This window comes from Bombus bifarius, unplaced genomic scaffold, assembly GCF_011952205.1.
Source record: "Bombus bifarius isolate JDL3187 unplaced genomic scaffold, Bbif_JDL3187 scf7180000008197, whole genome shotgun sequence".
Taxonomy (NCBI): domain Eukaryota; kingdom Metazoa; phylum Arthropoda; class Insecta; order Hymenoptera; family Apidae; genus Bombus; species Bombus bifarius.
In genome coordinates this window covers 579,108-651,196 of record NW_022884504.1, presented here as the reverse complement: position 1 = coordinate 651,196, position 72,089 = coordinate 579,108, and the positions used below count along the sequence as shown (strand labels likewise).

Sequence of the window (72,089 nt, the reverse complement as noted above, 5' to 3'; positions counted from 1 at the left end):
CGAACACGCCGTGTTCCGTGAGCACCTGGGTCATCCTGTAGGTCAGCGGGAGACCGCGGAGAATCCTCCATGCCTTCCAACTTGGGAGGACCACTCCACGCCTGGATGTTCGCCTCCCTCATTGATCAGCTGAGACCGCCACTTCCCGCAGGGAGGACTTACTTATGTAAGTCTATGGGGGCTGGCAAACAAACTTTCCCGCAGCCAGGGAGGACCGTCGGAACAAGCGTCCCGCTTACGTGAGTCCTCTATGTACACCGCAGGGAAGGTCGCCGGGAGTGTAAGGCGTTTAAGTACGGTTACACACTCTCTAAGTGGCCTTGGGTAGTAGCGTACCCACGATCCTGATGCCAAGGATGGACCGTAGGGATAAGTTCCCAGGTACTTTGTACCTTGAGGTCCCCGCTTACGTGAGTCCCATCTGGAACTGCCGAGCACGGTTAGCAGGTCGCCGGCCAGCAGTGATGTGGCCGTATATCCACACGATAGTCCCACCAATAACTTAGGATGGTACCACGGGGGTCGAGTGTAAGGAGAAGAGACCCCGCTGCTCGACCAATTATGGGTTTGGACTCGTGATTGCAGTGGTTGATGGCCAAGATGCTGGTAAGAGGGCCGATTTAAGGGATATTGGCTCGCCCCGAATGGCCTTCGGCGGGTGAGCAGCGTCCCACCTGCTCCAGAACCGTCCTGGAGAGACAGAAGGGCTTAGAAAGCGCCCCGTTCGACCTGAGACGAGCGACAGCCCCTGCAGGCTTAGTTAATCGAGGTAGCAAGGCACTGGATGCTTTGTGCGCTGGTGGGGTGTAACCCGAACCCCTATGGCCCTATGGGGTGCCCAGGTACTGTAGAGCGCTAAATATACGCTCAGGAAAGAACCCGAAACCAAAGATGAGAATACTTGATACCGCCACTGGTCCCACGTATCCTCCTCGGCGGTTCCCAGGTCATCTGGGACGGCCTGTTCGGGAATATCTCCGCTTGAGTATCAACGCCCGGAGCTCCCGCAGAGGAGACGCGGCCAGAATCGTCGACGCGCGGGACACCGTTCGGTATCCCCTGACGATTCTGATGGCGGTCACCCTGTGCAGCGTCTTTAGGAGCAGGACGCTACGGCGACTCGCCATCAGATCGTCCACTCATACCGGGGCCCTGTACATCACTCGAGACCGAACGACGCCCTCGTATAGTTGGCGCACCGCGACTCCCGCCCCGCTGATGTTCGGCAGCAGGCCGTACAAGGCGTTGGCCGCCGCCAACACCCTCGGGACCAGGGAGTCGAAGTGCGGCCCGAGCTTCCACTGGCTGTCGATGATGAGATCCAGATACTTCATCCGAGATCCCACTTCGACAGCTTTCGCTCCTCTAGCTGTACGAGCACCAACCCCGGAACCGCTTTACGGCATTACTTCAGGGTTGGGCTTTACATTCGTACCGCTCCTTCTTCTTGCTCTCCTCCTCTCTTCGCACTTCTCTGGAGTCATTCTTGATAAAATTATTTTCCTGCTCCAAGCCTGTAACTTTGTTCAATTGTCTTCTTTTTTCACTATACACAAAATTAAGTTGTCTGTCGTCAGTGGTGTGCCGACGTAGTTCTCCATTTCAGCCCTCTCTTGTATCCATCTAGGGCAGTGGAACAGCGCATGCTCGGTGACGTCACCTTCACTATCGTAGTCCCAACATCTAGTGTGGTCCTCCTTATTAATCGTGTTACGGTGCTCCACTTTTTACCTGATGGAGTAATAACCATAAGGAACGTCTTGAATTGAATATATTTCATAACGATTAAGGGCCCTAACAGTAAAATACAAATGCTTAGTTTTATTACAGTTTCTTAGGATTATTGCGGCCTGATTAATTATATTTGCGCAGCTAGTGGCCTCATCGATCGAGGGATGGGTTCCGGGTTACGCAAAGAATCGCCGAACGTAACAATGGGTATTGATACAAATATTTTCGTGAGCCATGGTACCTACTGAGCTCGATAGCGAATTCGTGGCCGTCTAATTCTTTTTCTCACATCGATGTTTCGAGCTAAGTAACGCAATTAAAATTTTCATCCAACGTTTCGTTCTTTTCGTTGCGCGTGGAGTTCTGCACGCGTGTTGGGGGAAGACTTAGAAATTTGCATTGGAGAACTCCGGGCATCGAATTTTCATGAAATTTTCAGACGAAAATTTCCTATCGGCGCTCTCGCGCAACATCTCACAATTCGGAAGATCTGAATTTCAACATAAAAATTCCTGAAATACTTGGAACGAAGGCACACAGCGATAATTCACGCCGCGTCTCGCGCTTTTGCCACTTTAATTAAACAAAGTCCTCGTTGGCAACAGCAATTATTCAAATAACTTGTTCATCGCGCAAGGCGAACAAATTCCTAGCTGCTAAACAAGTCTTTATCAATTTGATCGTTCACCGTTGCTTTGTTTGATTTCCATTGCATGCGGACATTCGTGGAAATTTCAAATTGAATTCCATAAAAATTTCTCGCTGTGTTGGAAATCTTTTCCAGTTTGAAATTTCAACAATTTTTATGAATTTCTGACTGAATTTTTCGGATAAATTTTTCGCTAGTTTATCGATTTCAAGCTTGTTTCGGGTGATTTTTAATTCTCAGTTGTGGCTGCGAGCTTCTAAAACTTGCATAACCAAATATTTCCGACGTTGATTTTAATACAAGAAACTTTCACGGAAAAATTTTCTATCTGTCACTTTGCAAGCATTCGTCGGTTCACTGCCTTTATTTGTTGCATTTTCTTAGAAATTCTTAGAAATTAAATATTATCGAAATTAATATTTCCAAAATTTACAGCGATTCTATCTGCAAGTTTCTAATTTGCGAAACCCAGTACCCAAGTACAGATGCGAAGTTTCGCTAATTTCGACTGTCTTCTCGGCAGAGTATCTTTGTTCTTGCAATCCCCGAAGCTTTCGTCGTTAAAATCTATTCGACATCTTAAATTCCGACGTACTTAATCGCATAAACTAACAGATAATCTGTTACTTTTCGAGGAAGCGCATTATGCGCGAAATAATGAAGTGCGATTATAGTTTGAGACGAATAAAAAATTACAACAGACGATGGGGCAAATGAAATTGCATAATACCAGAGAGAAACTAATAATAAATCTAATTGAAAAATGGCATAAAGTAGCAATTTCGTTACGATGCAGGTGATTGGATAATTCGCGGTATTCGTTGTATAAGATTAAAAAACTAGTAGATAAAATTATTTTCTCGTACGATTTAATCAGGCAGAAAAAATCGCAGCATACGAACAATCATCCTAAATATCGATTCTGTGTCTTAAAATCAATTTTCAGTAGACACGACAGTCGTAATCAATACATTCACAACGTATTCACATTTCACACACGAAACATGCCGCGTCTGCTCTTTTCTTCTTTTATCTTCGCTGTAATCGGCATCGCAGAAAAGGCAGGCACCATCCTTTTCGGCAGGTTTTCCCCCGATATTCGGAGTTAGCAACAAGCCATTAAAACCTAAAATTCCAAGTCGCATTTTCTATTTGCCGAACGTTTGCATAATCGACACGAAACGATACCATTAATATACGAACGCATAGCTGAAGAGATTTGCTCTAAAGTTTCGATAAACTTTGTCCATTTTATCGAGCGCCTAAAATGCCAATTAAGTTATCCACGTGGTTTTCGTTGCAAACTTTATAACGTGCAACGTGGGAAAACTTTAACTTCTGAAAAATAACTGATGCGTCGTTCGTATCGTAAACTTGGCATAATCTCATATGCCAAACAATTATTATTACACGCAAAATGAACAATCTAACGGTTCTTTCCCAGGAAGCTCTTTTTCATCTTGTCAAATGAGCTTCAAACGGACACGTATAATACATTACCAAAAATAGCTTGCTTCTCGAAAAGCTGAGAGTTCTCGTTGCGCATTCTCGTCACGTACAGACGAATATCCACGTGACTCTGCGTATTCCTCCTCCTTGCTGGCTGTGTCTATACTTTGCCATAAAACATTCGCTGAATCCTGCGTCGCTCGTCAACCGCGCCTGTACTTGGAACATGATTCGGCCAGCCTCTTGTGTCTCTGCGTAGGCAAAATTAGAAAGGCAGGGTCGCCACGGATCGGTAAATTATTTATTTTGCCAAGTAATTTAACTTTTTTAATTGATCGTCGCTGCTTTGTCTCGCCGACACAGTTTCGACATCTGATTTGCCAAAGACAGAGTGGCGGAGTGGGGGATGAAGGATCGGTTGACTAGAAAGTCGGAGGGCAAAGGGTGGAAGATCGAGTCGATTTCGGCATGAAATATTCTGCTTCCCGAGCCACGACGAAACGCCACTTTGCGGTTCTAACTTTCCAGACGAGTTTCTAAGGGTCGAGGGTAAAAGAAGTACGCAAGCACAGGGTTGGCGTTCGCTACTGGAGTAGATGCGCGAGCGGACAAAAAGATGAGGCAGAGAATGGTCACCCGATCTAGACGAGATTCCTCATTTTCAATGCTTCCGAAGGATATGAAACGAAGCATTAAGTACTAACGTGTATCTTACACGAAACATAATTTCGACATCGGTCGATAATTTTGTTCAAACATTTAAGAAATAGGACACATTTTTTTGAAGGAAGAATTTATTTTAAGACTAATGGAAATATCCGCTGATGAATTATTTAATGTCGTTCAATGTTGCGCCTGTAAAACTCGATCGGAATTTAATTTCTTCCACGTTTCCGTGTACTTATATCACATATGAATATCTAGCCTGCGAATTATATTATAAAATGTCCGTGTGTCACGCGCGATGAGATCATCCCTGAGAGATCGTTCATTTTAACCATCAAAAAATACTGTTTCTTTGATAGAATCCTGCGTTGTAAATGTTGAAGTGGTCACTTCTATGAAAACTCTACATCTGATCTTTGTAGTTTCCTCAAACAGTGAAATCATCGACAGCGTATAGACAAAAGATTGGGACAAAGGCAAACCATAGACAGTTCACAGGCGACGATGGCTTTGGGGTTTTGCGTTATAGGGTAACACTGCTAGTGTAACGCCAATCCACATCAGAGACCAAGCCACACACCGCGGGCAAAATGGCAGCCAGATGTCTGCACATCCTTGGCGTGTATCCTCAATAGTCTTAAGGACCCACGATGGAGTTTGGCATTTTCATAATTAAAGTCCTTCAGACCAAACAAGTATCTTTTGTTTCAGGCTTCCTTTTACATTTATTGTTTCCTACGGGTTAACACGGGAAAGTTGGTTCTCCTCATGTTCGGTACCTTCCGTTAGCAACTTTCTCTCGAGAGCGGCTAAAACCCTTCCTGGTCTACCAACCTTCTTATTATCCAATCGGAAGCAGTGTCCACTGCCCTCACTTTCCTAACCAAAATTGTCATCAACAAATCCGATGGTTCCGTGTCCTTAGACAGACCCACCCCTAGCTTTCCTCAGACGTGATATTGCCACGTGCGCCGAAAGCGCGCCGCGCGGGCCATTCGAAAGTGGCAGTGACTGGTGGAGTGACAAGTGCGGAACAAGTGGCCATTTTTGTGTCCAATGGGGAAAAAGGATGCAACCGCCGGGAAAGATAAGGAGGTAGAGGAAACCGTGAGAGGAGGGAGTGAAGCGGAGTTGGCTGCTGAGCCGACACACGTCAGCCCCAGAAGCATGAAGAAAGCGAGCCCGCCTAAAGAGGGGTTCTCCTACTCCACACTGAACGCGGAGAACCTACGGACAGAAGAAACGACGGAGGAAGAGGAAACCCCGCCAACGAAGTGCCCCGCGCGAAGAAAAGGAAGGCCGGCGGATCCCCCGAGCTCCCCACGGACCTAGCCGAAGAGATGCCAATATCTACTACGGCAGACATAGGAGCGCAACTGATCCGTCGAGGCTCCGAGGTGACCAAGGTTGCCGAGACATCTCGCAACCTCAAGGGCACACAGGGGAAAACGCTGAAAGAAGCGGCAAGGACCATTGCTGCTGGCATAACAGAGATGGTGAGAAGAATAGACTCCGCCTCTGGCGCCCTCGCTATAATGCAAGGACGCATAGCGGCACTAGAGGCGGAGAACGAGGCGCTCCAAAAATAGCTGGCCTTGGGTCCCACCGCAGAGAAGAGCAGTGAGACAGCGCGTCTCGCCATAGTGCAAGATGGAGGAGATAGGACCCTCGTTGCGCCGGTTGGAAGAACACCTTCAAGACATAGAAAGAAGGATAGATAGAGCCTGGAGTTTCAAACGCTCCAGCGACCAAAGGAGGTCAAGCGGCTGCCACGGAATGGAAGACCGTTGAAAGGAAAAATAGAAAGAAGAAGGAGGCAGAGAAGAAACAACCGGCGAAGCTAACTCCCGGGATAGGGGCGAAGAGCCTAAGGAGAAAGCCCCAGAGGGACGATCGGAGAACGCGCGAAAAGGGGGAGGCAAGCTGCCTCCCCCCCACATACATCACGAACATCGGTGGTAACGATCACGCTGAGGAACAAATCGGGCCAATCCTACGCAAAGATGTTGGCCGCGGCCAGGGATAGCGTCTCCCTGGACAGAGTCGGCATCAACGAAGTGAGGATGCGAAAGACCATTACCGGAGGCGTCATTCTGGAGGTCCCGGAGGACCAGGAGAGGGAGAAGGCCGCTGATTTCGCAGCACGGCTGACCCGGGCCTTGGATTCGAACAAGGACTGCGTGGTGACACCCTTCCGAGCCGCGGAAGCAAGGGTGACTAAGATAGACATGTCGGCCACTAAGGAGAAAATCAAGAACAGCCTGGCGAAGGAGAGCGGTTGCAAGCCGGAGGACGTCCGGTTGGGAGAAATCCGCCCCGCCCGAAACGGCCTTGGATCTGTGTGGATACGAGGCCCGGCCGGTGCAGTGAGGATACTGGCCCAGGCTAGCAAAGTCGCCATAGGTTGGTCGACAGCGAAGGTCGATTTGACCATTGTCTGATCCGAGCCTACCTCGACAACAGGTGGATATGCTACGCCAGCAAGAAAGGGGAGGAAAGGTGACCCGTCGAGCGCGGCGTCCCGCAGAGCTCGGTGTTGGGTCCGATCCTGTGGAACGTTGCGTACGACGAGGTACTGCGATGCTCGCTGCCCCCAGGCGCGACCATGGTGTGCTATGCGGACGACACTCTGATCCTGGTCGGGGTCGTGGTTGGCATGAGACGCTGTGCATCGGCGAAATCGCAACGGCCTGCGCGACCCCTGCTGTGCTCGGAGGGGGCTCCTGCGAAGTCGGAAGCCATCTGGTTTTACGACAAGAAGAGGCGAGGAACTCCACCACCCGGCCTATGCATAAACATGGCAGGCGAAACCGTTGGGTGGAATCGCAGATGAAATATCTGGGTCTCGTCATTGACAACCAGTGGACGTTCGAGCCGCACTTGGACTCCCTGATCCCGAAGGTGTCGGTGGCTGCCAATGTCTTGTGCGGCCTGGTACCGAACATCGGCGCTCAAAAGGAGATACGCCCACTGGAGAGTATGGGATCCGAGAGAAGATCTGACCGAGCCGGCGGCCCCAAACGACCTAGGAACCGCCGAGGAGGACGCGTGGGTCCAGTGGCGATCCCAGCTGATCAACGAGGGAAGCGAACATCGAGGCGCGGAGGCGGTCCTCCCAAACTGGGAGACATAGAGAAGCCGCCGCGACCTCCCGCTCACATTCAGGATGACCCACGTGCTTACTGGGCACGGCGTGTTAGGCGAGTTCCTGAGGAAAATCGGACGGGAGACGTAGACATTTGTCACCACTGCGGAGAGGGCAGGGACATTGCGCAGCACACGCTTGAGCTCCGGCGTGGGAGCTGCCCCGCTACAATCTGCGGCACGCCATAGGAGAAAGATTGACCTCCTCAGCGATTGTAGAAGCGATGTTGAGAGGGTCACAGGAATACGAGGCCGTCCGCCTCTTCTGCGAGCGAGTTATGCTCGCGAAGGAGCGAACAGAAAGGGAGAGAAAGAAAAACCTTCACACTTGTAGGATAAGACGATGGAGAAGGATGGCATAAGAGGTTCCTGGAGCACTCCTGTCATACGCGTAGGATGGTCATCGTGGAGTTTTAGTCGGTAGGAGTCCGATACTATTCTGCTGTTACTGCTGCTGTAAAAAAAGAAAGCTTTCCTCAAACACAGTATCGACAGTAAAACTTCACTTATTCTGTATCCTTAGAATAGTCAACATATCCTTACCGATTTCTACCCTTAGACCAGTCGCGTACTTAACGTATCAGTGTAACTAGGTTTTACATAAAGTTGTTGAAGTGAATTGTGATTTATGTGTGTTAATTCAGTGTGTATTCCATTGTGACTGCTGAATTCATAATAAAGTTTAATAAAAGCAAAATTGATTGTTGTGTTACGACTCACCTATTTTATTTTATCATCCAAAACTCAACATTACGTGACACTAGCGTACGGATCGGGACCAGCTCAAACTAGTTCCTACTAGTACCTACACTAATGTACTAAAATATATTTCCCACTTTACAATTTATCCACGCGTTTCCCTGTTTATATATCAAATAGCCTCAACAGTACAATATACAAGGTGGTTGGTAACTGGTGCTACAAGCGGAAAGGGGGTGATTCTACGCGAAAAAAAGAAGTCGAAAAAATAGAATAAAAAGTTTTCGTTTGAGGCTTTGTTTTCGAGAAAATCGACTTTGAATTTTCGCTCGGTACGCGTGCACTTTATCACGTCTCGTTATAACGAATCTCACTGTAGATTTTTAAAAAGATTAAAAAAAAATTTTTTTTTAAATTTTTATTCTATATTTTCGCCTTCTTTTTTCGCGTAGAAGCATCCCCTTTCCGTTTGTACCACCAGTTACCAACCACCCAGTATAATGTTACATAGTATTACGTTATATTCTATTACGTTATATAGTATTACGGTATATATTATTCCGTTATACAGTATTAACGTAAAACGTATTACGGTATATATTATTACCGTACAACGCATTACGCTATACAGTATTACGGTATAGAGTATTACGTTATATAGTTTTACGCTATAACGTGTTACGGTATACAGTGTTACGTAATATAGTTTTGCGGTATACACTATTACGTTATATAGTTTTGCGTTACAACGTATTACAGTATATAGTATTACGTTACATAGTATTTCCGAATAACCTATTACGGTATATAGTATTACGTAATATAGTATTACGGTTTATAATACTACGTTACATAGGTTACCGTCATAACATATTACGGTATATAGTATTATCGCATAACGTATTACTTTAAATACTATTACGTTATTAAGTTTTACGTCATATAGTATTAAGTTATGTAGTATTACCTGATATAGTTTTGCGTTATGTGGTATTACGTTATATAGTTTTACGTTACAACATATAGCGGTATATAGTGATACGGAATATAGTATTACGGTATGTAGGATTACGTTATATGGTTTCATGTTATAACGTATTACGGTATATAGTAATACGGAGTATAGTGTTACACTATATAATTTTACGCTATAACGGATTGCGGTATATAGTATTACGGAGTATAGTATTATGGTATATAGTATTATGTTATATAGTTATACGTTATAACGTATTACTTTATGTAGTATTACGCGATATACTTTTACATTATAACGTATAGCGGTATATAGAATTGTGTTATATAGTACTACGTTATAACGTACTACGGCATACACTATTACGGAGTATAGTATCACGTTATAACGTATTACGGTATATAGTTTTAAGTTATATAGCTTTACGTAGTACAGTATTACGGTACATAGTATTACGATATACAGTTTTACATTATTACGTATAACGGTATATAGTATTTCGATGTATGGTATGACGTTTTACGGCATTACATTATATCGTGTTACAGTATATAGTGTAACGGTATATCGTATTACGGTTTATAGTATTACGTTATATAGTATTACGTTATAAAGTGTTACGGTATACGGTACTTCGTTATATGGTTTTACCTTATAACGTATTACGGTATGTAGTATTATGTAATACAGTATAACCGCACAACGTATTACTTTATCTACTATTACGTAGTATAGTATTACGCTATACAGTATTACGCTGTAACGTATTACAGTATTTACGTATAACGTATAATGTATAATGTATACAGTATTTCGATGTATGGTGTTACGGTGTATAGCATTACGTTATACAGTTTTACGTTGTAACGTTTTACGGTATATAGTGTTACGTCAAACAGTATTACGTTATATCGTACTACGGTATATAGCATTACGTTATACAGTACAATGTTATATCGTGTTACGAAAATATAGTATTACTTTATATAGTGTTACGTTATATAGTATTACGTTATGTAGTATTACGTTGTACAGTACTACGTTATATAGTTTTATGTAATATAGTATTACCGCACAACGTATCAACATATCTACTATTACGTAATATAGTATTACGATATACAGTATTGCGCTGTAACGTATTGCGGTATATAATACTACTTTATATACTATTTCCGTATAAGGTATCACGGTACATAGTATTACCGTATAACGTATTACGGTATATAGTGTAACGTTATATTGTTTCACGTTATATCGTATTACGGTATATAGTATTACTGTTTATCGTATTACGGTTTATGGTATTACGTTATATAGTTTTATGCTCCAACGTAGTACGGTATGTAGTATTTCATTCTATGGTTTGCGGTATACAGTAATACCTTATGATATACAGCACTACGTTATATCCCATTACGGTATATAGTATTACGTTATATAGTTTTACGTTATAACGTATTACGGTATACAGTATTTCGTTGTATGGTATTCCGTTATATGGCATCGCGTTATATAGTATTTCCGTACAACCTATGGCGGTATATAATATTACCGTATACGTATTACAGTATACACTATTGCCATATTACGTATAACGTTTTACAGTATTACGTTATAACGTATTAAGGTATATAGTATTACGTTATATAGTATTACCTTGTACAGTTTTACGTTATAACGTATAACTGCAGATAGTATTACGTAATATAGTGTTGCGTTTATATTATTGCGCTATAATGTTTTACCTTAAAACGAATTACGGTACATAGTATTACGATATGCAGTATTATGTTATATCGTAACGGTATATAGTATTACGTTATATAATATTTCCGTGTAACGTATTGCGGTATGTAGTATTATCGCACAACGTATTACCTTATCTACTATTACGTAATATAGTATTACGCTATATAGTATTATGCTATAACGTATTTCGGTATATAGTATTCCGTTGTATGGTATTAGAGTATATAGTATTACGAAATACAGTATGTCATTATAACGTAGTACGTTATATGCTATTGCGTTATGATGTTTTACGGTATTTCGTTATAACGTAATACGGTATATAGTATAACGTTATAGGGTATTACCGTAAACGTATTACGGAATATAATATTACGTTATATAGTGTTATGGTATATATTATTGCGATATATAGTGTTACTGTATATTGTATTACGTTATATATTATTACCGTATATAGTATTACGATATACAGTATTATGTTGTAACGTAGCACGTTATATGCTATTGCGTTATAATGTATTACGTTGTATAGTATTACGTTATATAGAATAACGTTATAACGTATGATATTATATATTATTATGTTTTGCATTATTACTTTATAATGTATTACGTTATATAGTATTATGGTTTGCATTATTACTTTATAATGTATTACGCCATACATTGTTACGTTTTAATGTATTACGATATAGTGAATTACGTTATGTAGTATCACGTTACATAGTTTTACGTTATATAGTATTATGTTATATAGGATTACGTTATAACCTATTACGTTATAATGTATTATGTTATGTAGTGTTACGTTATATTGTATTGCGTAATGTATTGTAACGTTATATGGTATTACGTTATATAGTATTACGTTATATTATATCACTACAGGTTATATTTTATTACGTTATAATTTATTACCTTATATACTATTACGTTCTATTATATTTCGTATTGTATCACTATATATTATACTAATTACCACTTGCTTCCATTCAAATGTGTTTCGCGTTAAACGCGGATAAAGAAATTACGTTTGATGAATCAGTCGTGGTTCAGGCAATGCGAGATCTATCGAGCCGAGTATCGACTCTAATTTCTCTGGTTTTTCATTCAGAAAGTGTCGACTGGCATTAACTACCTGATAGTTTCATTATCTACTTTGGAATATCTCTATTGGATGCTGTACGAGAACTGTATTGGATGCTGTATCAGCTGTTAGTGCATATGTTTTGCCGGGGATCTATTGTACTCGAGTTTCACCTACGAAACGTTGTTTGAAGATGATGTTATCAACGTAATTTACTGCGAATCAAGCTATTGCAGAATACTATAAGCTGTAGATAGCGGATTAATTGCTTTATTACTATTCAGGATATAAATTCGTTACTTCTTCAACTACGAAGCTTTATTGATCCTCTTAACGTAATGTACGTTTGGTTCGTCAGTGGAAACGAATAATCCTTCTCGATCATTTCAACAGCATTTTATTTGGATCAATCAAAGCTCATGTTTGCTACCGTCAACATTCACATCGATAATCGGATATGTTCTACGTGAGATTTCTATCAGATGTAGCAAAGTGCAAAGGGCTTAGATTTATCTTTTATTGCCACACAAATCCTGTGACATGCGTTGTCTCACGAGGCGTATAATAGAAGGAAATAACAACATCATCGCAAGAGCAAATATTTAACCGTTACGATAGAAACACTGAGATATCTAAAGATTATGCAAGGGAGGAAAATATTCTGCTATATTCTTCTTCTTCGCTGAAAGTACACGACGAAGAAATCTGACAACTGTAACTACTAGTTTTACAATGTTTCGGGCAGACGACGAAAATAGAAAATGAAAATCCCACTGTTCGATGTCGTGCGTTGAAAAATTGATTTCAGATTGCAATTTTTCATAGACACCAGTCACATCTAGAGGAACGGGTCATTATTTATTGATGGTGCTGAGGGATATATGAATCCGCATTAGTAGTCTGCCAACAGCATATCGCTGATCCTACGATTCAGGACGACTCATACGGTTTACCGCAATGCTTCAAAATTCTCTCGATAGTAGCCTTGTAATCGATGAGGCGTAGTTCTCTACTCGAACTTGTGGTTTTGGAATACACCAATTTCTATGGAATATTGACGTGACCATGCGAATGAACTTCTCCATTCATTGAGGTAGATTGCTAGTTAAAAATATATTCGATGATCGGGTGTTGTTATCATTGGATGTAAGTTGGAGTCTCTTATAGAATAACTATCTCTATGATGACAGCATTTCGTGATGCGAAGGAAGATATAATCGAAATTTTGCAGGACTGACAGGAAAAATGTTTACTCCTCCCTTTTAGAATACCGTGCGAATCCTATAAATCTTTGTCCTCCTTTTTTCATTAAATATAAAGACATAGAAATTTGAACAAGTAGACGCCGCTATCTGTTCTACTTTTGAAATCACAAAAGCATAGGAACTTGTGGAATCTGTAGACTTCGCGTAAAATTCTTAAATCGATCAAAATTTTAATTTAAGCCACACGAATTCAGGCATCGAGACCCCGCGATGAAGTTGCCCCTTCCCAAACATACTAAACGTATTGCTTCTAAGGATCCGGGGAATCTGTTGCACTATAAATGCGACATTAATATTCAGTGGCTCTGATGCTTATTCAATCGTATATTATATTTCCTCGTCGCAACTGTACAAGGCTAATCTCAGCAACTGCAATAACTCGGCTCGACTGTCTCGTCTGCGGTTGAGCCACTTTTGTTCGTGTAGCGAACAATAGACGAAAGCTCGAAGACTGAATGTTAACCAACACTAATGACGTCTTCCATTCTTCTCTTTCCTTTTTTTTTCATACGCGAGTTAGCTTGATTAAAGTGATCATCGAAAGCCTAGCTTAATGTTATCAGAGAACAGCTACATCTCATGGCCCTCCTTTTCAGAACATTTGTTTCCTTAGAAAATGATTTGACTCTGACGATCAGACGTTTGCCAATCATTAGTCCCTTTCCCGAACGTCGTATCGTTAAGTTGCTCTATCTATTGGATTTCCGCATGGATATTACATTGGGCTAATGATGCATCGCTCCGGGATACCCAGAGCAATGGAACATGTGTCGTTCTTGTTTGATCGTCTATCATTTCAGCGAATGCAAACCAATGATGCGCTGGGAATCTCCCGGATTATGTACAAACAAATTGCCTCTATAGGTTGCGCTAACTACCGTCGAATCACGCGTAAAGTGAAGTTTTCTTGTAAATTGAACGCTCCATGTATTTCAGCTTCATAATCCTTGAACAACGTGCTTTTTCCAATTTCGATCAGGGAAGGAGAAGCAATATTGAAACTCGAAGTAATCAGGGCACAAGTTTGATTAAAAAAGTACGAGTATAGAAGGATAAGGCATACGCGAATGTGTAATTTTTAAAGTGTAACCTGAAACGAAGTTTCATTAATATGGAATAGAATTTAATACGGTCCTTGTTAACTTGCAATTTATAAAATTTCGCTAATATTGTTAATTCGATTACAAGTTCAATTAAGCGAAAAGACGAGTTCGTTTAAGTTTAACTGATTAATTATTACTTAAATTAAGAGGACGGAAGAGGTGAAAATGTTTAAAAATCATAAGCGACAAATTGTTATTAATTAAAATTTGTCTTCCGCTGAAGATTAACTAAAGGATGAAAATAAATGTCTGAAATAAAGTATGACAGTCAGTAATGAAACATTAGTTCAAGGATCCGCACGTCGTTAATCATTGACTTGTACTACTTCATTTACCAGGAATTCCCTACGAATCATTTTTTTATTACGGAGATTAGAATTTCATCGTATATTCTTCGTTCGGCAGTGGCCCTTGGAAAGTGGTAAAAAGGTATTCCTCGCGAAATATTAAGCTAGAATTGCGACATTATTCCAGAAACCACGGAGAAATGGAACTGTCATTCGTGTTTAAGAGTCCATCGCGTTGGCTGCAATCGTGGAACGTTGGCATGTAATAAACGTACCTCTCGAGTTTTATTCCACCACCTCTTTTGTCAAACCAAACTTGCAACTCAAATTCTGGAATTTACAACGTTTCCTTTGTTAAGAAGATCAAATTATAGCCTCTCAACATGGTACTTTCACACTTAGGTACTTACACTTTCGAGTTAAAATGAAATTATATTTCGTCGTGAAGTCTGCAGTACCGAGAAACTATTTTCATTAAAATCATTAAAAGATAGACCATCTTAAAATGGATATAAAACAGACAAAATGAGATAGAAACTTTTTATTTTAAAGTCATAACAAATAATACTGACAAAATTATAGTTATAAATTAAAAACGAGGCAAAAGAATGAGCTAAAACATATATAAAATCTTGATTCTCGTGAATAACAGGATCTAAAAATTACAGGATAAAGGAAGATCATCGCCTAGAATAGGTGAACAAGAGAAATGATTACAAAATCCAATTTCTTCTTTGTATTACATGAGCGCCTTTATTGATATATGTACTTTACAATTTGTATCAGGACAACTCTCCACGAAATCTCGAGTGTTCTTAAACCTAGAACTCTTAAAATCTACGACGATCCACTGGAAAAGAAAGGAAAATCTCATATCGTCGTTTAAGTTACTTTCAAAATGTGTATTTCTTTGCGCGATTGGCTCGCGGATGGGCAGGGGCTTATCTACCACGATTCGCGAATTTTCAGCAAAGCTTCCTCTCGAAATTACGTAACTTAAAAGTTTTATAATAATTTAAACATCGACATCTTTCTATCAGTTAAGCTCTTTCGTTCCTTTCTTTTTAAATTCTTCTTTACAGAACAAACGATAAGCTGTTTCTTTGTCCTCTAAATCTAGATTAGTAACTATCGTCGAACCTATCCATCACTTAATATTACTATTTATACTCGTACTCTCGTTATTACCTTACAAGCGTTGCTATGTACAAAGTTTGTTCACAGTGTAAGCGTAAACTTCGCACGCTGTTTACGTCTATATAAAACGTTTATTACCATCAGCACACGAGAAAAAAACATGCTTAATTACGAATCTATGGAACATTCGATACGATAGGATTGCTCCAAAAATCGAGCAACGTCACGCGATCGACACAGTCATCGAGTTTGTTAATTAGGAAGATTGAAGATACATCGCTGTTGTAATTGTTTCGCAAAACGGACGTCACGCTTAAACGACACGAATGCACGTTCCAGTTCACATGATAACTATCCTGTATAATATCGAATATCGAATACCGGCGATATCCTTTAATTTCGATGTAAAATCGGCGCAATTAGTGCTTGTTACAGAACGACGAATCCGGCGTCGAAATATTTGTGACCTGAAACAGTAATAATGGATGGAAACAGTAAACAACAAGAAGCAAGGAAATTAACAAAATTGCTACAACTGCGAGTATTGTTGAATGTAATAGCAGAGTAATTGCTTCTCAAAATAAAAATATGTCCTGCCACTTGTAAATTAACTGCGTGAAAGTTAACTTTGCAAATCTTCCGCCATATGCACTGCTAAAAATTGTTACTCCGCACTCTTCGTTAATTTTTGTATAGGCGATTGCCTTTTACTTCGTTTCACGACGCAGTCCATTCCATTTGATATAAAAATCATAAAAATATCATAAAGCAATTTAATCTGCATAATGTATCCATTAGCGTGGAATAAGGATCGAAGGAGAGCCGCGAGGACTACGAATATCCAGTACCTTCGGTTTCGATGAGAAAAGGGAAACGATTGTGAAATTTTTAAGCGACCATCTTCGCAGACGTGTTCAGTAAAGTAGTTCGTAAGCGACGACGAAAGTGGGCAGACTCGATGAAGGGTACACAGATCGATGACGGGAAAGTGCAAGAAAGACAAGCCAAGAGAGAGAAGAGCTAAAGATACGAAAAAAAAAAGAAAAAAGGAAAGTGGAGGCAAGCGTACGATACGACAGAGATGAGGAGGCAAAAAGAGAATGGCAGCCCTCTTTTACTTGACGAGTGAAGTTTCCACCGGTTTCACAGCTCGGCCTACTTTGGTAAGCCTCCTAACCCAGAATTATAACGTGGAAACATTGCGAGAATTTCGGTCGGATGGTACGAGAACGTCACGTTATTCGCAGCCAAGCTCTAAACATTTCTTTAATTAATATTGGATGGCGATGGATTTCTGAGTGACGTAGGACCATCAACTAAGACACTTTGATAACGTATTTCATATCAATTTCGAAGAAATACGTGTCCATAAAGACGGATAGGGGAAGAATCGTTTCTGAGGTATCCAGCGGTTCTTAATCCCAACAAGGGGAGTATCTTTACGATCCTCGTGACAATATGTCATGTTGTCTAGGTTAATTGCTCATGATAAATGTATAAAGTTTTCTATGGATGACTTTCTTACGCATGTTTGAAAGGAATTAATCGGTAAAGTAGTTTAGGAATGGAAAGATTTTTAAATTGTCGGTTATGAAGAAAATGGAAAATATTTTTATTCCACATTTCTCGTCGAGTAATCTGTTTTAATTATTCTTAGTTGGTCGTCATTTAGAGCTCTCTAATCGTAGTATTTAAAGTTACAGAAGGGATTGGTTAATAGAGATTTTATTTGTCGCGAAACTTTTAATCAAGGACTCCAGGAAAGTAACTTAAATACAGAAACAATGTTACCCGGAAATTGGAAAGGCAAGTTGAGCGTCTTAATCTATTTTTAGGTGTCGTCGATGACTCATTGTATGGGCAACCTAAGTACAAGTACTTTCCATTAAGCGTCACCCTATTTTTCCCCATTCGACGTTAATTCCATGTGAATTCGTGTACTCTTCTTACGATCACGACCACCTCGGTGCGTTCCCTTCCCACCGACTCTATTTGCTCCAAACAAAGACGCTTTCACAGATGAAGTCTCATGATGCTCAGGAAGGAACTATAAGTAATTCGAGACTATTCCACTCTGGAGAGCGAGGCTACCTTTTATCACTTGCTCGTTACGTTTTTGCTAAAGACAGATTTATTTGCGTAGAGGAAGAAATATCAAAACAAAAATTCATTAAGCCTTGTTCTCAAAATATTTTCATATAAATTGTTTCAAAAAATTGGAATATTTAGAAACAAAGCTTTTTTCTATATGATATATTACTTGATATTAATGATTTTAATAAAAATTTAATTTAATATTAATTATTTCTATCATGAAATTGTAGGAAATTATTCTAGTAAAAATTAGTTTAATATTAATTATTTCTATTATGAAATTGTAGGAAATTGTAGAATCGCTTAACACCTTTTGCTTCGTAATTCGCATTCGCAAGCTGAATTCGAGTGATATACGATGCCCATGGAGCTTGACAGCGACATAGGTTGGTAAAACTGATAATACGTAGCTATAAGATAAATTAGTATCTACATAAAGCCAAAGATGTACAGTAGCAGACTGCATTGATACTAGGAAATGACGTTCGCGTGATACCACAAGTATGTGAATTATAGGCCATTCATTCATCTACGGAAATATGATTTATCATTGATAAGTACATGCCCACCTCATTAGTATATACACGTCCCATTGCTTCTATAATGTAATCGAATTTCGACATGCAGTCTTGCAAAATCTGGCGTGGAAATAATTTTTCGTTAGGTAAAAACTCGTACAGACCAGTGAACTGTAAAAAACCAATATCGTATTTCCCGTAATATTACTATAACACCACATATACGGATCGAAAAAATATCACAAATGTTCGTTTTCAAGAACTGGAAATATTTTTCATCGATCATTATAGACCACTTGTATTATATTTGTTATATTTTAGCTCGTTCTTATAAAATCAAACGCGGTTGAATTATTTATACATCTTGTGAATGTTTTGATTCCCAACGATCAAATTACTTCTACACGTTACGAATTTTCAGACTGCCAACCGGAAAACTCTCGAAACAGTTCCCCGTAGTAATATTACACCAACTGATTGCGCAACCGTATACAGAAACATTTTCTTATCAGTGCAAGGAGAATGGTCCCATCCAGAGATATTGAGATTGTCTCGATAGCGAAATAACCATTACCAATCGGCATAGTATTTCGGAGAAATTTTAAAACAAGAGGCAAAAATCTACGTAATCCTATTATTATATTATAGTATTATTCGCTAATCTTGTTCCGATAGCCAAGAGTGCGCCGTTATAAATCTATAAAATTCTCTTTGAAAAATTGCAAATTGTTCATTTTGGCTGCTCTGAGTTGAGGAGAGAGTTTGCCTGGATCTTGTTAGCGAATTATACGCTTTATAGAGCATGTACGCGCATACTCCGTAATATTCTCCGATAATTTAAACGCATACATAGCATAAGCACGGGAAAAAACGTGCATGAAATATAACATTCTTCTGGCTTCCTTCTGCTTATAGCTTCCTATAAGTTTTATAAAATGAAAACGACGTCATTAAGGGAAACATTTATAATCCTTATCTCTTTCTTTCTTTCTCTCTTTCCCTCTCTCTCTCTCTCTCTCTCTCTCTCTGAATGTTCAGCCAAGTTCCTAGGTTTAATTTATTCCTGTTACGTCACAGGAGAACGAGCATGTAGCTAAACTTATTGATATTGTATGTTAATAGCTAAGAATAGACGAAGTTTTTTTCACAAATAATACGTTCGGGGAAGATTAATGGGAGAGGACTGCAAATTTTTGTAAGCTTCCAGAATTTATTAAGAATAATACTATTAGAGACAGAATATATTTCAGCTTTTTCGTGAAACAAGAACATAACTTCCGATAAAAAATAAAATAATACTCACACAGATGTTACGACTATCAACGGATATGTTCTACAAATGCGCAACAAAATTTATGAAACATTTACGTCGTGATTATACTCAAGCAATTTCACGATGAACAGGCTTCTCATTTTTCCTTTTCTTCTTCAATTTCATCAACTGTAAGTTTTATTACATCGAGAAATTTCACTCTAAAAAATGGAACTAGGTAAGAATGGATCTTACGCTGTTCACGAGATTAATGACCAAGGGCTAAAATATGATCACGTTTAATCTCTTCTATGTACCTTTCTGTCCTTCGCTTTGTTCTCTGATCTTATTAATGAAAACATCCAATGGATCGAAATTGATTTCAAACCATTTTCCTACGCTGAGTCGTAATATCTGCAATTTAGAAGACAAACGCTCTCCTCGGTTTTCTCCAACATGTCGACAATGCTGCGTGAAATTGGAACAAACTTTCATCATATAAGAGTTATGTGGTGTCTTCAACCGACATTGCGAGGTAAAATCTTGGAAAATGTTGCATATCAGATATCAGAAGATCTTCGGCATTGTTAAACGCAGTACTTCGAAACATTTAGAACGAACTTTGAAACAAATGTTTATAGAAACGCTCCTTTCCTTCTTCAAAAATGAATTCTTTTCCGACACAAAACAGAAGACGACGAAAGTTAGAAATCGACGAAGAACATACAACCAATTCGCAGCCCAAGAATGCAATGGAACATCCGTAAGTTGGTTTATTATTGCAGTTCCAATCAGCAAATGCTTCGTGGTCGTAATAGAAATAAACCATAAAAAGTAGGACGTTTGTTTTAGAAAACGATTTCGTATTGCTGCGTAATATGTTCACTACGTTTTGCACAACGCGGAGATTACACCGTAATTTTCTTTTACGACTTCCATGTTAACGGTGTTTTATAGATGCCATGGAAAAAAATTAAACAACGCGAAAGATTGCTGACACCTGCTGGTTCAGTGTGCAAATCCGCGAGGATGAGGAACGTTGTTGTTAAAGCTTCGCCAAGAATTTGGGAATTTAGGGCGCCCGTAATATGTTTTTTCCCTTCTCTTCATTAATGCGTTTTACTCGACGCTCCGGACAATGTGCTTCCGAAATGTACGGAAATCAACAACAAAGACTACGAAAAACGGGAGAAAGCGCTGACTCACTCGACAAGAAGGAAGTAGAGTATGGGAAATTTATGGAATTAGCGATCTTTTCTCTAGCGCTGCCATTTTTTGTTTGAAAGCTTTCAGTGAAAAAGCGTGTTGGAAGTTTGTAGAGTTACAATATTTACGATGATATTCCTAGTTCTAATTTCTACGACGCGCATCATATTACGAAATAGTCGCCAAGCTGATAATAAACTGAATACCAGTGACTGAACGGCAACTTTGATATAAGTTAAGAGATGTACAGGTGAAATTCCTGTAATTACAAAACTCAGAGAGTAAGTCATAAAGCGTTAATTTAATTGCTAGACCGCCTGTTCGTTAGGAAACTTTGGTAAGATGGAATAAAATCGAGATGCGAGATATATAAAGCTAACTGAAAATGAGAACGAAACACGTTGCTTCCTAGAACGTTTTTAACATTCTTTCACTATTAATTTTCTTTTTTAAAGTAACTGTTATAAATGTTGCGTTACTAATTATAAAAAGTAACATGAAATAAAATTCTAAATTTATGGTTTTTATGTCGAATATTAGTACAATAGAACTTCGCTTATATAGGACAAATAGTTTATATATCACCAACTACCTATTATTTTTCGTTCACATAATAGGAGCTCGTGTTCAGATGGATTGAACGAATGAATTGAAGCAGCAAAACTTCAGTTAATCGGGCATTAACTAAAATTTCGTTCGGATAAATGCAATTTGTATAAGTGGAGTTCTGCTATGCGACAAAATACGATGAAATTAAACGAGCAAACTCAATCGAGACTAATCGCGTTTGCCATTGATCGCTAGTTTGATGGATCGTGTTGACACAAAATTGATGAGCACCGCGAGAAAAGAGAAAATGATGCTGGTCAGTTGGTACATAGTTTCATAAACCGCAATCGATACTGTATACACGTTAACGATATCCTCTAACAATATTGTTCTTTGCACGGAAGCGTAGAAGTAAACTATATGCCATATGTTACTAGTTTACGTCAAACGTAAATAAATCAGTGCATAAAACAAATTATGAACGCGAAATGGGATTTCTTCCGAACGTACTGACATTTTGTGCTTAATAAAATTTTGATCGTAATACGAGTTTATCACGATTGCAATGAGATGCCGTGAAAACAGATCACAATTTTCGCAGCGCGACACGACGCATCGCATCGCATCGCGTTCAAATATCGATCCCATGTTGTATTTTATATCCTCTCATGCGGGTTTGATTAAAGCGCGTTGTCTATTTAGCTGTGTAATTTCGGCAAAGGCGTGAAGCTCATAAAATTCGAATGACCGAATCGTATAGCTTTATCGACAATTTGAAAGTGCTATAGCAATACACGAATCTTTTTCCGTCTCTCAACTATCGCGAGAATTTTATCCCTTACTATCGTCTGTGACATATAAACTACGATAGCATAATAATTCAAATCTCGGATTAGTATATACATACAGACTGCGGATATTTAGTTATAAATTCGTCTATTTCGCAATACAAATAAGTAGAATCTAAGTAGAAATTCATTTCTTTTGCTAAATATCGATTACTTTCCTTCGAATATTTCACTTTGTATATTTACATTTGATCGAGAATGACTGGGAAGTCAAGATATAATAGACTAATATAACAGTTTCTTCTGCTTCGTGAACAAAATTCATAAACGGAGTAGAAAAATAGGAGCGAACTCGTAGACAGGGATGTTCGCGCGAAATAAAAGATAGCTTGTACAAGTAAATGACTAAACACTCTGTAGGAGGTTCAGGCATTCGAGCAAATGACGTTTATATTTTTGTGCAAGGTAGGCAAACTATGCGATAACAACAATCCAAAGAACGGATACGGTGTAAGACAAGCGTCGAGTTGGAATGTTCTATTACGGTTAAAGTTATTTTAAGAATTTATAAGATCAACAAATGTAGATAGAAATACGAATGTAGAAGTTCCAGCGCCCAACGATGATTTATACGATTTATCTATCTTTAACAACACTGAAAATCACTGATATAACAGGAAAATAGTTACGATACAGAGATTTACAACATCTTTCTCGCTTGAAAACTAAAAGTGTAATAAATTCATTCACTTATGTACGTATCTCCAAGTATCTAAGTATTAATCTTTCGAAACGTCATATTAACTAAAATATGTAAATCAGATATTTATGTTCGTATGTCTTCTAAATTTCATTTTATTTAAAAACTGTACTTGTATAGGATGACCTAATATTTTATTCAGTTTAAGGCATATCGTTCATCAACCCGGTTTATAGACTAAACTAACCATTCGAATATAACCATTCAAAATAGACGCAAGGTTTTAACGTTTGTATTCGTTTCGAACGTAATATCAACCATAACTGTTGTTTGGAATTATCTAAATGTTGGTCCGACATTCCACGAGGTTCCGCAATTATTTATCTGAAAACGAAGCGGTTGAGAGGCATAGTAGCTAGCTATGGTCGTTTGTCGGGGAGGGGAGGGGGGCAGGATTATAGAACAGGCCAGTTATCTGTGGTAGTCGATGCACAGCGATGGATAGATCCATAACGCGGCGAGTTTATGTTTCGCAGCAACAGCCTTCAAACTTCATCGGAATAAAAATGCACGAACGAAGAACGAGGGGATGCATGGACGAAAAAACTAAGCCGGATTTCCACATTAATTTGTCGAAACTGTGATATGCTTGGTGAATCGTTCCACGCAAAGCTATCACAGACCGACGTTATTCAGTCATAAACGTAATAATAGCTGTCGATTGCAGAGAAAAATCGTGCTGGTGCTTACGGTTCCGAGCAGGACTATGATTTACGGCATGTGCTCTGCTGAATTCGTTGATTTCGATTTGGAATCACGATATAATGTTCCGATTACGTAGAGAGAAGATATAACAGACTAGAATAAACGATAAGCTTGAATTCGATTTTAACACAATCAACGGAGTTTCAAAATTTCGAAGAATAGTTGACTGTTAATTTCATGTTTTCTTCGGCTACGATACGCGATTATCAATTTTTCCGATACAACATTTTTGTATTAAATTCTCCTTTGTCCCTGTCAAAAGATAAACTTGAACAATGCACGGTAGATGGAAAGAATCTGCTTCTCCGGAAGGGAAGTAATAGTGTCTTTGATCGAGAGCGGCGAGATTTAATGGATTAAGAAATCCCTTCATTTCCTCATTTCATTTTCATCTTCCCTAAATCTCATTTGCGACAAAGGAAAAGACTCGCTTTAAAACTGAAGGGCTTAAACGTGCCGTGTATTAAAACTTTACAAGTTCGCGCTATCGCTGACGATCCTTAAATCCTCAAACGAGACGAAATAAATCAGCGGACGGAATAGCATTTCGACAAAATTTATGGGTAAACGCGTTTATATATCGCGGTACGATATCCAGCATATTCAGAGTGTTTTATTAGCGCGCGAGCCGTGATGTTATACGAAAAGTTGCACGACACGATAAAAATTTGTCTACTTTCGCACTTCTCAAGAGGAAATCAGCGAAAATAAGGCAAGGTATATATATTCCCCTATGGTGTCACGCAATGATATTTGCAGCCAAATCCATGCCGTCTTATCACTTTCTGAGACAAATTTCTCCCAAGCAGCTAAAAATACCGATAGTGCGCCCCGAGTGTCGCAATGCAACTTGACTCCAGCAGTGATTCCGCCTCTTTCGGGTTTCAAAGTGAAGCAGTATTTTATAGACTAATAGCGCTCGTAGATCTCGAGAATGTCAAGGAATTTAGAAAAGTCAACACGTTACCTTGCCAAACAAGTTTAAATTGAAAAAGTATTCTATCGTAGGACGCGTGTTTAAAGCCTCTTTCTGCACTATTTTACGAAAAATCTGTACGAGATTTTTCGCCTGTTTTTACACATACGTTCGTCCGTATTGCGGTAACGTACACAAATTATTTTGGAGAGAAATAATCAGAATTGATAGCAGTATAAATCCTCGAACGTACTCCTTTAGAAGAACAGACGTAGAATACAGAATACATTCTTAAAAAAAAATCTTCGAAAGACAATTTGCGGAGATCACTACGACGTCTCGATAACGCGGTACAATTACAAGATCCTTCGACATAATATTGCTTGAGCGGAGCTCTGAAATTTGTTTCACAGATAAGTAAATCGAGTTGGTGTCGTAATCGTGGAAATAACTCGAGAGAAATTAAAGTGGCCGAGGATCTGATGTCGTCTACTCCGAGCAGTCTATTTATTTCTCCTTTCGTTTGCTCCGTTTCTTTTTTTCTTTCTCTTCCATTTCTTTTCTTAACTCGATCTCTCTTTGTCGACTTCATCGACTGCATTTTGCTCGAACATGAAAGGGAAACAGTCGCTACCTGTTCGATGGAAATATTTAAACAGTCGATGAAACCAGCGAAATGCGAATAATTCGTGCGATTAAACGGAAGTTACCGTCGTCTCAGTACTCAGATTTCTAACCACGAAATGCGTTTCAAAGGCTGGTAATTATGAAAATATGATGAGTCGTTTAATAAATTGAAGATTTTACCGCTTTTCCACTAAACGTTTTATTTCACCGAATAATATATTTTCACGAATGTTATAGTTTACAGTGATATTAGCACTCTGAAAATCCTGTATATGGCTTATACTTTTTCTAACTTTATCCTAATTTAGGAAACTATATATATTCAAATATATATAGCCTCGTAAATTAGGATAATATAAACCGATTCTGCTTATTCCGGTGTGATCCTTGTGCAATTGAGTAGATGGCGAGCCAACTCTCGTAGATGTGATTTCGTTGATTCCTGAAATTCTGTACGACACTATCTAAAAATTTGCACGTTGTGTCTTTGGAAGGGGGACCTAGACCCAGTGCTGTGTGAGGGTGTGCGTCGAAGCAATGGAACGAACACTCCTGTGAAATGTTCGAATGGGTCTGAGTTATGTCGCAAGAACCGCTAGGCTAATCGTGAGCATGAGCGTTCCGAAACGCCAAGGTTTATGATAAGGTCACGGCTATTGAGCTATGGAAAGTTACTGTGGAGAAGTTAAAAATACATGCTACTACAAATCCGTTAAATTACTCGCCATCTAGTACCATCTGAGTACTGCCACTGAGTGGCGCTGAAAATGTATTTCTCAAAAACAGTGGTTGTTCTCGACCGTGACACAAACCTGGCCTAATACAACTCTCGACACATTGCGTTATAACATTCGATAGTTACCTTGCTACATAAATAAAAATTAATGAAGAATTTGTTGATAAAATAGTAAAAGTTTAGGTAACCCAACGCTTATTTTTGACGAAACGTAATTTAATTAGAAAATTGAGAACTTTATTTTATACGTATAGTTTCTAAATATTATAAGTTATATAAATAAATGAGTAGTGGGCTATATTTGTAGCAACTGACTTTCCCGTCTAAAAGATATATAATAGAGAATAATGAACTGAAAATGGTCAAAAGATAATTCGAACGAAAGGAACTGCGGACACAAAACAGATAAGAGACGAATGGGTGGATTCTCCCGCGTTCCTTTCGTGAAAAGTCCAAGATACCGGCGAACAGCACTTCTAAAATTAGTACCATTCTTCCCTCCACTCCTCACACCCGGTTTTATCCCCCTTCGCCAGGGCTTATTATCTGTTACTCGTGGATTCAAAAGTAGAATTGCAGAAAGTTGACCTGGTATTTCGCAACGTACCCTTCAACCATCTATGAGAACCGACACTTTCTAACTTTCCCATTCTGTTCATTCCACACAATCAATCAAAAGCAATTGATAAGCTCTGATAAAGGAATAACGATATTGCTTCCACCACTATATTCCATTCGACCAATATTTCTTAGGTGTAAGTGATATACGAGCCGTATTAGTATCGAGGCTTGAAAGGAATCGATTTAGGCTTCGGAAATCAAGAAATTAGGTATTCATAATATGCGGACGCGTTCGATAAATCTTTCTAAATGACGCGTTTCCTATAACCGGTTTCGTTTAGCTTTGAACGTTTCAAAATGATCTATGACGCGAAATTTCCATTTTACCATCTTCTTTCTTTCTTTCCCCCTACTTCGAGGAGAATACATCCGAAATGATATCGTGCGTACACATATTGTAGCAAACAGAATACATAATGATTCTGAGAAGGAAAATACTTCGACCTAGGTAAAAATTCTGCGTTGTTTAAAGTGACGTTTTACGTGTTGCAACCTAAGATGAAGAAAATCTACTTTTCAAATATTAAATGTCAGGACGCTTGATGAGAAATTGATAAAGAAAAGCTGCGAGGTAAAACTTCTGAAAAAATACTCAAAGAAATTACGAAAGGGAAGTCATGTGAAAAATTAATTCAAGCAACGATAGCAGCAACTTTTCGAGTATAATCGGGTTAACAATCTTCCCATGCTAAACTTTTCATCACCGTAAAAGTCATCTTGTATCGTTCCATCTTTGTATTTCATTTCCGTCTACTCTTTCTTCTTTACTCGTTGGGTTACTCCATCCTACCTATCTGACTAAACGCAAATATTTTCCTCCATCCTCCGCCACAAGACAAGATTGTATAATAGAAAAATTTTCTTGTTGAAAACAGGGAAGGGGAATTCGATTCGATTCTGTTACATCACACGGATGTTTTGATACGTGTTGGATATAACGAAATCTCCACAGATGGATCTAACAAATTGAAATAGAAATATCGTTCAACAAACCAACTTATTACCAACTTATTTACTTTTTACCGACCTTCCCGTCACCGATCTTTCAATCGTTTTTAAATACTTCACGATGATAAATGATACGTACGTATTAGGTACATGTATCTCATAAAACTTCTGACGGAGGATATAGCATAGTTATAAAAAAAAATACGTTATAATAATATTGATTTATAAAAATATAAAATATTGATTTATTTTCTATCGATTTATTTTTCTGTAATTTTTTCCTAAATACTTCACGACATGAAATTTCAATAAAAGGGAGAAAAGCTACAAACTCGTTCGTTTGCGTTACTATAGAATATAGAATTTAATTAGCTTGTGCACAAAACTTCATCGTTTTCGAAGTCTTAGTAATGTCCCTTAAACATATTTAGTATACCATCCACTGGTAACTATACCACTAACGCTTACATCGATCTTCTTTGAAAAACGAAGAGGTATTGACTTTTGCCTAATAGTTGCGAAGGAAACCTCATAAAATACGTGGCAAAGTTTTGAACGCGGTGTATAAAGGAACATTGAAGGAACCTTGTAGGTACATTAACTCCTTAATGAACATATAAAACGAGAAAAATGTGCTTCATTCGCGTTAATTTGTTCAGAACGATTGTTGTTAGAGTATACAATGTGTCCACTGTCCCGTGTCCAATTTTTCATTTGCTTTACTAACAGAATAATAGAGGTAGGCGTCACGATTTTCCTTAAGAACACAATGTAACAACAAAGACATGCGCATTTACAAACATTTGTTCGTGAAGTTTGCGACGAAAGAAATCTCTATCCCCTACAGATACTTCAGTGAATTGATCGAACGTCTGCCAGTCCTCGAAAGTATGATCGGAAATACTTGGAAAAGAACATAACTCCCCTATAGACGTTTTCGGAGGATTTTACGAGAAAATTTTAGGCTACGAATGAAACGTTGTCGGTATTTTAAAACAATCACTTTTCAATTCACACGATTCCAGCGAAATCTAATTTCGACTGTCTGTACTTATCCTGATTTATAGCAGGGATTCGTTGCTTTCTAGCCGCTTTGGTAAACGTAATCTGATTTTCCAGCCGTTTCCACTTTCCGCCCGAAGAATTTCCTGCCACTTTATCTGCAGTCCGCGGTATAAATATATGAAAACTCCTATTTAAGGACAGTATTGCATGTTTTTTACCGGATGGGTAGGAAAAATGCGTATCTCCGGTGAAATCCGATTTTCCAGAAGGAATACGTTCTAAAGTACATCGCATCTCCGATCTTACGTATTCCTATCCGATATTATCCTCTGATAAGCTCTTCCTATCCTACTCTTACAACTCTTAGAAAATATCTGTCAGTGTAAACATCTGACTGTAATAAAATGTTGGAAATTGCGGTAAACACAACCATTGAATTTCAAGTTAATTTTATGATAATAAACACGACAAAAATGAGTAAAAACATTTATCTCATGTAATTAACAAGAAAGGGGGGACGTGGTTGAAGGTTGATAATGAACGTAGCAATGAAAGATTTCTCGATAAACGTGAATTGCTATTTTTTTCTTCATTTTTATGACTAATCTTATTTCCATATCTCTTCGTCCAGCCAGTATGCGGATCAGGTTCTAATTATCGCTTTAGAGACGTTAATCGAGTCAGCACAATTTGGCATTTCCTCTTTTTCGATGAAAGTTAGCTACGCCATAAACGACGTCGTGTGGTCTAATGAAAAAAGTTCTTCCAATCTCCTCAATTCGGAGAAGCTGCATTAGCATTGATAACGATAGGCATCGAACATTCCACGAATAAGTATTCGCTTCATTCCCTTTTACAAACTCTCTCAAATGCTCTGAATATTATACGAAGAATTTTTACGAGCGCAATTGAAAATTTCATAAATTCGTAAGCTCTGCTGACGCAGATAATTACAACAACGATATCAAATTTATCAATTTCAGAATCATGGAAACAATTTATACGAAAATGTGAATAACCGAGGATGAAACGTTCAGCCCAATCCTCTCACACTGCTTTATTTGGTATTTCACAAGCGAAAACCAGTGTGTGACCCGATATCCCTACATAAGTGACGCTCGTCTTACGATCAACGAATTATACGGACGTCTTTCTGATGCAAAAAGGGAAAATACGCTGACTCAAACTGAAGTCAGCGAGAATTCTACAACGAGAATGAACGTCGGTAAAAGGCAGTAAGAGCAACGTGCAAATGGATATAACACGAGCACTATTTGTCGAATAAGAAGACTGTCATTCAGGCGTTCTACAAACGTTCTCGGATGTCGTTGGGGAACGTTAACGCCTCAGCCAATCCCTACCCTCGCAATTTCATCCTCCCATATACCGCGTTGCCCTTCCTTTATCCTGCAAAACCTTCGGGAGCAGTTCGCTCTGTGGATGTCGCGCACGCTTCTGTGATTTATCATCCGATACCTATTGCACAGCCTCCAGTCATTCAAGCCTCTACAATGTAAGTTATGTTGTGCAGTATTATTAAGGATAAAGATTGTAAGCGAACGAGGTTGAGAATAAGTGAAAAGAAATGAGAACCAAGTCGTTCGAGTTTATTTCTTCTGGATGATTGGCAGGGTGAAACGAAGCTCCCGCGTTTTGCTAAGTCCCGACGGGTCGATTGAAGCTTCCACCACTTGTAACTTAGCGGGAATTTTCTACAGAAATCGATATTAAGAAGAAACTTCGTGGGCTGGCGAAACAGAGAAAAACAGTGAAAATATATTATTCGGTGTTTGTTTTATTTATCGAGGGTATGTCTCGCAATGTGCTTTGTATCCGTAACACGCGAAATGAAAACATTGTCCCTACTGCTGAATATCTCTATGAAATGTTCTATACGAGCCGCAAGAGACGAATAAGGAGACGGGAAGAGAATAGCAGAGGGAGAATGAAGAAACTAGTTCACCGGACTTTATTTTCCGGATATTGAAGCGGAATGTTTGCAATGAATTTTGATGTGCACGACGTGTATTATGTATAATAGAAAGTAGTAAAACTGTGAGACCTAACATACAAAAAATATCACAATCTGCAATTACGATAAAAGTAACTCCCAAATTCAAACAATGCTCCGTAACAAAATCTAACTTGTGTATTTGATTGCAAGTTCTAATCAGGCGCTTCATCCGAGATACATTTTGGGTAAAATAAACAGAAAAGTAGGCTGCGAGGCCGGTGTAACCTAGACATTCTATGAGCACAGTAGTCTCGATGGCCTTGCATTTTCAACTTGAAGATGTACGCCTACAGCGATACAAGTAGCGCCGGGTGTTTTCAAAGCCTCTGACTCGTCCATAAAACAAAAGAAGCTTTCCGGAAGGTCGAAAAGCTACTAAGGTAAAAGATGCGTTTCACTTTCTCACTATTATGAAGAGCTAATTGCCTACGAAGTAATTAATTCTATCGTGCAATTTTAAACGAGAATAGGAGAAACGTGAAAAGAGAAGCGCGCACATATGCGCGTTATAGTTTAAAAACCGGTTATTTGTTTAGGAGTTTAACTCCGCTTAGAATTTTATTCACAGTTTTAATTGTTAAGCAAATTTCTACAAACGTGGATCCTACTGTGAAGTAAAGCGTGAAGTGCTATATAGCATTTTCTAATTTCGGAACAAATATCGAAACTATTGAAATTGAATTACCACTTTATCTAGGAACTAGGAAGTCGACGAGAACCAAGAAGCGTTAGTAAAGCAAATCGATTCTCTAATCAATTTTGAAAAATTAATTAGAGAAAATTGTTGATTATTAATTTTACAAAACTAGTTAGAGAATCGATCTTTCAACAAACTCTATTATTAATTTTCAATGTCTGTTCAATTAAAGATCTTTAAGTGATTAAGGTAGATAGTACGAAACATTGAATAAGCATTCCTCACTTTTTAATCATATCAACGAAAGCTCCTTAATATAGCATGTAAAATAAAGTTAAGCAAGGAAAATCTTGGAACAAACAACGTTGAAAAAATAAAACTCACCTAAAGGATGTCACCAGTACTGGCAGCTCTCGTAGTCTTCGTCAATGGTCCCAGTTGTCTGGTTTGATCTGGTCGAGGTCTGCAGTAAATAATTTTTCGAAAAGCTTTCCGAAAGCTGTCACTGAGGAAAGCGTAAAGAATAGGGTTGACGCAGCTGTTCGTATACGCCAGAATATGACTCGCTATTTGCACCATTATTGTCGCTGATGTCAATCGGTACACATCCAATGCTTTTGTCACTAGGATTACCTTTTGTAAAAAAAAAAACAAAACACGCAAAAGATATTATTATAATCCTCGAGCGTGGAGAGTTTGGATTATTTCAAACTTATTTCGGATTAAATATGCTCGCTCGTAACGGAAGGATGAAATTTTCCATGGAAATGCAGCAAAAAATCTGTTTTATAACGAACGATTGACGATCACACGTGTAAATATGTATTAACTGCGTGTCACAGAAGGTACACCGATGGCAGTTCATTTCTGTAATGGCGATATTGCCACTAAAAGTGCCGAAAAGACCGATAGTCTATCAACTTTTTGGCTGAATTTTAACTCACTGATCTCGTGTCCTACTTAAAAAGAACCAAAGTAAAGGTATTATGCGAATATTGTCAAAGAAATATACGTTTAATACTTGAACAGATAAAAACGTACAATTTCTGTGATATGAATTCAGCAGCTAAGTTAATAAGAGTCAATAGGAAACATTTGTACAATCTATGAAAACAATATTTCTCGTTCATCGAATAAAAATCGTATAAACTCTTCGTTCTGGCTGCTGCAACATATCGGCGTATTTCTATTGCGTTTCAATGCATGGCCGATACATTTTCAACGGAGAATATTTTGCACAGGAAGCTCAATAAACGCAGTATATCCGATATATATTTAGTGCCGTGAGAAATACATAAAACATTCATTATGAAATAGGAGACAAGCGAAAAATACATGAAAAATCATTATGTTCCATTTCGAAACGCGAAAGAACAGAACATCGTACTGGTCTTAATAGTCTTGACATAGAACCGGGTGGCTGAACATATTTTTGCGGTTCCATAGAATTGTTTCGCTCATTATTTTCAATTCGCAACATCCTACAACGAATATCTGAACATGCAACCATTATTCTTTTGGAACCACCGTTCGATTCACGAATTTTTCTATTTTATTCAATTTAGAGAAATTTCGTAAAGGATCGATAAATTTCTATGGACTGTACCACGCTTTAAATGTAACGATATCATTCGTGTAATTTAACTATCTCACAAAGCCAGAATTAAAAAATTAGTAGCATTGTTGACCGACCGATAAACCTCATACCGATATTCCGTATTGGCCACGAAATACACCGAATTACCGAATTTCACCGCACAATTTCCTTTCGCGATTTATCTTCCATCTCAATTAGCGCCAATGGCGTATCAGTTGATTACATCTTGCTCTTCTTGCTCATGAATTTTTTCCGTCAAAAGTCAAACTCCGCAATTGCCACTTAATTCTCTGGCCGCCGTTTACGACCGATATCACGGCGAATTATACAGTACGAAAACCGTGATCTTTCGGATAGATCATTGCACGATAGCCCCATGGAATTTACACGCGGTTACGTAGCACATTCCACAAGAAATATTTTCAAATATTATTAAAGTATCAAAAAAATAATATTGTTACGAATATCTTTATAGTTCCGAATAAATGAAATCGAAAATAGAAATCTGTTATTTAATAACAAAATACTGAAAATACGTTTAACTGCGAAATTTCTGTTAGATCGTAAAAATGTTATATATTACAAAATTCGACGCTGATCGATGTTCATCTATTTCGTTATGCGAAAGAACGTGGCACTACTAACCTGTATAGGACACCAACAAAAGGCGAAAACGCCAACGACGACGAAGACTAGCCTCGTAACTCGCTTTCTTCCGCGTCGACTTTCGGCGCTGACGCGATCAGTGCGCCAGAGTCTGATGAGCATGCAAATGTAAAAGAAACATATCAGCGTCAGTGGCAGCAGATAGCTCATCAGGAAGAACGACAACTGGAATAACGGCCAACTATATTGCGGTAGGATTCGACAAGCCGTCAGGTTCTCCGACGACAAGTCATCCATGTCCTGAAAGTAAAGCAAATCTACATATATAACAGAGCAATTCTGGGCCGAAATCGTACAGGGAAATAAAATGTATGGAATATCGACTAAATTTTTTTAATTTTCTTTAACACGTTCCACGCCACCGAAAAAGTAAATTGTCTTTGTTCCTTTAAGTTTAGGCAAGGTATACCACACGTTCGCATCGAAAATGACATAACTTCAGCAGAACGGGCGTTTTCAATTTATGACGAAGAATTTCTTTAGTTACTTCGAATCTATGGAACTTTAAAGAAATTTTTCATAGTGCCAGCTGGAAAAATACGTTTTAGCATCGAGGGTGGGGTAAGTAGTAGTAGGCTTGCATAGTAAAGTCAAAGTGACCGCTTAAATGTACATAAGTGTATACGTATATGTAAAACGTGATCGATATTTCATACAGCACACAAGATTTCATATTCGCAGTAATGATCATAGCAAGTCGCATGTCATATATAGAGAACGTTCATACCCGGAGTATTTAGTGCTCAAAGGGCTAATGCCATGAGTTTGAATGCTTTCACTATGATAGTTATTCTTGAAATGGTGTACATGCCATATGCCAGCGTCTCTGTGTGTACGCGGAGTAGAAATGTAAGAAATCGTTGCATATATGTGATATGAAATAAATATTCAACTTTGGACATGAAGGGGTAAAACATTTTTTCACTGCATGTTCTTAATTCTATGGAACGATGGAAAAATGAAAATGTTAATAGTTATCCGAAAATGAGGTTGAATTACTCCAAAACGAGATAATTGTCTCTGATTAATTTAACACGTCCACCAATTTCGTCTGGTCAAACTGTGGTGTGATTCAATCGAAATGTACATTTGACGCGTGTATGAAACGCGCATTATGATTTGCATTTCCCCATCACATCAAATGGCCCATGTCATGCACGTAAACCTAAAATACTGTGCAGCTATAATCGTCGAACGATCACAGCCAAGTAGGAGAATGGTTGTTTCTCCCATTTCCGTTTGTAGAGTCGGGCAAAATCATATAATGCACGATAATGAGTCGTGTTTGGAGAAATTTGCGCAGAGCGCGTACAATCGCGATAATCTAGATGCGTATTCCATGAATGTGTAGTGTTCGGTTATCGTTCGCGGTGTAATCCAAAAATACTTCTGGCAATTACACATTGGTAAACAATGTTGACAGATTAGTCTAGCAATTTCATAGCTTATCATGTTCAAATAACGCGGTTCTGTACCGGTGCGTCATATGTTTCAACGATGAATCGATACGATTATCACGTTAAATTATCCGAAGTTAGTGCTTCGTATGATCCTGTAGGGTTCACATTTACAAAAAAAAAAAAAAAAACAGAATATGGACATACGATCGCAGAACGTATAGAACGAAGAATAAAATTCAGCGATTCAGAGATAAAAATGATTTTCGATTTCACAGAACTGCGGATAAAGTTAAGCTAAAAGATAAAATATATCGAATATGATTTCAGCAATAAAGAATTGAAAAAGAATATATGATACAAATCGCTATGACTTCTAATAATACTTTGATCCCGACGATACCGATCACGTCGGTTTTGCGTTTATAAAGCTTTATGAGAAACGTTCTATTATGAATAATTACAAGTTGCAAGGTTGGCTGCGTCCATTTCATTCGAAAGTAATTAGAGTGGTTACACTCAAAGGTGAATTACTGAATAGAGGGGCATCAGCGAACTTCCCTCCCGTTCACTTCAATCTTTCAGTACCATTGCCGGATTATTATTTAAAGAGCTAATCTGTCTTTTTTGTCAATTTTAATCCGGATATCTTAATCCGGCTTCTTTCAAAATCTCTGTCGACTATGAATCAAACCGACCCGCTAAATATCAAATAAATCATGGTTTCCGTTTGAATGATAGACAAATGATTCGAAATGCGTTATAAATAAGTTGGATCATTAAAAGAGTATATTCAATCAATTCATAGTATTGAAATCTGACCATTAAACATATTAATGCAACGGATAACGAATAACCGAATCGAAGTGAATCGAAATGAATCGAAAAAGCTTACTGGATCGATATAATTTTCAACATTTGTTCGATTGTAACTAATAAAAAGAATCACATAAAACTCTGATAGAGATCTATCGTTATATATATCGTACTATTAGTAATATTATGAGTTAAGCGAAAATTGTTAATCCATGAATTTGACAATATTATGGGAAGTGATTGTGTGACTTACCTCGCCGTGGACGATGAATGCAGGAGTGGATATTGCGAAAATCATCGCCCAGGCGATACAGATGGCGACGATTGCGTGGTTTTCGGTCCTCCATGACATGGAGGAAATGGGATGAACCACTGCTAAGTATCTGTAACAATCAACATACAACATTATGTCGCCGTCAACAAATGCTGCTTCTTAATTCATTATTAATGTACACCCTTTCACCGAATTCAAATACTCTCTACTACTACTACAAAACAACTATAGAGTTCCGATATGTATCAACGGCAGTATAGGCCTCTTTTGAAGATGTCTTATACATAATGCCGAAGCAAATCAATATGCTAATTAACTTGGATCTAAGCCAATAAGCCAAATTATGCAGCCTATCAAGGGATACTAGGTGAATGGATTTATGCGATCTATCAAGGAAACCTGAATCAAACACATAGCTTCGCTTGCAGCTGTAGAAATGAATGATTACTAAACTTAAGCGATCATAAATTAATTCTTCAAACATGTAAGGCTATCAATCATATAGAAATTATTCTAAATCCCGTCACGATCACATTGCAATTACTGAAGACTTTGAAAATTCTATTTGACATAGGAGATGGATGCCGCTAGGTTATTGAAAACGAAATTGAGAAATAAAATCAGAAACCTGAGCACGTAACGTGACTCAAAAAGTTTCTTCGAAACACAAAATGAATGTATCGTATATTTCGAGAGGAAATCAAGATTCTTTCGCACGTATGACATTTCTAGACATAGCACATGATGCTGCAGTCTGTACCACTGCATACTATACGGTATCTTGAAATGTAACGGAAAACAATGCTGATATTTATAGAAGGATGAGTTACATCTTACGTTGAGGATCGAGTTTTATCGTGCAGTATCCTTCTTCGACTATTTCCGTTAACCCGTGCCTGATCGAGTGATTCTAAATTATCGTCTCTACCTCTGCGTACCGCTTTCTTTATGGAAACTATACCGTAGAAAGCATTTTGAGAGAATTACCTAATTTTTCTCTTTCTTCTTAATTTACTCACCTATCGAGGCTCATGAGGACTAAGGTGTAAACACTGGCGTAGGCAGTGACGATGATGAGATATTGAACCGTCTTGCACCAGAAGTTGCCGAAGGGCCAGTAGGGTAGCACAAAATCGGTCGCGGTAAATGGTATACAAAAAATGACGAATAATAGATCCGCCACGGCTAGATTAATAATTAGGATATTCGTGGTTGATCTCATTCCAGGATTCGCGGCAACCACGATAACGACCAAACAGTTCCCAACGAGTCCAAGGATACCAATCATACCAAAAAATATCGGCACCACAACTACTACTATTCTCTCCACTTGATGTCGATCGAAATTATATTCAAAGTCATCGAAGAGTTTGTGAGTTTCGTTGTACGAGCTGTTTGAAAAATTTCTGGCTATTCTGTCCAAAGTCTCCATCTCTTGAAACATCGTGTATCACATCCACAAATCGTTGAAGTTATATCATAGCAGATCTTGAAACTGTATCTCGGAGTTTCTAATCACTTTCGTTCATATCATAACAAATGGCCTTGTAACAAGTTTTAATTCAATTTTCTCCTATATTTCAGTTTCATTTTAGTTTAAAAGAAGATCGATATGAAAGCTGTTGTTTATCTTGCCTATGACAGTAAATGTATCACGTCAGTAAACATTGCAGTTAAAAAACTTAATACTCTGTATTTCTAGAAGTCATTCTCGAATCTTGTAGAAAAATCTATTCGATGGCGTATATCTGATATACGAATTTCCCCCAAAATTCCTTGCGATTAATGAAATTTTAATAAATTCTTACGTCGTGTCTTTGAGAGATCAAGTATAATTTTCTTTCCGCCAGCTGTCGATCTGTAAAGAAACGGATTTTCTATTCAATATAACACTTCTTACGCTGCGAAATACGTTTGATTTGATCCAATAAGTAGTTAATACATCAGTAAGCAATATTAGTCGCACAGTCGAATTGTTTTATCTCTCAACGACTAACAGCTTTACTTATCCAGACACGTGGAGCTTAAATTACACACGAGACACAAAGCGTTCTGATTCAAATTTCGTATCCATATTTCAAATTTGACTAATGTGTTGGATATAGATTCCTCTTCCCTTTAAACAAGGAGCCATTAAGCTAAACTAAAATTAGATTTCGCTAAACATAACATACAATATTCTACAATTCTATGAAATCGTTTGATTTTAATCGTTTTTATTCAGACTGATACCGAGCTCCTATATATCACGTTACAAATAATAAAGTCACTTCTTGGAAGATAAATAAGTTTAATTCATCACAAAAGCATCTACACTTTAAGAAGTTCCTTTTAATTAATGAAATTACTCACCGTCTGTCACATCCGAATCGAATTATTTAAGACTGTTGCTTGCAATCACGAGATGGACTAAAGGAAGTAATAACTTGATCTACGTAATCAAACGCTAATTTTTCAATATCACATTAAAAATAATCGTCACGCAATAAATTATTGACATGACGCAACTAAAATCGTTCAAAGCTATTAAAGTGTAAAATATGAAATTCAATGTACGTTCAATGTCACATTTTCTCACAGTTCTTTCCTCGACACGAAGTCATATTTTGGTAATTATCGATATCGCTATAGTGAATTCTGCCTATAATTATGCGTTCATGACAACTTATGCGTTAGTATTGGTTGGTATTGGCCGGATAAAATAACGTCTAAACCAAGCCTAATTCTTATTTTTTGTCTATAATTTATATAAGATTGGGTTAGATGTCACTTTATCTGACCATCGTGAGGCTGCCGCAACCAATGCTCATACGCTATCGCGGACAGCACAATTATAGACAGAATTCACTGTGCCGATAGCGACAGCTTTTCGCGAATATCTGGAAAACTAAGACGCAGCGACGTCTGTTGTTGAAATTTTGATTTCTACGACATATTAAAAAATCATCGAAATGGACAAAATATCGATTACAATCTATATTTTTATGAAATATTCTAAAAGCGATAACTTTCTGATTTTCGTGTATATTCTTTTAAATTTCTCTTTGTCAGTTAAAAATTGACAATTCTTCTGATGAAGATCGAACAAAGAAAAGAGAAGAAATAATAAAAATTGACCCGTTTCAAGTCGTGTTTGACTGATAGCAATGCCTTATCGAAATTCAGGTCACGTTGAGAGCACGTGCGATCCCCTCTTTGTGACTCCGTAAAAAGAGTGTTCTATTTAGCCCCCGTTCTCACTTAGGCAAATATAAATAATATAGGTAAATTCAACATAAGTGGATATTCAAAATATTATCAGATTAAATTAGAGAAGCTAAGTGGTCTAAAGTGGCAAGAAACACGATAAAACCACTCGCTTTATACAAGTAACATATAACATCAAAATACGCGAACAGATAGATGAAATTCTATCCAGCCAGGGGGAGTATAAAGATAAGAAAAATATTGTGTTATTATCCAATAAATTTTGTCTCCATCCCATATATTCGCATTTGATATTTATAGACAGAAATAACGAAATTCTACTATTACGATATTGAAATTTTACAAATTTATATAGTAATTTTAATTCGATATATTTCAAATTACGAATCTCACAAATAAAGTTCATTAAATAACATGGAATATGAAAATTAATCATCACATTCAAAAGAAGTCTATTGTGTTTCAGTTGGCTAAATTAAATTTAAATAACACCGTAAAATATGGGAAAATTACATATGCATTACATGTTCCTATTATTCGAAGTTATATTTCTGCACTCTGCAGTACGTATAAAAAACAATGGTGGTCCAACTACCACCATTCTTTACCTCCTTGTTCGCTACACTTCTGAAGAATCAAAATTTTTAATTCATGTTACTTTACCGCCCACTATTTTTTTATACTCTTTCCCTCTTTCTCTCTCTCTCTCTCTCCCTCCCTCTCTCTCTCTCTCTCACTCACTCCCTCCCTCTCTCTCTCTCTCTCTCTCTCTCTCTCTCTCTCTCTCTCTATGTTTTATACTATTTTAAAGAATAAAAATGTCAGTTCCACCATAAAATAACGTTAGATCGTAAAAGAATTTCATTCGTCCAGCAAAACGATATAAAACCACGTATCTTTCATATATAAATGTAATATATCACATAGATTGAAACGCAAAGGGACTTCCTCTCTCAATTTGTACATTATTATCGTGCAATACATTCTTTTATAATACATCTTGTTCCCGTACTTTTTACCCTTGTTCCAGCCAATTTATTAAAGAACGAGAAATTGGGAATAAAGAAAAGATTTCCATCGAAACGTCATTGAATATGAAACAACATTTCGTAGCTACGGTCACAGTTGAATATTCCACGAACATAATAATTTCACAAAAAAAAGAATCACGTTTCTTGCTCGTCTGAAAGCCAGAAAGATTATCGATAGAACACGTGGCTTCGAATACGACAGGATGTTACAAGCATCTCGTGGCTATTAATGAAATTTATGACGATCTTCATTTAATTACCTTGGTCCTCACGCGCTGATATCGAGAGGGTTTAACGATCATCCGCCCTTCCTTTTACCGGATTAAGGCTCATAAGGCGTAACTGATGCAGATAGATCGATTCATGATTGGTCTTCCAGCGGCTACTAATTGCTGCAACTCTCGTTTGACAAATATGTCCCTGATGAATATGGTTGATGCATCTTTGATTTCGATATCATGATAGCACGAAGATATCTAAATGCGTGTATCCTTATACCGAACTTGAGCGCATTCACATCCAAATTTAACATTCTATCACGTCATTTTTTCACACAATAAACGATGTTTTAAACGATGATTAGAATTTGAAATACTTTATTGTAATTTTCTCATATGCGTATTAGTTAATCGATAATCCAGCGCGTGAAGAATTATTCAATGGACCGTCGATATAAAATTTCGAAGATCTTCCTGTTAAATAAAATCTGTCAACTTCGATCCCTTTTTCCTTTCCTCTTTTGTTAGTAAGGAACTTTGATTTAATGGGCACGTTAAACATCAGAATATCATGTAACTTGTATTCGATCTCACACTTTTCTGGGTCACATTTTTTTTATCGTTCTTGCGTTACAAAAGATGGATATCATACTTAAAGAAATATTACGTGGAAACTTTCGGTAAAATATTCAGATATTTTGGGTAAATTGTTCGCACTTTCCGCACAGCTATCACCATTCACGCGGCTTAAATAATATTTTTTAACCTAAATCCCACAAAACTTTCTTGACACATTCTCGTCAAATAACTTTTTATGATATCCAGTATGATTCCAGTAATAAGACTCTCCGTAAAACGTACGTCACTTTAACAAAATAATCCACACGAATCTCAAAGCTAGTTATTCGTTGTAAAGTTGCGAAATATTTAATTTGCGCTTAAATTTCGTAAAAATCATGTTGTTCTTTCGTTTCTCGTGGGAAAACTGTGCGTGTTAACGAGATTTAGTAAGTACCGTCGTCCATAAATAAACGAGCGGTAACAGAAAAATAAAAAATTTATGAAATGTAACGACACACGTGCTTAGACAATATCAGAGTCGGGAGAAAATATAAAAACGACTAAAAATAAAATTATTTCCTATCTCACGACAAAGTTTTCAGGAACACTTCACTGATAATAATTTTTTCGATTATTTGTCATTTACACGATCGTTTTTCATTTTCTTTTTTTTTTTTTATTAATTTACTTTAGAGCTTCTTTTCTTCCTTTAATTTATTTATAGCGATTACGAGACAAAATTCGTGACACGTTTCTATCACATTTAATTTTGAATACGACTTTCAAGAACTTTTATCGGAAAGAGATACGTGTACGAAGTATTTTGAAGACCGCGAGATAGGTACACAACCGGCGGTGGATGCGGCACGACTGTGCAGATTGAAGAAATATCGCCGTCGAGTTTACCTGAAATAGGGGTGCAGGACTATCCTTGCAGAGAGGGTGCAAGAGCCATCTAGCATCCTTCGAAGAGCACGGATTTATTGATCTGTTCCCTCAGCCGCTAAAATCGAGGTACTATTGTATCATCATATAGTAATCCTCCATCATTTTACAAAATGAGATTAAATATTACTAACGAAGAAACGAATTTACACCACTTAAATAAAATATATTAGAATCCATTATCTAATTTGAAGATAGTTTGAAAAATAAGTAGGTCAGAATTTCTTCCGTTTTGTGCTGAATACACATATACAATTGATTTTCCTGCATTGCCACATTCTTACAAATTAGAAAATAATAATATTTAATTAATTAACATTTCATTTTTTCATTATTTTATAAACACGTTTTCGAAATTTTTCGCTTAACTGTTAAGTTTGTATACTGATGTTCCGATAATCGATAAGTAACGTATAATACAATTGAAATGTTTAAAAATCATTTTACCTTGTTTATAACCTTGACACATTGATTATAAATAATCAGTTCACTGATATGATACTGAAATTGAGAAAGCAAGAAAATACCACATGTAAAATTATCGTTATAAATTTTTAACTAGTTTATTCTTTTTATTTTTTATTTGTATTTAAAGATAAAATTCACTCTCCGCAAGAATAATACAAATTTTTATTGTAATTATTATATACGATATAATATGTTTAAATTTCACGAATACCATTAAGCTCACAAATTTTGTGATTAAAGTCAAGAATTTTGTTATTAAACTCAGGAATTTTGCTATTAAACTCGGGAATTTTGTTATTAAACTCAGGAATTTTGTTATTAAACCCAAGAGTTTTGTTATTAAATCCAAGAATTTTGACACCTGCAGTTTCGTAGCAACGATCGACCAGTTTTTAGACGTGCCTAAAATAGTTTCGTCAAATAAACAGGGTCCAGTCCTCAGGCGACGTGTCATACACACCAATTGTATGATAATTAAACACCGTACGAGGTTATTTAAAGAACGTCTGTGTTGGTCGAGTGGACGGATTTAACTTTAGCTGCTTTTTTCTTTAATTATGAGAACAGTAAACCTAAAAGAAGAACGCAGAAACTAACAATTTTCCGTACAAACATTAAAACTTATGTCGTTTGTAAAATTATAAAGTACTTGAAAGAAAAATGTCCCGTTAAGACAATAAAATGCAATGATATAATCAGTAAATCTTCTTACTGAAGAATTTATTTCTACAATTCGTTAGTAATTCTATTTAACATAGAGTAATATCGCTATAAGCAGTGATTATCTTGAAGAAAGCATAATTAATCGTATATATAATAATATCTTAAAAATATATAAGATCTTCTATAACTCTAATGCGATCTTCCACTAACTTTATCTATAATCGCTTGAGTTAAAACTCTCCCAGCAAGATCTTTAGCTATATTAGTTAACTGGTCTCCAAAGTTAGGCTTTTTACTGGCAGGTGGAGGAGGAGGCTGATATCCTTGCGGATATCCTTGTGGATAACCTTGCTGATATCCTTGTGGGTACCCTTGAGGATAGTTTCCTTGGGGTGGATATGCCTGTGGGTAACCTTGATTATATCCAGGATAGTAGTTACCATATGGGTTAGACTGGCTAGGATATCCAGACTGTGATGGGTATCCAGATTGTGAAGGATATCCTGACTGTGAAGGATATCCAGAATTGCTTCGACTAGCCTGACTAGGATATCCAGGATACGCGGCATTAACCGAATTGGCATTTACCCTTTTAACACCTTCTTCGTTCGTCCTGGAGCTGCCAGGGTAACCGGAGCTCGCTGGATATCCTCCAGAACTGGAAGGATAACCGCTCGATCCTGATGGATAGTCCGAACTACGCGATGGGTAACCAGATCCTGATGGGTATCCCGAAGAACTTCTCGAAGGGTAACCAGACTCCGAAGGGTAACCGGAAGAGCTTCTCGAAGGATATCCGGATCCTGATGGATAACCAGATGAGCTTCTTGAAGGATATCCAGATTCAGAGGGATAACCAGAACTGCTTCTCGATGGATAACCGGATGAGCTTCCTGATTCAGATGGGTATCCCGAACTTCTTGAAGGATAACCTACAGAGCTATAAGGATAACCTGACGAACCACTGGATGGATAATTGGAGTTCGAAGGATAACCAGAGTTACTTGGATAACCGGACGATCTGGTTGGGCTTTCGGAGTTTGGTTGACTTGCGGAGAATGAATTGGAATTTTTGGAAGAATCAGAGCTAGGATATCCGCTTCCAGATGGATATCCCGATTGCGATCCCTTTGTCGACTGAACGTCAGACGCAGAAGAGTCCACGTCGCTGGCGCTTTCTCGTCTTCTGACTATCTTGTTGTCACTATCGAACTCTGCGAACAATTCGTTATCTATCTCCTAATTTTTTAGAAATATTCTCTTCCGGTTTGTGCCCCATGCCATGCCGAGTCCAACTTAATTGTTATCACACGTCTGTGTTGCACAAGCAGCCTTGCTGACACAGTCAATATCGCTATCAATGCCCGAGCAACTGTACCATTTGAATTAGTATGTTATTAAACTAACTATAATGTAAATGTATTTTAATATCGTATATGTGATTGAATTATTTTTTTATCTTGATTATTCGTTTCTTGTTACTGTTTGAAAGCTAGGCTATGCAACGAGTAATTCAGTCATGCAATTTCATGTGCTTGTACTTCTATTTGTCAAAAGTGTTGAAGGCTGTAAGTGTGCTATTGCAATAAACGATTCACATAGATGTGTCTCGACTTTCTAAATGCGTGGAGTATTTTAAACAATTACATAATCTTATTTATAATTCATTTTATTGGCATCTAATTGTTGTATTGTTTTATAAAGAAAATACATTTCTGGAATTACTTAAATTAAGACCATCCATAGTATGCTGAAGAATTACATATATTTATTACATTTGTTCGTTACATAGGAAAATGTTTCAAATGCTTGTTAAGTACTACACATTTAATAGACCTATATATCATAACAACTTAATAAAAATGTATCGCACAACCGTAACATGGCACTGTAATGAAAGAAACCACAGTCATTCATAAGATAATATGACACCTACAAAACTGGAGATAATATAAAATTAAATTAGTTCATCGTCATAATTTAGGTTATTGAATAAAAGATTAAATATTAGAGAATTCAGAGTAAATATTTTAAAGATAAGTACTTCTTTATCGACAAGATATCTCGTATATCGACACTAGATACAAAAAATGGCACAATTTGGACATTTTTTTTATATAATTTTTTCTTTATATAAATATGGTATGTCTTGCGATATAACTGCAGCCTCTAGTGTAGAAAGTAAGATGCGATCCTAAAGCGAAAGCTAAACATAAGGTAAGTAAGTTATAAATTGACAATGAACTCCATTTAACCAAAGAATCTCCAAATTCGGTTTCCCTGATCATCCACAGAGGTATGGGTATCGTAATAGCCGTTACCACTTTGCTGAGTACGGCTCCTAGGAGTAGTTACACCATAACGATCATTCCCGAACAAACGGTTAAAAATAGAACCACTTCCAATAGTGTTTCTGGATCCCGAGTTACCGCTGACTCTTCCACCGTATCCACTGGGAGGAGATCTCGGTGGTGGAGTAGGTGGAGTTGGTCTAATCTTTCCTGGTCTTGGTGTTGGATACACTGTCACATTGAAGAGTGGTAGTCAAAAGCTATATCGTACTTAAAAGTCAACTAAATTCAACGCACACAATATATAAGCCGTTAGTTAATGTTAGAAATAACGATTATTGCGTACCAATGTTATGATGAAGTTATCTCTCCTTAAACATGCATTCTAATAATTGTTAATTCGTTTACACTTTGTACTTCCACTCTTCAATTTTGGGCATCAATTTATTTTTGACAAGTAAAAATATCAATTGCCTGTGTTAACTCTTAAGCCTTTAATGGATATTAATAAACCTGTAGCTATAATTAGACGAAATAAAAATAAGTAAATGTTTTAGATAATGTATGTATAATAAAATAAAAGTAAATTAAATCGAAGTAAAAATTAAAACAGAAGTAGATATCTTAAAAGTAGATATCTGGAAATCGTAGTTTCTTTTGAACAAAAGGGCAATATAAAAACATCGTAAAAAAAATGCTGAAAGAAACGCTGATAAAAGTAAAATGACTATCCGCCAGCTAAGAACTGTGACCTACAAAGTACTTCTACGTCGCACGCTGAAGGAGATAAGAGGTGTCAGGGTTCGACACGATAACGAGATCAGTCGGTGTTTGCTACGTCTTCGAGAAATTAATCCTAAAGCCTGTCCCAGGCGACTGCAGCTTAATGAGAGCAGATGACAGGTAGTTGTAGTAAATCTATGAATTTGATAGAAATCGTATTATTTTTATTCCGATTCAACGAGTTCGCACAATAGCCACTGGTTTCATATATTTGTCAATGTAGAAATAATTGTATGTGTATTATAAATATACATCAATGCAAATATATCGATTTTATTAATGCTAAGAGAAATTATTTTTCGGACGGCAAAAATATCTGGCTCATCTCAGTACCTAATTATGTGCATTGTGTAAAAAAAGGAAGATAAAACATTCACGTGACAATAGTTTGTTCGTTTAAAGAGAAGTGAATAATTTTGTTCGTCGATCATACTCAGAATATCAGGTACCAAATTAATCGACTCATTGCAATCAGCGTGCTTGAGGAATTGGTCAACTTACATGCTTGATGACATATTTCTTGTTTTTAATCTATCGCTGGAAACATACATTTTGACAAGTTGTAAAATCATTGTGTACATCAAAAGAAAAAAATAGGTTATCAAATTCTGAGGTAGAACACGAGTAAAAAGAGTGCATCAAATGGAAGAACTTTCACCTCAAACAGCGTGTGACTTTAATCAGTCAAATGCATTTTCAGCACCCAACATGTTTGAAAATCTTATTCTCTACGGAAAATGTAATTATATTTTCTGCGTCTCCATTAATCATATATGCATTACAAAAAGAGCGATTACTGGCTGAAAGACACATTGGAAGGCACGTAATGCATCATAGTAAAATATCAAATGGTAACTACAATTTTAAGAATGAATCTTTTATAAAGATAGGAAAACGTTGAGCAAAAAAGAAAAATGATAGAGAGATAATATCTTAAACAATAATTCCTTAAAGCATCTTATAATTTCATAAAGCATTTTGTAATTTTTGTATATTTTTTTCTTTTTCAAATATTATTCTAAAAGAAACAACAGAAAGTAATGAAATAACATTACTACGACCTGTTATTGAATCTTCTAAAGATATTAATTTACCATAATGTATTTTTAAATGATGGAAATGTAAAAAATAAATTAGTAGCAAGAAAGAGACAGATAAAGAAAGAGAGAGAGAGGAAGAATATACATTGAATTCACTAACTTCAACATAAAAATATCAAGAAATTATACACGGTACACGCTAAAAAATTTCTCTAAGTCTACTGGACGAAAGTAGTGAAGGTACTTATAATCTCTTTCCATAGTTACGTGTACATATTATAAATATATACAATTCCACTAAGATTTCTCTATAATTATGTATATATATAATTCAATATTGATCAGACAAACAAAAGTTTGCCGCCCAAGATTTGTCTATTATTCAACAATATCGAATAAAGCATTAACAGACACTTAGAACCCAATGCGCATGTAATCATGATAATCTATTCACCAATACCATGATAAGACTTGCTGAATAGATAATCATTAAGGACGGAGACTGCATGATGGCGTTATTTCTTCGATAACCAGAATGCACATTATTGTGGTACATACGATTCTGATTAGGATAATTCGCATTGGGATAATTCGCATTAGGATAATTCGCAGAAGGATAATTCTGGTATCCGGGATATTGTTGAGGATATCCTGGCGGCGCTGGATAAGCAGGTTGTCCTGGATAAATAGGATAATTGGATTGACCAGGTTGTCTAGCGGGATAGGCTTGTCCAGGCACTGGCATTCTGTTGTGCGTTGGATACGGCGGATATCCTAAATCTTGTTGCCGATTTCCTTGGTTCGATGAGGGATAAGGCGGATATCCGCTGTTAGAACCGCTGTTAGAAGCGCTGTTACTGGGATATGCTGGATAACCCAAATTGCTGCCAGAATTCACTTGATGGTATCCTCCTGCTGGATCAGCAGGAGCCGGGGGTGCATTAGCATTCGCGTATGGGTTCGAATTGCTAGCGCTGTTGCTGGTCTTATCGTGATTCTCGTCGTTGTTGGTTCGCTGTCCGTTTACGTAAGAAACGCCCGCTGAATCGTATCCTGAAAAGATCGTCCTCTTCTACGTCGTATTTTATCTCTGGGGTATTCCTCAATTATAATCAAGGAATTTTAAAAATCAAATCAAAAATCAGACAGAAAGAAACGAATATTGTCAAAATATGATAGGAGCTTCATACTAAAAACGGGAGACACCTTGATTACAACTACGTGAACGCATTCCGACTAAAAACGTTTCGCTAAAAAAATTGAAGATTTTTAGAGTGACACGCTTTAACGGAATTAGTCGAACGAAGGTGCTATGCGAGAATTCTGAAAATTGTGCTGCGTTATTTTCATCCCCTGTTACGTATGCAAAGATAATTGGAAAGCGTTAGAAGTGAACGTTGAAAAGATCCATGCTACATGCTGAAGCAATCCTGCGTTGAAACTATCGTAGAGAAAGTTAAAAATATGTCGTAATTCATAATATTCGTTTGTACAAATAATTAACTTCATTATTAGATAGTGAAAATTGAATATGATTATACAATGAATAGTTTCAGACGTCATTTTATTTTTGTGTAACGAAGAAATTTTAACGCAACTGCATAAACCACGCGTTCGAAATCAATTTCGCTAACAACTAGAATAATACACTTTTTCTTTCCTTCTTCGACAGGATGTTAAAAGTTTATACGTTCGAGAGCAATTTCTTCAAAATCCTATAACGCTACGTGAGTATACGCGCATCTATACGTTTGCGTGTAGGAAGAGACGATAATGGAAAGGTCGTGTTCGAAAAAGTTAAGAAGAGTAAAAAATCTGCCATACAGGTTCTTGGGGTTTGCCACCTTACGTTACATCCCGCTCTACACTTACCGATATGTCGAAAAATTACGGAAATTCTATGTTTTTAGATGCCATTTTATTTCGAGAGCTTTAATTCTACTTCATAAGAAATGGATTTTATCGAACTGTTGCACTTACATTTAAGATATTTCATATCTTAAACTATAATATGCAATAAAAAATCTTCTTACAAAGGTGTATTGTTAGAAAGATAAATACTGTGAAAAATCAGCTAGACTCGTAAGATAAAATAAATTTTAATAACGAAGATTCGTATGGAACATTACGTATGATATTTAAGGCCAAGAACACCGGAAGTTTTAATGAATCCAACACGCGTGACTGTAATTTGCACTCGAAACGATTCACGGTCTTATACGTTAATAAAGAACGATGTAAATCACGTTTAGTTTTGCTTCAAAATTAGTTTCAAAATCTAGTTTCAAAATTTTAAAGCTGAGATATTTAAAACCATCAAATGGATAAAACTCGATGGAATATTCCAACCAATTAAAAAGTTATAAATTTCAACAAAGAAATAATTCCATTCATTTTATAAAAATATGCATATATGAAAAATAGGGGAAAAAGCCTGGTATAAAGCTTTGTTTTTACCGCAATGGAGAGAGGATTACAACAGCTTAAAGTTCCATTAGCAAATATAGAATGAAATTATTCCATAACTCTTATATAATATCGTATTACAAGTAAAAGCGTTCTTTAATACCTTAATGAACTATAAGTTAATAAATCACATATAATAATACATGATTAATTGCATATATTTGATAATTTCAACAAAGTTCATAAAGTTTTAGATAAAATGTAATATTGGCAATCCATTTAAATCAAATGCAACAATTTTTGCCAATATTGTATTCTTCTCTCATTTGCGTGATTCAATTTCATACATTTTGCTCGTTGTACCTCTGACATGCACTTAAGTTTTCATGCTAATCAACAAGCGTGTACGCATAATCAATCACAGTAGTAACGAATAAAAGATGAAATAATTTAAACACTCACCAACTGCCGTTGATTTTTTCACGCACGTCGGTGCATCATTTTCGGTTTTGCAGTATTCATTTTCCCCGCATATAGTGCTTGCGCAACTAGCACCTACAAATAAGAGAGATTAAATATTTATTTTGAATCCCTCGCATTTTCAGTTCACTATCAATCGCGTTGATAGTATGGATGATATTTAAACGATAATAGGAAACAGCGACCAAAATGATAAATATAGTTCTCCTTAAAAAAAAAGCAGACAACGAGATCGATAACGATGCATTTAGGTTCATCGGATATTATACGTTTCGAATATGATAGTACTGAAGTTAGAAATGGCTAACTGTATAATAATTATGAAGTTTGATAAACGCGATTAACCGATGTAATTTATTTTGAATTCATTAAAATATTCAAGTACTATTTATTAGTATTATCGATCATAAGGCGAACAATTTCGTATGCAATTGGTCAGTAACTTACACACAATAGATTAAAATTTAATGAGCTTGTAATTGATTGAAGAGTAATGGAGCTATCGATAATTTATGCACCGAAAGGGGTTGAAACGTTCACGTTACACACATTCTAATTCAAAACACAACAGACTATATTTGATTAGTAACATATTCCAAACACGCTTCTATGCATGAATCATTATTATATCCTAAATTCTCTACACTTTAATTTCCATTGATACGACGACAAGTATTCATTACTGTGTATTCGCGTAATACGTAATTCGAAATAATTGTGCAGTATTCGTTACACGACTTCGTTAATTGATAGGAACATCGATACGTTAATATCTTCATTTCGAAAATGCTGTATCACTACAGGATATATCATTCGCAAATCAAAAATTGCATTAAAATGAATTTCGTTCGATAAGAAACGTAATCGAATTAAAATCATTGATTATCATTTATGCAAAGTTAACAAGAACCGCCGTCATCAACCCCGATTCAATCGTGCAGAATTTTATTCCTCTTCCCATTTTCCGTGTCCCGTCTATTCCTCATCGAGATGAGACAGGAAAACTGTATTTATGGATAGGTCAACAACATTCTTACCGCCTGGATGAGCTTTTGCACAAGTCGGATAACGACCGCAGTTATCTCGTTGGTAAATTGAACAAGGATCCTCGGCCATCACGCAGACCTCATCCCTCCTGCAACCGATGTCCTTGCATGTCCTTCCATACTCTGCAAACCAGAGAGTAACCCCTCCGTGAGTTTTCGTTTAGTGGCAAAAGTTCCAGTAATATACCATGATCTCGCAATTGGATATGGTTCGTTAAAAGTTCACTCGAAGAAAGGAACGTGTTATAAATGGAATCTATACCGGAGACTCTGATACTCCTGATCAAATGGCTTGTACGGAAGCTTTAATTTCGGGTCGCGCGAAAAGTGCACGTAAACGATGCGTACTTCGCCGAGAAGTACCACCGTTATATATTCACAGGATTGTGGGTTTATACTGTAGCACAAGAAAATGTACTTCTGGAACTTTTTGATGCCATCAGCGTTCCTGAAATATACACGATAGGTCTACGAAGTTTCAGAACTGATTTTATTTTTAAGTACTATTTAAACCATCTAGAGACTTTAGCAAACTAATTAGCAACGCGTCTGAATATGATGTATGCGATGTTTTATCTATGTAATCAGTAGAGTATAAACATTTATGGAAATTTATATTTTCGAGGACACACCTGACACTGAACAAATGAAACTTAGATGTTCGATGTGATGTATATTTATGTAACTATAAAATATTTACTATAGACAGACCATCTGATAGAGACTGGTCGCAAAGCACAGTCCTTCAGATTGTTTTATACCGATATATCACTAATGACGTTAATGTAGTTGCCAGTAATTATTTGTTGCATAGATAGCTGTTAAAACTTGTTTTAAGGACATACACGCCTAGATGCCCGGCCATGTAACGTGGAACTATTAAACAGAGTAAGTATATTTACATTTAAGTGACTTTAACTCAATATCTCACATCCTATGCAGAGTTCCACTAAAACTTCAAATAGAAACTGAGCAACTGAGTAACTGAAGCTGCTGTTTAGTGAATAAAGTATAACTTGATAAATAATTAAATATCTATAGTCGGTCAATTCTGTCATTTCTTTAGATCAGCGTCCTTGGCCACAATTAATAATTGTATGATTACGTATTCAAAGTACATGGTCTTGGTATTGTATTACTTTTTATATTTAGCCTCAACTGTTAAGTTTTGCTGGTTCACAATTAAGTCTTGACTTAAGCCTTGACTGTTGACAATTGCTGAATTGCAAATGAGCGATTAGGTTCTAAAAATTTATATTAAATGTTTTCAGATAACGAATAATAATAACGAAGCAATATAAGACGACATTATTCCAGACTGTAACTGTAATAAACAAATCGAAATGTAAATTAAGTAGAAATTTTGGAATTCTTTTCTCGCAACTTGAATCAATATTCACAAGAGCATAAGTGTCTTTGCCAATTTCATTTGACGCGGTGAAAAAGCTCGTATATCCGCATTTAGTAAATACTAGAGGAAACGTTTCTTGCAGTGAAAATACAACTTCCAGCGCACATTTACCTGACGTTATCCAACCAAGCCTTGCATGGGTATAACGCTGCTAATCGTAATTCTATTCAAGCACCACAGCGTCATCCCCATATAACCCCATCGATTCTCAATTATCCAGCAGCAAGGGAAGGAGAAAGAGGATAGAAAGGGAGAAAGAGAGAGAGAGAAAGAGAGAAGCAGCTGCCGAGTTAACGCCCAGCTTGGTGTTATCCACCTCTGCCTACGTGTTGGGAAGATACGAAGAAATGGAATAAAAGGATGGGCAGCTAGAAAGAGAATATTAAAACTAGGCTAATGATCCTCTCTCTAATTGTCCTTAAACGTTTGTCATATCCAAGAATAAAAGGGAGAATGAAAGAATCGTAGAAACAATAGAGGTATTATATATATAGGCAAAATAATTCTCAAGCAATGCATGATATTATGTGATAAGACCGACAACTGTAAATTGTAAGGAATTAATCGAAATACGTTAATACAGGCGGCAAAATGATTCTCGAAGTGATACACGGTGTTACGTGATAACCATGGAAATAACGATAATTATGAAAAATAAATTGAGACGGAGTGAACAGCGCTCCAATTCATCTTCCGTGAAAATGAAATGTACATATGCGGTTATAACAGTCACATTTTGCGTAAATATCAATTCAACGGTAGCAATTAAGGTCCAGTAATTAATTATATCAATTTGGTCAAGAGCATTGGGGCTCTGATCAAATAATGACATATTGGTGATAACGGGTACTCCTTATTTAATATATGTATTACGTTTAACGAAATAAACGTAGAAATAGAAATGTATATGAATAAGATTACTTTTTTTATAATGGCATTGCAATGAATATATTAGGAATATATTTCAGAATATATTTTGAATAGCGAATCAATATTAACAAAAAGGTTTTAATCTCGGTATTTTTCTAGCCATTTAAGAGAACTCCATTTTCAACATTTCATTTAACTCGCAAAAAAGCTTCACAGGAAAATTAAGAGAGAAGTTCTGGAACAATTTAAAAATTACTCCAACCAGTTATAATAGTTATAACATCCCTTTTAACAGAAATGGTAATCTTTAACTTTAAAACAATCGTTTTAAAACGTTAAAACGTTAATGAATCGGAAATATACCTATTAATCTTCTAACTATTCTATACATATTCTATACATATGTATTATTTAAGCCATTTGATTGAGTAGTAAGATTGTCAATTCAGCGGAAACAATTAATGAGATATCTTTGTTTCTGAAACGAATTCGGATATATCTAGGAAAATTGTTTATTGGCATGATTTTTCTCGAGACGCTTGTAATAAGCTTCTAAATAAGCTTGATTACGTAAAGCTTCTAACAGGAAATTATTCTTATGCGATAAACAGGAATTGTGAAATATATTTCCAAGCCAACGTTAAAGTGTTATATTCTTGGAAAATCCAATACAGGGTCCTATATCATCCAATATAATCCCAATAATAAAACAAAAATTTGCTCGTATAAGTATTTTCAAAGATTGACCATTAATAATATAAACATGGACGACTAGAAATAAATAGTTGAGTTTAGGATTCGAATATACATGTCATTAAATCTCTTGGTTCCTGTCACGGTTTCTTCTTCCTTATTTAACAAGATTACGAAGCGGAAAAGGACAAAGACGACGATTACGACGAAGGTCGATGTAATTACATTGGTCGAGTTAGAGATTAAAAACGATCATTTGTTTCCATTAAGCCCACTTAATCCCGATCAAACGAAACGATTGGCCATTGGCAATTGAATTGCAACACCATGATTTAAGCTGGCTTGTAATACCACAATTACAACAAATTAGCAATTTAAACAAGTACTGTAGAAATATACATATTTAAATTTTAATCGATATTTTATTAATACGATATATTTTATATATTATTTTATTCATTACAGAAATTTATATATATCTGAATTAAGAAAAAGTTTTTTAAAATGGTCTACTTAAATTTATTAAATTTTTACTTACTAGTGTATGAGGCTGCATCGGGAACCGAAGTAATAAGTAAGAGTGTCCCCAGAAGGATACCCAGTATAGAACTGGACAACATTTTCTGTAATTAAAAAAATGTTCTTCTTTCAACCTAATTTTATACGTAGATTTAATTATTCTTTGGTCGTTTTAAATTATATTACTTTAAGTACTATAATAATAAAATTATTTGATAAAGGGTTGATTAAAAATTAATACGTCATAATGCTATGTGTAATATTGTGTAATATTTTATGGAGTCTTTACACTATATATCGCCTAGGGATAGATAAACGTCACGCAACGTACAACGTATTTCCATGTCATCAGACGTACATTCAAGACAAGTACGTACTTACAAAATATCGAATATTTAATACTGATTTAATAAAGAAATGTAATTAGAGAAATTCACATAACATTTATTCCAAATAAACTGCAATCATAATATAAATATCTCGTGGAATTTTGCAGAATTATAATAATATAACTATTTTCTCTACTCTTTTTATTGATTAAAAAAACAATAAAAAAAAGTTTATAAAACCAGAAGACGTGTCCAACATTAAAATTAATAATGGACGCCAAAAGTATTTTATCAATGATTCTATTCTATTAATTCTAGTAATAGAAGATGTTTTGGATTTCTATTAAGGTTCTATTAAACAAATATTAAATAAAGAATGTTCACCAAGTGATAAACATATCAAAGCTGAGAATCAACGTTTAGTGTTAATTTTAGATCACAAAAGTGAATAATGAAAACAAAAGAATAACTAGATTTACAATTTCAGCGGTAATTACAGGCAACATATAACCTAACTCAAGCAGGTGTTCTATTCCTCACCTGTCCTTGTCTCACTAGTCTCACTTTTTAACCTCACTCGTCATATCTATCCTTGTACTCCTTAGTATAGGAATACCTAACCTCAAACGCATCAAATGTAACACGTACTTCTCGAGTATGCATAACAATTGAATTAAATTGCCAACAATTTAGATCTTAACACTAGAAAACACATTGGTAACATTGAATTTGCAATCTTTTAATCCATTGACCTTGCCAAGCCATGGAGAAACCGTAAATTGCGTCGTTCGTTTCTACGTGGCACATCGTTCTACTCGGTTACTTACATCACATAATTAACGCGAAGATTCTTAAAAAGACACAAAACAATAACGTTATATGAGGGAATGATGCAAACTTACCACAAAATCTCACTCACTATATGCACAAACGTCTACTCCAACGCGTAGTCAGTATAACACTGAACATTCGGTGAAATGCCGTATCGTTACTGACCTGACGTTGGCGTGAGTCGAACGAAGATGGACAATAACGTTACACGCGAGAGACAAGGAAAGAAAGGAACTCCGAAAAGGAGACTGATATAGCGTCAACGTGACGTAAAAGGAAATAGAATATGTTGAGCGTAAATAATCGCTTTAATGACCACGAGAAAGGTAAAAAAGATACGATCTTCAAAGAGAGAGGCTTCAATTCACTTTCGAGAATAATTTTTAAACATGATGTTGAATGTAGAACGAGAATTTCTATAATCATCATGGTACTTTGGAGATATTTATTTAAAATTTCTTAAATTCTGACTACCATTTTTGTCCAGTGGTAAAATGTGAAACGCATGCAAATTCCAGTAACGAGAAATTCCTGAACAATGTTGTTTGAGTTTCAATTTAACAACCAAATAAGATATTGACAGAAAATTCGAGATAGAGATTGAATCATGGAACTCGACATTGCAATTCCATGATGTCATTATCCAATTATGATGTTGGAACAGAGTTTTGCTAATTCGAGCCACGAACAAAAATATTTTTAATCCATTTCTTCCTCAATTTTTTTTTTTTTTTTTTTTGTACTTTTACATCATTAATTCTATCTTCTGTTTAGTAGCTTAATTATTACTTAATTTCTGCTCAATATAATAACGAACTCTGGTTCAATATAAAATCGTTCTAGAGTATAGAACGAGATCTTGTCATGTAATGTATCGCACATTATTATAGCGTTTATAGAGACTATAAACTATGTTATACTATGTATAACACGTTCCTATGACAATTTAATGCCTCTTTTTAATGCCGCTTATTCTGCGTATCGCAGCGTACGTTAAAGTTCTTATTGTGTACGCGATATGCGAATGGAATAGAAAAAGATCTTAAAAATTGTCTTATCTCAGTTAGTAGGATCAAAGTCCCATCGTAATATTTGTAATTTATTCTGCCACTAGATATTCGATTCAGTGACTCTATACATTAAATTTCATATAATATCATCTTTTAACTTAATTTGCATTAAATTAAATACATTAAATTTCATATAATATCATCTTTTAACTTAATTTCTACGATTTTCTGTTTCTATAATAAAAATTCTACTTAAACACATTAAACTGTAAATAATTTTTATTTGGCATCCTTTTTACGAAATATTCTTATATTCCCTTATTTATTTTTCTTTCAGATGTTAGATGTTAGACGAGAATTCGCGAACATCTCACGCGTTGCAACGTGTTTCTCTCAAGGGATAATTTTCGAGCATCTCTGTTATCCTTTATGTTATTTTTTATACCTTGTATCTTTCGCAAATAAAAGCACATTGAAATTAAAACCGTGATTCCAGATTATCATCCATTATATTGCATGTCTTGCCTAGCTACCGCTTTTAATAATTCGTTGCATACTTTTATTAATATTTCCTTGTATAATTACACCAATAAAGTTCTTAGCGGATAAAACGGAAAATTTAGAGTTGGAAAGTGTAGTTAAAAGATTTATTAAGCGAACGATTAGCAACAACTATCAAAGTTACTTATATCAGATGTATATAACTTAACACGTTTGAGTTTTACATTTTACGTGATAACAATATTCCTAAAATTAAATATCAACGTTTCTTGCAATTTCTCTTTTCCAACTATAACTCACGGGTTGATACCAAAAACTTAAAAAAGTTCACTAATCGATGATATCTTTCGCGTTCGTATTACGTCTCAAGTTTAACGGTAGTTGAAGAAAATATTTTCAGTACAATTAGATAAATCTTCCCTGGTGGATCTTAGGATCCCACAACGTTTCGGCCAACACATCTTGTGAAAGACGATTTACGTCTAGCTTTCATCCCACTGTCCGCTACATCTCCAAACTCGTCTGTGTAGTATCTGCAGTCACGTTTACCAAGAAATCTCATCGACAAGGAGTTCCGTCAAACCCTCACGTGTCGGAACATTTCATCCTTGCAGAAGACCTCACTGCGTTGTTCCGAGCTTTTCGTGCTCTCAATGGCAGGATGTTCGATCTGGAGACTGCGCAAAGGTGCTCGCTAGTTCGACACTGGGGATAGAGAAACCTTGGATGAGAGGGATCCGGGGATCTTTCGTAGAACCCTTTTCCAGGATGAACACTAAGCGGTGGTGGGTTACTATCACAATCACGCGCACTGAGGTCGCTTCCCTTTCCTTTTCCCATCCACATGTACAATCTCACGCATGCTACTAAAATACATCTTCCCTATCTTTTTTTATTGTTTCCTTTCAGTCCAGTTTACTGCACATGCTCTCCCTTTCTATCCTCCCATCCAATAGATTTCATATCACGCACCTAGCTATATTATCTTCTGTACTCATTCGCATGACTGCATAAAAACTGTGAGATCTCATTTTCGTTTCACTCGTCGATCCTTTCTAAGAAATTGCAAGTAACATTCAGAATCTCTTTTTCCAACCTTTCTATGCATGCATTCGAACTTTACCTTCTTTCCTACATCTAGTTAAAAACCGCACGAAATTTTTTATTTTCTTTATGTTGCATCTTCGGGGCCGTTTTTCTTGCGAATTTATACACGCGCCGAACTACCTTCCGTTTTTCGTATTTCACGTGTTTTACTCTCGAACATTACTTTCAATCCCCGCGCTAGATTTATTAATCCTTTCCTTGTCATATCTTTTATCAAGAACCTCCACACATATACATCTATATATATAAAGAAACAACCACTGCTAGTTTCTCATTTCTATTACCCAGTATTTTCAAAATTATTCCGTTTCACGTTTTCATTCTACCATTCGTAAGCTTTTAGATATTAACTCGCCAGAACTACACGGTCGAAGGTATCAGTGACAGCCGAAGCAACCCTTATCCTTTGCACTTGTTCCTCGTAGATTTCGGTGCGTTTCTCCCGCGTGTATGCGCGCGCGTCGCACCGCGTTTTCGAGAGGGTGCTGCGCGGTCGACGGGCGTCGTCCGGTAGTCGAACTCGTCGCTTCCTCGAGGTAGGTGCGCTCGTTCCTCGCGTCACAAACCAACGCTCTTTCCTCCGCGATCCTTTAAAATCTCCAGGAGAACCGCCGACCCGAAGAGTGGGGGTAGTACACCCCGTTTTCTTCTCGAACGAGCTTTCAGTGTTGATTCGTGGTGCACGAGTTTCGCGTTAACGATCGAGGAAGCGCGGTACTGCGAGTGTCGCAGCGCCGTGTGGACTCTGCTGCAGTCAGTGATCGTGCAGGCTTCTGAGACCAAAGGGGTAAGAGAAAAGGGATGATCGTAGGTGCGCGCGCGAGACAGCATCTTACGGTTCCCCATGAAGAGACTGCTTGCTGGTGAAGGAACTGACAGGACGGTGTACCGATCGGTATACAGACTCATCGAGGAACTTCAGGTATGTTTGAAGAATATCGCATCTAGTAATCGAGAGACGAATTTTTTCAATCAGACGATAGACGTGTTGATCTCTTCCAGCGCCGGTTCCTTTCCTTTCCTTTCCTCAAGTGATTTTTCTATGTATACCCGGTAAACACGGTTTCTTTGTATACTACTAGATGTAACGAGTGCACGGGTGTTAAAACGACGGTTAGAATTAAATTTACTGCCCCGTGCTAGTATACTTCTTTGGTACTTGTTTCTTTTTATTTTTTTCTTTTCATCATTTATTTTCTTGCAGAGTTTTTAGTTGCCGCAAACCGCTTCACCGAACGCCGACTGAATAAATACGGCTTCCCTTGTAAACGTTCCACGGAAGGTTTAGCGTTGTACGAACGAGTGTTTAAGCGAGTACTTTCGGGCTTCCTTGCTTGATCCCTTTCGCGGAAAACTTTCTTCGAAGTAACTCCTGTTTCATTTCCTTGTTCCATTTTCGATGTATTCAAGAATTGTTATCAATGAAAAGGTTTAAGTAAAGTAAATGATCAGTGTAATTTGCTCTCAGTTTTTTCAATTGGTTTCCTACAATTTCTCGAGAAAACTTCGAATGCCGTTACCGTTAGGGTGCAGTAAACCAAGTCAATGATATATCGATAATTTTTGCGTGACATGTGATCTCTGTGATATACTGCAAATGAATTTTCGCAGAGATATTTCGATTGGTATTATCGAAATGTTACCGATTTTTAAAACTGGGCAAATTGTTGGAGTTCGGATTTCCTTGTCACTCGCAGGTGGTTTCTTCCTTCGTTCTACGAATTTTGAAGCAGAACGAAAGTTCTTTAGTTCAAAATTCAATACAGGTGGTATTCTTTCTCTTCTGCGCCACAGTTTTAAAATTTGACCTGTTTTTCGGAGCAGAATATCTTTTCAAATAATTATTCATATTATGGAATTTAATAAATAAAATAATGTAATAAAAGTAAATTGAACAAATAAGTAATCCCATATTGTCGAATGAATTAACCAAAGGCTATTAATATCTCTGAATTTTCAACGAATTTATTATTTTCTTTCTGAAAACAATTTTATGCAACAAATAAATGAACTTTTTAACGAAAAAAATATTTATCCGGGAGCTTTATCGAAAATTCTGGCGTGGAACGTGCAGCGTTACAACACGCGTGCAGTATAACGATACAGCATTGCAAAAATGAAACAAATTGAGGAAATAAATCGCAAATTCATCACCGAGAAAACGGAGCGATAAAATTACTTGTTTGTCGCGTTCGATCTCCAAATTCTCAAACTCATAAAGAAACACGAAAGTGAATTATGAAATCGAGACAAAATATTTTCATTTTTACAGCTGTCTTCAGTGTATGGTTCAACAAAATTCAACTAGCTAAATAAAACTATATGCGTAATCATCTATTTGGACTACCGCGCAATATAGCAATAAAATTCATACTGAAAATAAATAAAGTAATAAAATTTGTATGCCCAATCGATTATATAAACTATAGCCCATTAATATGTATTAGAAAGAGAAACCTAATTAATATTCGTAGAAGTTGAATTTACTTTTCACATTTATAAACTATACAACACGTGTTTATTATTAATATTAATACAAGTATTTTATTATTCAGCTGTCATGCGGATTGTCCCCTGCACAATTAAGCTCTAATGTACTGTACAAGCTGGTCAACGGATTTAAATACAAGCACCGTGAATGAATACGTTTATATTGCAGCAGTTATATAGATACATACATGTAAATATCGGTCCCTTTAAATTCTCTTTAATTGAAAAAAAATACAATTACTAAAATCCCATACAAATTGTCAATTTTCATGTTATAGGGTTTGTTTTTTTCAAATTTTAAATACTAACTCAGTTTACGCTATTGAATGATATTTTTCATGATATCCTCATTTTCAAGCTCCTATTTATATAGACTAATAGATATAATACTCTGTAACTCTTCGATGATTCGACACAAACTGAAAATTTATTCCCAAAATCTATTCGACGAATACGATTACGAAACAGATGTTTGATGTTTAGTTAATTTTCTCAATTACCTTTAGTTGACGGAATTATAAATTTAATTTCGATATGACTCGTGACAAGTGAAATAATTTGAAATTGTTCATTTTCAGGTTGTACAGTGACAAAATTCGTATTGACAAGTTGCGCCTTGTAGAATATATTTATATTATATCGATTCGTTTGCAACATACGTGATTCGAAGAGGATACCGCGGATATACGTCGTTCACAATTATCCCTTTGAAATTGAGCAATTTTCATTTTGCATGACTGTAATACCATTTTGAACGTTTTTGCTTTTATTTGAAACTTTTATGTTAAACTTCGTAGTATACGTGAAGTACCCTGCATTGCGGAATTTTCAATGTATTCCCTGTTAAATTTTCAAGCTATAACAATTCCATAATTATAATTAATTGTCACGATACTGGACAAGAACTGTTTATTGTAGTCATGAAAGCGTTTGAGGCATTTTGCATATATATACTTTTACAACGAATTAGCAAATACCGGGAGCCATTCATTCATCGAAAATATAAAGATTACGCGAATAAAAAATAAAAATTTCGAAACAGAAAGCGATAATAACTGTGGCATATTTCTATGTTTACATTTCAGATTTCAGGAAACTGTTGCGAGTGTGGTTTACACCGAGAGTGCAGCATTTTGAGAAAAGTCAGGAAAAATAACAAAAAAGGCAACAGTACTTCGTTTGTCTGTATTTTCAGATTGCAGACCTAACGTAATATCGGTTTGAAACATTTACGTGGGTCGCCAAATTGCTTATGCATGTGCTTGTACATGTTAGCATGTCGCACGTGTGAGCACACCATGTGTAAGTGTACGTACAAATGGCAACCAAAAAGTCCTTGCTTCTAGCCTAGGTGAATCGCAAACCGCAATTCTCATTATTCCATTTGCCGACTGAAAGTTATTTGTACGATCAAAATTAGAACCGTAGCTGAAAATAAAATACATTCTCTTTTTGTCGCCAATTGCCGCCACAAATGACGATTGTTGGAACACAGGAATACACGGGAATAAAACCACTGAGAAACAACTTGGAAGTGGGAATACTAAAAATAATACAAAATCAACAAGCCTGTCCTTCTCATAGAAATTCTTCAAATTCGGATAAATTGTCGAAGTAAACGTGGTAGTATTTAGCGAGGATAATTATCATTATCGTTATCACATTATATGTAAATTAATTCACGTGCCGCTGCTTTGTGAGATAGATCAGATCCTATTAAACTTATGACGTGAGATTTCGGAACTTCTTTTTCTTCAGAACGTTATTTTGTACGATTCATTGGCAAGAAAGTAGCGAAAAGATAACAAATGTTGCGAGAATTGGAAGAATTCTTTCAGCTTCATCAAGAAATTCTTGGAGTTCCCATTAGTGGACGTAAAATTCCAAGGCAAAGGGAATTATCCGATCTCTGTGAATTCAAAGGTAGATTTGTGCATATCGAATTCTCCTTCTCCTTGGAACTTCTCGTTACCTCCACCCTTTCGTATAATCAACAGTATTATTTATCGACGCAAAATCACCATGTAGCTGGCTTTGAGAAATTTGCACGGAATACAATATGAGGATGTTGATCACCACCGGCGTAGTGTCGGCAAGCTTCCAGATTTCTTAATTTAGAAAGAGTATTATTCGCATATTCAATCAGAATCAATTTTTTCATATGTATAGGTAAAATTGTACAGTACTCTATAAGTACTAGAATCTGAAGCGTTGATTGTTTAATGCGAAAGGAATAAACGATATTCGTATATCGAATTACAAAATAGTAGCGAAGCTTGATTAAATTGTCGATACGTAATGTAGGTTCTTTGTGATGCTTTATAATTAATGTTATGATGATAACGCTTATAGTATTACGTTATATTATTATTACGTTATTATTACGTTATTATTACGTTATATATCGCATACATAATATATATTAGGTCGTCCTAAGTTTCTTTCGTTTTATAAGGAAATAGTGGATGCACACCATTTTCCTTTTAATATTATTTTATCGAATTATGTATGATCCATTTTGTTCTATCAAAATAAAGATCACAACGTTCGACAGATTAGGTTTCATGTTTGTATAAAGATGCGTCGTTGTAAAAGACGTGTCTGTAAAAGAACGACATTTTTCGAACAACCTAATATATATAATAGACCCAATCGTAAAGAAAGACACGTTTGTTTGAAAATAACATATGAAGTTAATAAAGGAACATATGAAGAAAGAAAATAACATGTAAAGATATATATATATGTCGGGTTATCATTAGGATAAGGATTCTTCGTTTGAATTAGCCATTGTTTTACGAAACAGAGAATATATTTACGCGAATAAACAAGATTTTACAAAATATTATGAATAATGAGTTTAATAAATGATAAGATTAACAAACGATAAGTTTAACTAATAATTAGATTAAAGAATAATAAGTTTAACGAACAATAAAAGGAACGAATAATATGTCTTACGAATAATAAATTTAACGAATAATGAGATTAACGATTGATAGGTTTTACGAATAATGAATTTAATTAACGCTATTAACAATGTTCCGGGGTTCAAACGAATCCACGGTCAACGGAATAACTCTTTACTATGCGTAGAATAATTTTAAACACAAAAATACGATTGCTGAGACACTCGGTAAATTACTCGATGTATCACTTTCCAAGGCGATCACACGAATGAATATCTGATGAAAATCTTTTTCGCTATACGACTGCATTTGTTTGTTATATGCTCGCTGGAGGCATCGAGAAAGTTCCAATCGTTGTTGCTAGGCAATTTCTGTCAAAAGTTTGTTGTATACTCTTTGGAAACATCGAGAAAGATCCAAACGCCGTTGCTAGGCAGTTTCTGTCTGGAGATTGATTCCTAATACAACGTGTGTCCCATTATATCGACATCTCTAAAGTACAATTCTATGTGATTTCTAGGGAGAACAATACAACCGATCCACATCTTCGTCAGGCAAAACGTTCATCCCGTGACCGTGGCTACGTCCGGCGACCAGTTGTCACCTCGAACCCACTTTCGCTTTCACAAATATCAAACAATTACAAATGACAATTGCTTAATTACAGTTATGATAAAATCTAGGCTAAAGCATTAGAAGGCTTCCTCAAAATTGCAAAGGGAAGGCTCCGGTTTTCCTTTCATCTCCGACATATATAATGATCACGAACCGCAGTCTTCTCAACTATTCGACGTCTTCAATTATTAATTACGAAAGAAGCCCAAGGATTGTGGTAAATGACTCTGTTGAGTGTAGGTTTGTAACAGATCATTCACCAACATCGTTAAGTTCATCGGGGCGCCCGCGGAATCGACTTCCTTTTCAGACGATAGCAGCTCCATGAAAAGCAGACCCAAATTAGCTACGTGGCAGTATCAATGTCTTAAAACTCAACGTCCTTGAAACAGAAAATTTCCTTCATTTATAGCGCACGTATGGTTTTCCATTTTTGCTCAAATTTATTACCTTCCTTTTCTAAGCAATTGACAACGAACTATAGGTTGAATTCTTATTATCTAGCCACGCCAAGAATGTTTCCTTCTTTAAGCAGATTGTTCTCTTTCTTAAAAATGCAATGTCAATAACCAACCTAAGTGAGAACGGAGATGATAAAATCTTATACTGAATTTTGTCGAGAAATATTAATACAGTGTTTTAAAAATCGTAAAAGTATGATGAACAAAAATTGAACCATTTGGACATGTATATTCTGTACAGTTTTTTACGTCTAAATTTCACGCATGGGCGCATGATCATCCGCGGTATAACTTCGAGTTTGTCTCGGTTGTGACCGACGTTACCAATGCATGTGGAAAATTGCTTCACGCTTTCATCGTCGCGCGAACGTCAAAATTTTTGTGTCATTAAGGAGAAATCCTTGGCTTTTTCGAATCAACGCCACGCGTTCGAAACACTAGCTGAAGTTTTTATCTCCGTGTCTATTCGTGACATGTCCATTAATGGATTTTCGATACGTGACGTCGCAGTGCAGATCATTCGTATTTCACAGCTTTACTTCCCAATTTCGTTCAAGTAGCAAAAATGTGGAAAGTTCGCACGCCCCTCGACTGCATACAAATCGACCAGCTTAAACAAACCGTCTCATTTCTTCAAAAGAACTACAAAGTGCGATCTGTGAAATTTACGAAAGTGATTGCTATGGTTTTTTTTCAATTCTCTTTTACGAGAAAGACGAATTCCACATTTGTCGCAACTTTAGTTACTGAGACATACATCACTGTACATGTAATTTACGATTCAACGAGTTTATTTTTATTTCAAATGTATTTTTCATCCTCTTCGTAATCTTCGCCACGAGCCATGTAATTTCGGATGCACGACGCTGTCAGTATTCATGGCGGTATTACTTTAAATTAACTGAACTAATAATTATTCGTATAATTCAAGGGAGAGAACAATTACGCGCCTCGCGAAGAATATTATTACCGGTATGGTGACGGTCGTACGCATAAAACTGAAATCACAATGCGAAAGAATAAAAGTTTTAATTGAGAAAAGGAGGAACAGGCCTCTGCTCTATTTTTGTTAACTTGGTCACTGTAACAGCACCTCCGAGATTAAGTTGGACCATATCGCGCGAAACTAATTTAAGTTCACCATACGCGAACTTCTGTGTTCTGCCAGGAGTAACACAATGCACATGCTCCTTTTCGATTTATGTTTCATTTCTAATTGTTCATTGTAGTTTCTTAACTGCAGCTAACGCAACGAGATCCAGCTTCTCTTTTGAATTGTAACCAGGAACCGTAATTGCTGCTCTCGCATACTCTGTGAATTTACAAAACGACTCTTACTTGTAACGCTATTATCTTACGCAAAATTCCGAATTAATTTCGCTGTTGTCGCTATTGTACAGTGCTATTTTCGATTCACTGTTCTTTGTAATAGAATAAAAAAAGAAAAGACGAGGGCGTCACTCTTACCATCAATTAAAAATATCAAACTCAAATTCGATGATCATAATAAAAAAAATCTAATAAAGGGACATTCGATTTTTTCTATGAACCTCTGTATTTCCCAAATCGGCAATTTTTGGATTAGAAAACTTTACTCTGTTTGTTACGGAATTCTAGGAAAAAATCCTTACTCCAGATAAATGTTGCGGCAGCTATGAAATATGTTCCGCGTTATTCCAACTGGTATTTTCCCTACAACGTTCCACGTGAACAATTTTCCACGCTGCGATACTTAACGCAAACATCATTCTACGGGGTTGTACATTCTACGACGTGTTTAACATTTATACACTCTGCGACACAGTTCGCATATTGTGGTTCTTTTAATATGCACAGTACTACATTTCTAATTTAGTTCAGTCTCTACGTTCATCAATATACTTATACAAATAATATATTGTATAATCTGCAAAATTATCAAACTAAAAATGGTAATATTCCGATATGGCAAACAAGCGTTGCATTTTAGAAACATCACTTCATGTAAAATGAGACCAATGCGAAAATCGATATACATAAGTATCTTGATCTATTTACCTAGTAATGACCAAAGTGTTCAGTAATTAATTCAATGAAAGGTGATACGATTACGATTTAGCGATGAATAATATTATAAAAGGATAGATTCATAGAATTGTCTAGTCGATCGAAAATAATCGCTGCCCATCTGATTACGTATTAAATTTCTCAACGTAGTTAACAGAGGAATAATATCGCGTCTAACGAAGCAGATATGAGATAATGCAACACTAGGATATGACTGGACGTGGAAAATATCCCACAGAATAGCGTCACGCGATCACCACGGATATTAACTTGTATTGTTATGCAAAATAATCTAACGAGCAACTAGCAACATTATAAAACTTTCAGTTCTTAAGTTTTTAGTTGATAATAAAGTCCATTGAATATATGCATGGTAAAAAATGTTCTTCCCCCGTCAAATTAAATGAATGCTGTAGTTGCACATTGTTGATTAAAGGCATTCATGAGTTCTACTCGAAAATATAATTTGCGGGATGAAAAAAGAGGGACCATTTCCCATAGTGGCTTCATTTTCTTTAACAATCTCCCATCACGAATGTATGGCAAACGCATTTTTTAATTTACGGATCTCCATTGTTGACGCATGAATTTCTAATAAACCAGAGCGAAAATAAGCACAGCATACTCCACTTTCGACATATGGTACCATGCAATAACTTATTTTAATCCTCCTTTTACAAAGCGTCCTATTCCAAAGTTATTGATAATTTGTCGAAGAAATATTTCCTAACAATACGATTAGTCGTCATTACAAGGTCGCTATTGTAGATGACCCAAGATTTTTCCACGTTACAGTATACATCCAGGTATTTCTGAGCTCCCATCGTGGTACACGGTACACGCTTTCCGCTTTCGTTTCGCAGTTGAATTTCAATTTATTAAAATGCCGGATCTCTCTCGAGCAGGGCTCGGTGATCCTTTTTAACGTCGTCGCTTCGCTTTCCTCTTTATATCGCTTTCCGGAAGCTGGCACGAAACACCGTGGTCACGCCGCCTCGAATGTCTGAATATAAACAGCGACGCTTTACAATTCATGACCCATGAACGGAACCACGACTCTTTTTCGTTTTCTTCGTTTTACCAATGAAACACTGCCTTCTCCCTGCGTTCTTTTCCTCCGCCCGTAAAAAAAATACTACACACGCGATTATCCTTCGCGATAATTTTGTAATTCGCGAGGTACTTGAAGAATCTGCCATGCGGGTCGTTAGCAGGAGCTCGCAATTTGTGGAACTCTTTCAATCTTTCAGCTACGATGTAATTTGGATGCGTCCTCTAACGCTATACACATATACTTTGATTCAAACAAACTTTCTGATACTAATTTCTTTCTGCGAAATTCCTCGCTAAGTCCAAATTACCTCTGACAATTAAAATGTTACATTTAACGTGCTCGAAATATCTCTCGATGGAATTTCAATTGAGATCTTTGTTCTAATAAAACTTTTCAAGTGCGTCGCTTCCCTTATCAGGATTGGTTATTATGGAAACAAGGAGATCGCAATGTTTCTGTGAATGCAATTGCATTCGTTAAGCTCCATAGAACTTGCAGTTGCTACATTGTTTGGCAAAAGTCCTCGAAACCAGACGATTCAGAAAGTTTTTCGTTTCTTTGCTTTCGCGTAAAACTCCGTACGTGCAGCAGCGTGACTATCAGCGCCGAGAATGTTAGCCCTTAGTAGCCAGCCTCGAACTCGGCAACCTTTCGACGACCAAACGAGCTGCTTGAATACCTTCGTCGAATGCTACGTCGAAGAATACAAACCCCGGTGCGAGTTAGAATCTTGATTTTTGAAATATCGCTGTGGACATCTGATATTTTCTTTAAACCGGTTGCGCATTTTATCGATACGGCCCAATTGTGCAGCAAGTCAGTACGATCTATAAATAATAAATAGAAATCACGTTTATACATTTATACATGTACTTTGTATTTTTTATTCTTCCTCCATTATTTGCATCTTTAAACAATACCGTAAATAATTTCATTTCAATTCAAAGATACGACTTTCTCGTTGCGAATCGAGCGTAGCTGCCCGTTTCTGTTGTTTCAGCGAATGTTAACGATCTACATATTTATAAATCATATTTTTCATCAAACAGAAAGCTATAGTGTTCTCAGGAAAAAGCAATTTACGTTGAACTCATCCCCGTGCTTTAGACTTTTTCACACACGAAAGTGTACAATTATAGAAGGCAAAAATGTATTGGACCCCAGGGTGTTCTCATGATACATCACCATCCGTGTAGCAACTCTTGTCAATTATCGCGGCATTTCAGTGCAACGACCATCAAGCAAAAACAGCGTTAAAGAACCCACGATAAATTGGCAAAACGTCTGGGTAATTGTACCGTCCATGCAAATTTTCCAAACAGAGTTTCACCATTACGAGCTGCCATTCTAAGCGAAGCTAAGAATCCATCAACTTTAATTCAACGAACACTGAAAATGAATTAAACGCGAATATTTTCTTCAAATTGAAATTCGTACTTTTCTCGTTTCGGAGAAAGTACACCGAGGATGACGTAAGTTTCTTCTTTTTCTTCATTGTCAAAGTTATTTGGCAAATTACGTACGACGCGACGTGACAAATTTATTCTCCTTTATCTTTCCTTTGTTCTTCGAATAAGACGTGTTTTCAACTTCTCGTCTATAGTTTTTCTCAGGTGCATTGCTTATGGAGTAACAAAAAAGGAGTTACTGCGAAGATAAAAATAGTAAGACGGATGATTGCGTTTCTGTGCGAGCCACGCCATTTGTCTCACCCTTCGCTGCGCATCTTACAACAGAACTGTCGCACTTGCGACAGTGAAATACCGATTTCAGACAATTTTCCTATGAACCATAATAAAGCGCAGTCGACGAAAAACAGACGAACTAAATTTTTTTCATTTTCTGTGAAAATCGGTGGCATTCTATCAAAAAAGAGAAAAGAGTACGTTTGTACCGATTGTCCATTGAATACTTCGACTACCTATATCAAGAAATTTTATGATACTAGTAAATGATACGAAGAATAAAATATGAGAAGAGATAAAAGAGACAGAAAGATAAAGATACAAAAAGGAAAGAAATTAGGATAGAATGATTTAAAAGAATCTAAATTTGAACGTGTTCCGAAATTATTTTTCTATATCGAGGTATTTGGGAGAAATTTTGTTTTCTTGGGGCGGAGTATTTTTTAAATAAATTTTCCACACGAAATAGAGTTTACTCAGGTCGTTTACTTGTCTTACAGGGATCTCGATAAATTTCCAACCTTTCCTCTCTCGTAGAAATTCCCTATGTGGGGACACACATGATTATAAATGGTAGGGACGGCTACCCTCGGGGGTTGACCTCAACGCCTGTCGGGTCACCTGCAGAATCTTTCGACGACCAAAAATATCACTTGAATACAAAAGCCTTTCCGAAAATATGGATCCATAAAAATGTTGTGATCGTAAAATACCGTGCCCTATAATTTTCCAATCCTTAATAAATACAAGTAACTCGCGTAAAATGAATTGTGAACACACGCTGGGATCTTAATTCACAGTTATAAAACATGGAAAAATTCTGTGCTGTAGATTAACAGGACAAGTTGTTAGTTTTCTTTCGCCGAATTTAAAAGTCAAGGATATTGTGATGTTTTTTTTAATTTAAGAGAAAAATTAGTCCTACCTTAGTTTCTTTGATCTCAAAATCATAATACCGATACCGATCCGGCGATATTGGAAAGCGTCCTTAAAATATCTCCTTGCAACTCAGCTGTACCGAACGATCGACCGCGAAGTAAAAGTCTGGCAACGTGCCGTATTCCCCGACATTTTTCATTAAAAGGAAGAAGAAAAAACAAGGGCAAGGAAAACGCAAAGTACTTGGCCGAGTAGAAGTAAAATGGCGGAAAAACGGAGCTTTCTTGTCAATTAAATCGTCGAGATAGTAGTTATACCGATACTAAATACGAAATTTTATCGCTATATTAACTTTCCATTGACCTGAATAATCAAAGTTACTTGTTTTGCATGGAACAAATTTATACGACAACTTTTTTAGCGGCAAGATTTTACTACCTGCTTCGTGTTAATTTCAAATGAATTCTAAATCCTTCGAAAGATGAAACGTTAATCAAATAAATGGAACGTAATCATTAAAATTATATACTGGTATGTACTTATTCCTTTTTCATTTATTTATTTCTTCTTTTTTTGCATCATATATTTATTCATCGTTTCCCGTAAAAACATTTTGTTAACATGGAAGATGTCCAAGGAAAATAGAGGAAATGAAAAGATCACTGTGTGAATCGCTTTTAGTCTTTGTGACAGTTGAGGGAAAAGTAGCAAAGGGATGGCAGTCAATGGCCGCACGTGGTGGATGAGCGCTTTCAGCTTCTTTTAGCAAAAATCAATTTCGCTGACGCTACTTATAATCCGATTAATTAAAACCTAGCCGTGAAGGATAGGACGCACGGTTCTGAAACCTAAAATACGAAATATTATACGGCGTATTATGAAATAAAAAGAGCGAATTACTCTCACTAGCCTCGGGGTCGAGCGGCGTTTTAATGGATATAAAATCCATCTACCGTTAGAACTTTCTCGCATCACGTAAAGTTTTAAAGTATAGAACGGAAAATTGCGTTTTAATTGCGTGTTCCTAGCCGAAGGTTTAAATGGGTGCATATTTCACGAGAAATCGATACACAAGTCTTGTGGTGCACTCGTGCTGAAAAAACAAATCGAATCGTTTCTTGAACCCCGTGTAATATACTTCTAAAGCTAACAAATATCTCGTGTAAGAAACACATTAACATCATTGGATTAAAAGACGTGATTTGATAAAAGACAAGCACATGCATGACATTAAAGAACATTATTGACAGCTCTGTGAAAATCCCTTGTTTAACGCAAATTTCAACGCAAAATTTTCAATAATCCGGTAAATATATCATTTCACATTTTAATTATTACGCGTGCGGTATTCGAGAATTCCTGATTAAAGTTATAATCATGTTGAAGGGAAAAAAGTTAGATTTCTTGAATCATTCTACCGCTAAAGCCAAGATTCATCTTAACTTCGTCTAAATTATTTCGTTCCC

The 72,089-nt window shown here is 36.7% G+C and overlaps 3 protein-coding genes across 3 annotated transcripts; 1 reads left to right on the top strand and 2 right to left on the bottom strand.

The window, feature by feature from the left end:
* The first annotated feature begins 6,498 nt into the window (after positions 1-6,498).
* LOC117209980 lies at positions 6,499-6,936 on the top strand. The gene has a single exon (XM_033452477.1). It carries the CDS (start codon positions 6,499-6,501, stop codon positions 6,934-6,936), a length of 438 nt encoding a protein of 145 aa, XP_033308368.1.
* An 8,920-nt stretch (positions 6,937-15,856) lies between these two features.
* On the bottom strand, positions 15,857-41,788 carry LOC117210001 (allatostatin-A receptor). Its single transcript, XM_033452528.1, has 6 exons — positions 40,573-41,788; positions 37,094-37,932; positions 36,054-36,183; positions 33,567-33,827; positions 31,709-31,957; positions 15,857-16,415 (listed from the first exon to the last, which is right to left on the bottom strand). Exons 2-5 carry the CDS (start codon positions 37,516-37,518, stop codon positions 31,709-31,711), a joined length of 1,065 nt encoding a protein of 354 aa, XP_033308419.1. The 5' UTR covers positions 37,519-37,932; positions 40,573-41,788; the 3' UTR covers positions 15,857-16,415.
* A 1,406-nt stretch (positions 41,789-43,194) lies between these two features.
* On the bottom strand, positions 43,195-56,093 carry LOC117209945 (trithorax group protein osa-like). Its single transcript, XM_033452419.1, has 7 exons — positions 55,938-56,093; positions 54,726-54,810; positions 51,205-51,336; positions 50,150-50,242; positions 47,720-48,334; positions 45,421-45,689; positions 43,195-44,406 (listed from the first exon to the last, which is right to left on the bottom strand). Exons 2-7 carry the CDS (start codon positions 54,805-54,807, stop codon positions 43,357-43,359), a joined length of 2,241 nt encoding a protein of 746 aa, XP_033308310.1. The 5' UTR covers positions 54,808-54,810; positions 55,938-56,093; the 3' UTR covers positions 43,195-43,356.
* Between the last annotated feature and the right edge of the window lie 15,996 nt (positions 56,094-72,089).

Excerpts from the sequence above, each read along its gene's own strand:
- LOC117209945 (XM_033452419.1), bottom strand. The coding sequence starts at position 54,807 with ATGTTGTCCAGTTCTATACTGGGTATCCTTCTGGGGACACTCTTACTT. Across the intron at positions 51,337-54,725 it reads CGATGCAGCCTCATACACTA|AGTATGGAAGGACATGCAAG; the intron begins GTAAGTAAAAAT and ends TCTGGTTTGCAG. Across the intron at positions 48,335-50,149 it reads GAAAAAATCAACGGCAGTTG|GATACGATTCAGCGGGCGTT; the intron begins GTGAGTGTTTAA and ends CGATCTTTTCAG.
- LOC117209980 (XM_033452477.1), top strand. The coding sequence starts at position 6,499 with ATGTTGGCCGCGGCCAGGGATAGCGTCTCCCTGGACAGAGTCGGCATC.
- LOC117210001 (XM_033452528.1), bottom strand. The coding sequence starts at position 37,518 with ATGTTTCAAGAGATGGAGACTTTGGACAGAATAGCCAGAAATTTTTCA. Across the intron at positions 36,184-37,093 it reads GTCCTCATGAGCCTCGATAG|ATACTTAGCAGTGGTTCATC; the intron begins GTGAGTAAATTA and ends TGATTGTTACAG. Across the intron at positions 31,958-33,566 it reads TTTGTTGGTGTCCTATACAG|GTAATCCTAGTGACAAAAGC; the intron begins GTTAGTAGTGCC and ends TTTTTACAAAAG.